We start from the raw sequence: 72089 nt of genomic DNA, 5'->3' as shown, positions 1-72089 counted from the left end.
CGACGAGGTGGACCCGACGGTCAGCATATCCTCGTTGCCGTCTTGGTGTTCCGCCCAACGTTGGTTCCACCGGCGTCCATCGCTGCTGCCGCCACGGATCACTCGAGCGCTACCTGTCTGAAAGTTCGAGAACGAGTGCGAAAAACGGCGAGGGAGGAATGGCGTACACGAACTAAGGCGAAGCCTACCTTGTACTTGTACAGGGCCAGCAAGGAGGTCATTTGCCGGTAACGGCGATATGACAACTCCCTGGGCAGTATTCTGCTGGCGAAATCCCGCTGCGGACTCGGGTGTGGTGAGTGCGCATCACGAGTGTTCTCGACGCAACTAGTGCCATCTGTGGAGCGTCTGCAGAAACGACCAGCCACGTGATTTCGGACTGTCCAGCGATTTTGCTGACTTCCGAGATCCGAACGTTGTCGCCTGCCTTGGGATATGAGGAGCCTGCGAGAGTGGCCTTTGGGCTTGTGACCGTAGAGCCTGGGCAGTGAATGGGCTGTTTTTTTTCTTTTTTTTTTTCCTGTTCTTTTCGTTTTAGTTTTGGTTCCGCCACGCCAGAAGGTAGCGGCGACCCGCTACAAAGGGCAAAGGTACTATCACCATCATCACAGCAAGCAGACGCTCATCGCACTTGTTGACAACAACGTATTTACCTGAGTTTACAGTCCCTATCCTTACAAGCACTTCAAGAACACACGCGGAATTAAAACAGCTTTTTTTATAGTAACTTGAAATCTAAAGTGCGTGCGCAACCAATCAGTGAAGCAGCGCCCAAGCGAGAAGGAAACGTCATATCCGTTAACGAACTTCGCCGTCGTGTATCTTTCACATCGGTGCCAAAACTGCCAAAACACCGATTATTGAAGCGGATTAAAATATTAGACGCTATGATTTCGCCGTTGTGATTGGGCTTTGGGGCATCGGGAAGGTGTAAAGAACCTAGAGGCCGGCTAGAATTAGTGGTCTGGCGAACGCCATGGCGCCCCTTAATTCATACCCATACCCACTTACCTACCTACATGCCTACCCGTGTACCTACTTGCCTGCCTGTCTGCCTATCTAATTTTCACAGAAGCAAGTAGAACTAAGTAGGTACTTTTACTTGCACTAACGCACAAGCACCGGCGAAACAAGGCATGACCGGCTAACCGAATCGAGCGAGCTCCCCGAGCGAAGAAGACGAGCGAAGAAGACGAGCGCGAGCCAGTCTACCAAGCTCGACCACATGGCGGCGCCAGTAAGTAACATTGCGGCATTGCATCCACACCCACAGGTGGAAAAGGCATCGTTCCGATGCCTCGTGGCGAGGTCAAGCAGAACCGTAGGCGACGTGAATATCGCGTTCACTATACAGCAGTTAAAAGCAGTCAGGAAGAAAAAAACAAAAACGAATGTGGCTTGACCTAGCGGGAGTGGGATGGCTTCATCCTGGTGACGTGTACGACTTGTTATTGTGCTTGTCGTCGGGAGGAGCAACAGTTCCTTGCAGGATCACTCAGTAGGTGATGTCGCTGAGTTTGCGCAGTACTTCGTACGGGCCGAGGTAGCGGCGCAGAAGCTTCTCGGAGCGACCCCGCTGGCGAACAGGAGTCCACACCCAAACTTGATCGCCAGGGCTGTGAAATACCTGCCTATGACGAAGGTTATAACGTTGAGCATCTTTAGCTTGCTGTGTCCAGAGTCAGTCTAGCCAGCTTACGGGTGGTCTCAGCATGCTGTGCACGAATTGGTTAGTGCCGGCAAACTGATATCTGGCAGTAGCATTGCATCCAGCATGGTGACGGCTTCGCTACCGTACACCAAACGAAACGGTGTGAAGCAGGTCGTTTCCTAGACTGCGGTGTTATACGCAAAAGTTGCATATGGTAGTATCTGGTCCCAGTTGTTATAGTCTTCGTCGACGTACATAGAAACCATATCAGCGATGGGCTTATTTATAGTCGCTCAGTAGGGCCATTCGTCTGAGGATGGTAAGCTGTTGTTCTGTGATGAAAAGTGCCACTGAGCCGAATCACTTCCTAGGATAGAGCTGAAGTAAATGTCGTGCCTCTGTCAGTTAAAACAACCGCAGGGGCACCGTGATGGAGGACGAGGTTAAAGATGAAAAAGTTCGCAATATCAGTAGAGTTGCCGCTTGGAAGAGCTTTGGTTTCACAATAGCGGGTGAGGTAATCAGTGGCACCGGTTGCCCGATGCTGACGTAGGAAATGGCCCGAGCAAGTCCATACCGACTTGGTGAAAAGGTACTCAAGAGGATCGATAGGCTGCAGTGGGTCGGCCGGCTTGACAGGCGGCGCCTTCCGACGTTGGAAATCACGGCAGCTCATAACATAGCGCCGGACAATAATAGCAGCAAGCTTGGGCAAGTTAGTACTTTTGTCGTACCCGTGGCAAGGTCCGAGAAAAATTGAGATGCCAGACAGAAAGCTCGTCGTGGCATACCTGCAAAACGTCGGAGCGGCGTTTGGACTACCAGCAGCTACTGATGTCTGTGGAAGCGTAGTTTTTCTTTCAGAGGACACCGTCTCGCAAGAAGAACGACGACAGGTCACGCGTAAAAAGGCGAGGCGGTGATGAGGCGGTTCCATCGAGGTAATCGATGAAGAGCTGAAGTTTGGTGTCGTCTCACTACTTTTGAGCGAGATCAGGTGTCGTGAGAGCGCCGAGAAAAACTGAGTCATCTATTTCAACTGAAGAACACTGCATGGATAGGGGCTCGGGATAGACAGTCAGCATCACTGATTCTTGCCGGACTTGTACACAATAGTGACGCCGAACACCTGTAAACGGAGACTCCCGCGGGCTAACCGGCTCGAAGGACCTTAAGGTTCGCTAGCCACAGAGTGAGTGGTGGTCGCTGACCACTCTAAACGGCCGACCATACAAATATGGCCGAAATTTTGTTACCGCCCACACAATTGCAAGGCGCTCCTTTTCAGTAGCAGAATAATTCGCTTCGGAACGAGACAGGGTGCGGCTGGCGTAAGCAATCACCCGTTCAATATCATCTTGCCACTGAACGAGAACTACACCGAGGCCAACGTTAATGGCGTCGGTATGCAATTCTGTGTCGGCCTCCTCGTCGAAGTGGCCAAGTATTGGCGTTATTTGGAGGCGCTTGCGAAGCTCCTCGGAGGATCTTTGCTGCTCGTCGGCCCAGATAAAAGGTTGTTCGTCCTTTGTTAGACGAGTTAGTGGTTTGGCTATGCGGGAGAAGTGCACAAAGCGTCTGCAATATGCACGGAGGCCCAAAAACGACGCACGGAACATTGATCAGTTGAGGTCGGAAAAGAAGCTACGGTGTCCGTCTTCTCGGGATCGGGGATAATTCCCCCAGCGCTCACGACGTGGCCCATAAACTTGAGCTGTTGGAAGGAAATTGGCATTTTTCTGGTTTTTTATGAGAGACCGGCTGCGCGGATGGCATTTAGCATGCCTGTCAAGCGTCGGTCGCAGAGGAAATGACAACGTCGTCAAGGTAGACGAGGCACGTCTGCCATTTGAGGCCGGCTAGGACAGTGTCCATCATTCTTTGAAACGTTGCGGGAGCGGAGCACAAGCCGAAAGGAAGCACCTTAAAATCGCACTGTCCGTCAGGAGTAATGAACGCGGTCTTTTCGAGAACACGCGTTCATCGACTTCGATCTGTCAATACCCACTGCGTAGATCGAGCGATGAAAAGTATCGGACGTGGCGGAGTCGGTCTAACCAGTCGTCGATTCGAGGCAATCGGTAGACATCCTTTTTCGTAATTTTGTTAAGCCTTCTATGGTCGACGCAGAATCTGAGTGTTCCGTCCTTTTTAGTGACCAGCACAACAGGTGAGGCCCATGGACTTGTGAATGGCTGGATTACATCATCGCGGAGCACTACATCAAGCTGCGCCCGAATAGCCTCTCGTTCCTTCGCCGACACTAGGTAGGGATGTTGGCGGTGGGATCAAACATAATACAATGCTTTGCTACTGATGTCTGTTTCACTTTGGGAGTGACGGCAAAGCAGTCATGGTAAGAGTCAAGAATTGTTCGAAGGCGGCATTTCTGGGCAAGAGACGAAGCAGGATTCCCGCCAGCGTGAAGAGTATTTCCAGTACTCTCGGGAGAGTTCTTGTTGACCAGCGATAGGGCATAGTGGGCGGAGGGCGCGCTAACTTGGTCAAAATAAGCGATGGCTGCCCCTTGCGGTAAATGGCGGTTTTCGGCGCTTAAGTTCGTTAAAAGTAGTTCAGTTCGATTGTTCCTCAAGGCAAAGACACCCCGAGAGACGCAGACTTTTAGGCTCAACAATAAATTCCCGTTCGTTTCCGCGAAGCCTTGAAGGGTGGGAGGGTTGTCGCACTGCTGGTGCGTGTAGTTAGTGTGACGTGGCCATCGCACACTCGGAAAACTGGCTTATCTGGTGCAGGGTGTCGAACAGGAATTTTTTCGGGTTCGGTTCGGGTTCGGGTTCAGTTTCGGCTCTGGAGACACAATCCGTTCCGGTTCGAACCGGTTCGACCCTGACCGAACCGGCTCAAACGGGTTCAGAAAAAAAAAAAAAACGGAAAAACCTTCGGGTGTATTTTTTGCTCTACTTTTTAATACTGGGTTGCTTTTCCTGTTTCAGAATATATTTTTTATTTTTTTTTTATTTTTAGATATTGCGATCCAGTGCAGATCATAACAGGGTGGAAAAAAAATACAAGCATATAAACACAACTCAAATTCATAAAATTCATAACATTTGCAGGCACTTTTCAAACATTACTAGACTATTCTGGGTAACAGTCTCGCTGGTAAATTTGTTCTACTCAGTACTTGTTCTCGGAAAAAAGAATATTTAAAACAGTTATTTCGCGCGTTCAAGGGAGTTATTGTCAGTGCGTGAGTTAATGTCAGAGGGCACTTTGGACCACTAAAGTGCGATGAGGCGAAAGCGATTATAGGGCAGCATAGCCCTCCACTACGGAACCTCTATCTCTCTCTCTTGTTTCACTCCCACCTACTTCCCTTCCTTTACGGCGTGGTACATGTGTCCGTGGAGAGTTGGGACAGATACTGCGCCTTTACTATCGTGAAAATCAATTTGAAATGCCGCTGATGTTTGCCTTACTGACGCCTCCTAGACATCTGGGTCTGTTTGCTGTGTGGTGCGGCGTTCGAAGAAGCGGCAAATGAAAGGCGCCGCACGGACGCCCGGATCAGACGCCAGGCGGTGTCAGCTTCGTCTATACACGAATCGCCGGGTGACGTCACGACCAATCGTGACGGTACATGGCGCCCCTCTTGTCGAATATAACCAGCATTCCATTGAACGCATCAAAGTTCGCCAGCGTTCTATAATTAGTTGACATGAAATTAAAGGCGCAGTATCTGTAGCTTGCGGAATCCCGCTATCTTTACGGTAGACAAAGGGAATTATGATGAACGTTTCACTCTCCGGAGCGTGGCGTAGTTTATGAAGGATTCGGTTAGGGATCCAAGGAGTGCAGGTTCGATTCCCGATGGGGACACGGTTGAGTTGTGCATTTTTAACAGTTAATCTCCCTCGAAAGTGTAACACCCTCTGCCGACAACGATGAGGCATTAAAGGCTTTCGCCATAATAAACGCTAAAAGTTCATATAGTAGTTGTCTCTTCTTTTTTGTCGTCTGATGTGATGGGCTCTAATCGGTTGTAGAGACGTCAACAAAATGTTTATAATGAGTGACCGAGCATTAGAGCAGGATGGGAGAAAAATAGGGATTATTTTTATTGGCATATAACCAACTGTCACGTGCCTAAGGTAAAAGAAAATAATGTTTCTTGCTGCGCTTTTCAGGTAAAAAATATTTCACATGAATATTAGTTTAGAACGAAGCCTCTACTACTACAAGTACAAAAATGTTTCGTCCGGCTGCCAGAACAGAACTTTGAAATCAGATAAAGGTCGAACCAAGCACACACCCCAAGATTAACTATGTATATACCACATGTGGCTATATATATACCGCCTAGCACGCGGGCCCCTTTGCATTTCACGTTTCCATATAGGTGGAAGGCAAAGGCACCTGTGTGTTGTGGCCCGAAAGACGCTGACAAAAGTCCTCTCCACCACGTATTGGGGTTCGGAGTCATTATCGTATTTGCCGGAGAACCAGATTAATTCTCTCACTCCTGTGGCCGCGACGCGATGCGTTCACCGCCTTGTTGCGCGCCGTGGTTGCCTGCATAGGCGGGCTATACACGCGATGCGCAAAACGCCGAGAGCGCCACCTGTCGCCAAAGCCACAAAGCGTAGGCGGGCTCGGTCGGGCGCTGTTTGTGCCAGCGTCTATGCGCGCGCGTCGTGTTTTCATCTTTGGTCGCGGTTTAACTGATGTAACGCCGCTGTCAACCTTTAGCAATGTCCGGGAAGGATTGCTGCGTAGTTGGTTTTTCGAACACGCAGAAAACCTAGTCAGGAACACGTTTGTATAAGTTTCCAGTGATGCTTCACGAGAATGACGGCGGACGTGAATCGCGGCTGTTCGACGCAGAAAGCAAGCAATCGCACCGAATGACATTTGTTCAGGTTAATGTCATTTTTTCGACGCGCTTCTACCCGATCAAAGCTAATGCCATTTCCAAATTATGGTAACTGTGATTGATATGCAAATATTGGAGTGCCTTCAATATGTTGCGAAGATGACGGCGCTGTAAACGAAATCAGTCTTTAATTTGACATTCATGTCTTGCATACCTTGTAACCAACCTCTTAATTAGGACTATCAATTACGAAGTTAGCGGCAGTGTCGGCGGCTTTTGTTTACAAAAGGGTACGGAAGGTACGCACGTCTGCGCTCGACTGCGAAACGCGTACGAGTTTCAACAACGTACGCTTTCCGCACTAAAGCAAGTGTCAAGAGCAACACGTAAAATAGGCAGCATCTAGTGCCCTGTCCGACGTCGCTTTTATAGAACCTTCGAGTATCGCCCTACGGCTCAGCATACTATACAGCCCCGTTGACTCCCGTACGTTTTCGCCACATCGTTTGCTTGGCGTATTAAGACCCGTCGAAAAATGCCCGAGCTTAGCCTCATCAAGAAAGCATACGGCAAATTCATAACGCTTGCAACATCGAATGCCGCGTGCTTACAGCAACGACGCTGCCTGCGAAGGCGGCCGATGACGGCGTTCTGGCTGTGTGCTGGCCCTAGTCGTTGCTAGGCCTTAACGCCTGAACGGTTTCGCATAAAAGCCGTAGCTGAAAGTGCTTTAGAAATAGTAAATTTCCTATTCATAAAACTGCCTTACTATCAGTTCAATTGTCTCACAAATTGTGTTACAGTAAGCTGAAGGTGTAACTACGACGACGCCTCAGCAGCGGAGCTAGAGAACGAAATCGGATGAGCTGCGTCACACCGGCAGCAGGCGCTAAATGCAGAAATTAGTTTGTAGTGCTGTTATCACTTGCTTGTATTGCTGTTATCTAAAATCTCGTTACATAACGGCGATCCGCAGTAAAGATAATTTTTTTTTAGATTCCTTCCTCAAATTAAGCGCGTATTTATTTAAGATGAACAGAGCATGCTTTTCTGAAGGTGGCGACAGAAATCCGCCGTGTCGGCGACTCGGCGCCTACGGACCGCGGCAGCCTGCGCTGAGTGCATGCAGTGGTTACGGGTTGGCTAACAGCGATGGGTGCCAGTTTTTTTTTTTTTTTTGTTACGATGCTATTTGGCATAGTTCACATAGATGACTAGCTGCAAAATTATAGGAGCAGAGTAGTATTTAATGCCGGTGGCACTTTTGTAATTTATTTTCGGTGTATCTTCTCACCGAGTCTCTGGTGTCGACATATCACACTTCCTCGTTGATTGCATTCGGATGAGTACCTCAAACTCATTCGATACCTAATGTCGTTTTCATCAAATTTTATTATATTTTCCCATGTAGCAGCAAGCAAATATAATTTTGAACGAGCGTCATTCGATGGAAAAGGCATTAAATTTGTCGTGGGGCAGGCCTGAGTGATAACTATGTTTTTAGTGTTTTCTGCTTGTCATTGCACCTTCCGTGAACGCTTCTTGTTTAAACTTGGTCGCTTCCGCTAGCCGGGAAGATACAATACGCATTAAATTTGTGAAACACTTAGCCAGACGCTCTTTAGCGTGCATTGACATCGCACAGCACACGGTTGCATTTTGTGTTTCGCCTCCACCAAAACGCGGGCGGCGCGGTCGACTTCGGTCCCGATAACTCGATGCTGCTCAGTAGCCTGAGCCACTGCAGCGGGTTATTGAAGAGGTATTTGCCAAAATGCGTTTTGAAATTGGTCATGCAATTACTTTGATGACCAGAGCCAGTATTAATTCCTGTTGTCTGGCAAGATTGCGAAAACATAACATGTTGCTGCACTTGCTATTCAGACTGAACTCATTCTACAGGAACCCAATATGCGCTATTTTTCTGATGCTGAGAATGCTGGTTTGCAAGCTCGCTGGGTTTTCCTGCGGTCGCACCGGTACGAAACCGCTCGCAGTTTCGACGACGCTGCCTAGTTTACAGTAGCAATATATTGCATGTTAATGAAACAAGCGTGTACCATTAAGCAAAGAAAGAACATTGGTTTATAGTTCAAGAAATGAACGAATTAGCGTGGCGTGGTTATGAAAGCGGGGCACTCAAAATGACCCCCACTTCGTACGCAATCTTGTTGACTCTCGTATGCAGCAGACATTTGATGCATATGGAGGCGATGTAGTTCCAGACGGCCGTGATGTCGAAACCATGTCCACTATTATAAAGTGCGATTTCCTTGCGCACACTGTCACCGCGGAAGTGCCCGCGAGACGCGCACAAGCGGCAGATCGCACGCGCGCACCACGGCCACGCTTGCCGCATGAGGCCCGCCTCGGGTTCCGACGGCCGCCGCTACGCGGCTTTCAGTGGCACCCCTATAGGCGCTGCGCATGGCGTATAACGTCTTCTCGAACAATTGAGACTCTTAGACTGGCATGTTTATTCGCATAATTTACAATAAGCATTACATGACATCATGGCTGCTCGCAAATATGTGCTTAATGAATGCTGCCAGCTTTTTTATTTGCCGACATAAAAGACCGAATGAAGAGCTCATTGTCGAGGGCTGTTGACGTCATCCGGGACGTCACCATCATATATGTGGTCGTGTGGGTTCGATGACAAGAGAGGATGTACTTTAGTTCAAAAATGCTCTCTCGACGCTGACTTGTGTATATGGCACAGCAAGCGCTACTGTAGCCAGTGACTGCAGTTCTGGGCGCCGCAACTTCTCCTCCCAAAATTTCAAAACACTCGAGTCTTTGCTTATTCTGCGCACCTCTTCAAATGCGTAGAGCAGGCTCTATACTTCTTGAATTTTGAGAGAACTGCAGCTGTCTCCGATACCTTCCAGGCAATCTTCTTCTCTTTCCATAAGAAACGCTTCAAGCTGAGCTTGTAATCTCTTAGGGACAGATTCTGCTGCCGTTTGTAGATGTACTTAACCGCCGCTGGCGATCCTCGGCACGTTTCCTCGCCGGTCAACGTAATAAGATATCAATGACCTCACGCTGAAGTTCAGCAGTAGCAAAATTACTGCCATTCCCTCTTTTTATTCCTTAGGGTCTAGTCGAAGGTTCCTTCGGTCCACTTGACCTTGTCCTTTTCCCCGCTTTTCAAGGTTTTTGTCCCGACCTCCCTCATCACCGCGCAACCTGCAGACCATGCAGTTTAGTCATTAGCTACGTTTTCTCTCAGTAGTGCACTTCCAGTTTTCATGCCACTTTCTAGCCAGTCTTGGGTATTCGCATCAGTGATGGTGAATAATGCGATGAAACGCATTCTTTTTTTCCGACACCGTAGTTTTACAGGCCGAAACGACAGCACACCAAACAGACCTTGTGAATTAATTCTGCTACCGGTAATTTCCCTTGCTCCAGCCAGTCTTCCCATTTGAGCATCGGAGCTTCATTCCCTGCATAGTCTAAAATGCCAAGGGAAATAAAACAAACGGTCATCGCTAGGGACAAAAGGAAGATAAGACGAAATAGGAAATCGACTTATGAATTCGTCTTTGTGCTAAGTTCAGATACAACTCAAGAACAGACCTGTAAATTGCTGCCCAAGGCGGCCTTCCCACCATCAGCGTCGGCCTATCATTCTGAAGTGTCGGTCAACCTAAAATCCCTCTAGGTGAACCAAATTGCGTCTGCTGTCGCATCGCACACGGCTGCTGTGCACGTGCCATTTGACTCATTGCGACTTCGTCAAACAATAGGAAAATAAAATGATTTGCGTGATATTTTTTACAGACTTATCATATCGTTTTGAGTTGTACATGGTTATATATTTATTTATCTAAATATGTTACTCAGTTTACGAATTATCAGCAATTATTTCACTGCCTAGAAAGGCTCTCGAATGGGGCAACATGCTCCATGAGCGGCGCCATTGATCAGTGCAGCGGCCACCCGTGTTCGGGATGAAACAATACCCCGACACCAGAGAATAATGCTATGCATGTGGCATGTGGTTTTACTTTGTTCTTGTCATGTTTTTGTAAGGGTGTATTTTTCAATATACTTGTGGTGTTTGCGATATGGAGTCGAGCGTTGGAAATAAGCGAGGAAAGCGCTTTACAAGCAGAGATAAAAGGAAAAGTAATGAAGGTAAATTGCCAGCAATAGTGGGTCGGAACAGTACCGCGAACTGGTTCAGAACGGTTCCTCCGATTTGTTCGGGTTCAGTTCCAAGATGGCGGGAAAAAATTCGGGTTCGGTTCGGTTACGGTTCCGGGCGAAAATTTGGGTTCGGTTCCGGCTTTCGGTTCGGTTCCGGTTCGACAGCCTGATCTGGTGTGTTATCGTAGGAAACTGCACGCTGGGTGGAAAAAGCCACATGAGGTTATGGAGGTCAATGACTGCGCTGCTTTCCCTAATAAAATCAAGACCGAGGATCAGGTCCTTGGAGCACTCTATCAGCACAGCGAAGCAACACGTGAAAATTACGTGGCGAATCTCCACTCTAGCGGCGCGCACTCCGAGCGGCGTCACCACATGGCCTCCAGCTGTCCTTATCGGCGCTCCGTGTCAAGGAGTCAGGACTTTGCGTAGGACGAGAGCAAGGCCACGACCTATAACGCAAAAATCAGCACCGGTATCTATAGGGTGTGTTCACGTGACGTCACAGCTGACGTCAGTATGCAGCTGACGTCATCTTTGCGTCCTGTTCTGACTAATACTAGTACGGGGGGGGGGGGGGAGGGGGGTGGCGGTTAGCTTAGCTGTTCGTGCGCGTCAGCTTGCTCTGTCACTCTGCCTCATGCCAGCACCGTTGTTATGAAAACTCAATCGGTATCATGAGTGACACTTCGATTTATCGGCAAAGTGTGCGCGATGCGGATAGAGACCTGCACGAAACAAAACTTTGGTACCGACCCGTGTGCAGTCAGTATGCGCAACTGCACGGTAAGCGTCGGCCTGTGCCCACGCATAAATATGTGTGACATTCATGAATTCCTTGTCCTTCGGACAAGCTTCGTCACAAGAAACCAATCGCAAGCCTACTTACTACTCGAAGAACGCAACTACGTTACAAGCGGCTGGGTTAAGAGCCGCGGTTGAAGCAGACGAACTCGCTCTTTGTGCAATTACGTGCGTGCCGTCCAACGTTTATACTAACTAAACCGCTGAGTTTTTGTAGCTGATATTTTGTATAGAAATGGCGTTTGGTAGTCAGTATCTTTTATTCAAAACTTGTCTGGTGTACTTGCCTCAACCGATCAGAAGAAGTGGCATGTTTGCATCGTCTGTGGTGGTAAGGAAGCAAAAGTAACCCCTGCCACAGGCCATAGCGATGACAGGTGGCGCCACCTCGTTGCCTTGCGGGCTCGAAATAACTTTTTGCAACAATACTATTGAAATACAGCGCAGTATTGGCCAAGCCAAACTTGATTTGTTATTAGAGATAAATAAGTTTATAAAGTTCTTCAAACCTTCTGCAAAACAACACTGCTCGCCTACATCCCTTTGCCGAATCTGCATGCGGTCTGCTTTGATTAGCAGCTGAAACAGACGATCTTCTTCTGATCGAATGAGGCAAGTACGGCAAACACAAAGTTTAGCGAGCCCTCTTTGAAGGATTTTATTGCAGCAAAACACGACGAGGAGGTGTTGGCGGCGCGCTGCATACATGCGCATGACTGAAAGCGATACATTGCCGCGCTGCTCTTTTACCGGGAATGTGTCTTCCGAGTGCGTGAAGAACATTCGCGCACGGATAGTGACAAGAACTGGCAGCTAGGGCACATCCGGAAGATTCTAGTCCAGCCGATTTTGACATACATTTCTCATATTCCATGATACTTGTGCGGTTGAGCCGTGCCGGCCATACGTGACGTCGCATCTCGGTGAGGTGTCTTGTTCGAGTGGAGTTGTTCATGTGTACTTCCGGAACCTTAAAATACCGAGGTTGTTCGCGCAGCTCTTCAGCTTCCGTTGTTTAGACGTCTATTACAGTCTACGATAGCTCAATAAACAGCGTATAGCTGCGCATGCCACTGCTTGTATAACCGCACTACAGTACTTGATACGTACGTACGTTCGAACTGTTCGTCCGTGGACACAAAAATGGCCGAGCGCGCCAGTGAATACACCCTGTAAGGTCAATCGTGCAGCGGTTGTCAATGACGATCGGTATCTCAGCGGAAAGAAACTCATCTTCGACAAAGTGTGGCGTATTAAGGATCGTCGGACTGACGGGGCGTTCGGAGCGTCGAATTGCGGCGTCGAAGGTAAGCTTCTGTGATCATCAGGAGGTCCCGGACTCGGCCGTGCGGTACGTTGATTGGGGGCGTCGGAGGAAAGCCTCGGCAATCGTCGAAAGGTGGTCGGAGCGGAGGGTCGGAGGTCGGATTGTTTGATCGAATTGGAGAGTGAAGGATGTTGGTCGTAGTGCTCATCGACAGCGGCCCTACCACCAAGGGTCGCCGTCCTCATCATTCCCGGCGCGGACTTGGGGACTGCCTGAAGGAAGAACGGCGGCTGGCAGAAAACTGTCGCGGCAATGGTGACCCGAGCTGGCGTCCCGGTAGGGACACAGGTGGGACGTTATCGCTGAGGTACTGGTCGACGTCCCAAGGTCGTTTACCATGGCGCGGCAGAGGGGCACCCAGTGAAAATCCGCGCAAGCCAATCCGTCGGTACGGGTAGTGGCGCAATACACGACCGGCTTCACCACAGTGAAAGCATAGAGGTAGACTGTTCGGCGCGCGCCACGCATGTGCGTTGCGAACGGGCGGTCGAGCGTCAGGCACACCAGCAGAAACTGGATATTAGGAACGGGCTGCAGAGTGCCGGTGGTGCTGGCGCAAGGGTACGCAGCACTTCGCTGTAGGTCATGACATACTGCGCAGGCGGCTGAGGGGATGACATTGATGGCACTGCTTGGTGGAGCTCTTCGCGCACAACATCCGAGATGCCCCCAACACGTGGGTGTTTCTCAAGGGAGGGCAGCATTTGCAGCTCTTCGCGCACAATGCTTCGGATAAGTTCATGAAGGGCTTCGCTCTTGTTTCTAATCATCGGCAAGTGCAAGTCCACAGCAGTGATGTTCGCAGAGCGACCAAAATGCACAAATTGCTGCTGTAGGGCACGCTCCATACTTGTCGCTTCCTTCGTAAAATCAGCCACAGTACATGTAGGGTCGCATACAAGACCGACGAACAGTTGACTCCTCGCATAAGATGGCGCACCCTCTCTGCCTCCAACATGGACGGACCCGCGCGGTTGAAAAGGCGAGTCATTTCTTCTACGAACATGGCGACGCTCTCATTAGGCTGCTGTTCTCGAGACTGCAGAGCCAGCTCAGCCATTTCTTTCTTTGCATCGTTGCTAAATGTTTCGAGCAGCTGCCGCCGGAAATCTTGCTAGGTGGTAATGGTAGTCTCATGGTTTTCGAACCATATCTTGGCGGCATCTTCTAGTGCGAAATAAACATTCCGCAGCTTGCACTCCGCGTCCAACGCATTAACCGCAGCGACTCGGTCGTAGCTAGTCAACCAGTCCTCAACGTCCTTAAATTTGTCGCCATGGAACGGAGTGGGAATACGCGGAGCCTGCAATAGAAGCGGCTGGGCATTCACGGGAATCTGAACAGCCTGGCTTGCCGGCGTAGTCTTCATGGTTCACGGTGGGGAAACAAGGGGTCACACTCGAGAGCTAAGCCACTCAAGCGGCGGCTCGCTCTGTGCACAGGTGCGTCTACGGTGTGTAGCTGGGTGTTGGAGGCACCTAGAAGCTCTTCGTACATGGGATGCACCCAGCACCTCCACCAAAATATCACAGAAGCCGGTAGAACTAAATAGGCAGGTTTAATTGCACCAACGCATAAGCACCGGCGAAAGAAGGAGCGACAGGCTAACCGACTTGCGAGCGAGCTCCCCGAGCGAAAAAGACGAGCGCGTGCCAGTCTTCCGAGCTCGGCCACATGGCGGCGCCGGTAAGTAACATTGCAGCAATAACTACCTACCTATCCTTCCTCATAACTCCCCACCTACCTCATTTACATATGCCTCCTACCTGCCTATCTGCCTGCCTACGTACATCTATACCTATCTAGATATACCTACCTATACCTATCTACACATACCTATACCTCCTACCTACCTATCTGCCTACCCATACCAGGCTATACATCCTACTACTTATCTGCCTACCTATACCTCCTACTTACCTATCTGCCTACCTATACCTGCCTGCCTCCTGCCTTTCCTGCCTGTCTTTCCTGCCTTGCCTTGCCTGCCTTGCCTGCCTGCCAAATTACATCGACATCTGGTCGCCTAGCTATTCTATCTATGGTTACCGCCATTAACTTCGCAACCAGGACCGAAGTTGGATTTTTGAAGTTAGCGTTATAAACACTGATGGCTGAAGGGAGTCGCGATAGACGGTCTACTTCGGCATGCCCTTCGTTGCTCTTGTACTCCTCAGATCTTTAGAACGTTTTTAGCCTGACTTCCGACTCTTGTGGAATTCTCCATCCATTGACTCCAGGCAAAATACCTAACACATATCCTCTAAATTTACTAGCTGAAGATGCTCATCACAGCATTTGGAGAAAAATGCAGAATTCCAATTATTGAATCCGCATTGTAAATTTCAGATATTTTAGCAATTCTCGTGGTAGATTCTACTTCTTCTGTTCCATCTTTAATTTTGGCTCACCCTATCCCTGTTCAGGTTTCATTTCTTTTTTCTGCAAGCTCCCCTCGGCCAAACACCGGATTCTTCTATTTTGCAGTTGCCTTCCTCGTCACCTCGTCACCTCGTCAAGTAGTACACGCGAGATCTCACTTTTGAAGGACTCGCACTATCACCTACTTACCTACCAACCCTGAGCAAGAAGCCAAGATGAAAAATGATATCATTGTGCCTCCAGCTCGGATAACTGCATGTTTTGAAATGCAGCTCCTGAAGGTTTGCAGCGCGTCGTGGCAGCGCCGCCCTGTCATCATAGGCTTTGTGTGCGGAATAGAAACTTGCAGGTGTTTTAAAAAAGGCAAGTTGCTATTTATGCTTTCGGGCAGCTAAGATTCCCCTTTTATGTTTCTCCGCCCAGATTTTGTTCTGGGTATTCGACGCACAGCAGTTCTACTAGAAGTGCCATAAAAATTCCCAATATGACTTTCTAGTTGTTACTGCTATTGTTCAGCCACTTGAATGCATACGCCGGGGTCACGTATTCTGCATGCAGGCAACGCAGTCGCCAAGAGCAAAAGGGCCAGCGTCTCCAAACATGTTTCATTGAAAACTATGCCGTTTTTAACAAATAAAAGAGGTTGGGATGCAGGTTAAGGTGGGGGGCAAGAGGTGTTGCTGGAGCTTAGGGAGAAGGAGGAGAAGGCGACAATTGGAAGGGGCACTGTCCCGAGGCTGATATTATTGGTTCCAGCGGCGCGGATTCGTCTGGAGCCCCTTGAGCTTCCATCACAAGCCGCAAAAGCAGGTACAATATGTTCGGATGCATGTATAGGCTGCCCTATACCACGGGTTCTGCACCCTTTCTCTGGTCGCACATGCTGGTTTGCACAAAGGCGTAACCTACCACATTATATGAAAGACCTACTGACATTGATTTAAAACCCCGCTTTTACCAAGCCACGCGAACGTGTCTGATGCGAGGTGCAGGGGTACCAGTTAGTTCGGTTCACATTTCAAACGAACTGCCCAAATTTGCAGCCCCCATTATTTCGAAAGACTTGACATAGACAAAGAGCTGCGTTTTAACCAAGCTCACCAACGTGAGTGCAAGGACTAGGAGCAGCGTGTCTGACTCGCAATCCAAGGGGCTCGGTTGGTTTGACTCCTATCGGCGAAGTGCTGCCCAGGTTGGCAGCTCCTGCCAATTGGTTCATCACATGTGGTCTCGTAGGCGGCATACGAAAACCGCCAATGCAGATACGAGGAGACTTCACAACAAAGATCGGGTCTTGCTCCGAATGCCGGTACTGATGCTACTCCACTATAATAATGCGGTCCCTATATCAGAGCGCAGGAGGTCTCAGACCCCCCGAGACCCCTTGGACTTTAAGCCGTGAGTAGATGTCACTTTCAGTGGTTGCTTTCAGTTTCTTAGAAGCTGGGTTTGGGCTAGGGATAGGCTATAGGTTCCTCAGCCACATATACGCGTTCACGCGAAGGTTTTCTTCGAGCTTCGCGAAATTTCTCACGCAAGCTTCGCTGTAGAGAACAAGACTTGAACAGGCTCGCTTCCTTTTCACGCCTTGTAGAAAGCAGAGGATAAGATTGATCTAAAGTTTCCTGCTCTTTATTCCTATCGGGGTGGGGGCCCAGCAGTGGGAACAAGCGCCAAGCCGGAACAGCCCTTTTATCTTTTTTTTTTTTTCGCACGTATCGTCGTGACAGCTTTCTGCAGGCAAAACCACCTTCTCTTGCTAAACTTGATGTGGATCAGCCTCGCGGTAAAGTTGGAGCGTGGCCGGACTCAAGTAGCGGCCGCGGCGGAGCGCTCTTTATGGCCAGCCCACCAGGGGTGTTTCCTGTCTGCCGCCACTGCCAAATCGTGGCGTTGTGACCCTGCCTCGCTCGCGTGCGAAGCGCGTTGGCGCGTTTTCTCTGCAATGACGCTTTCGGTGCGCACCAAATTAAATAAAATAAAAGATTGGCCAAGCATGCGGATGCAGGCTTTTCCATACTTTACATTCACTCAGTCGTGATATTCGCGTCAACGAAACGTCGTAACCTTGAGGAACGCTCAAAGCGCCCGATGGTCACTTTTGCCGCAGTACTGAGTTATAGGAGGTAATGGGTGCGCCGGCTTTGAGTCTACCTGTTAGCTGCGATTGTGCATCAGAATATTCCTGAAGAGCCAACAACCGGGCAAAACCGCTCGCGTAAAATACAATTAAATTATTTGGAACAGAGGTCTCCACTCGGGAATTAGTGAAACGAATCGCCGGGAGTCTTTTCCGACTGGCACTAACAGAATGGGCACCGCAGTAATTACCATGACAAGTAGTCATTTTCACGGCAAAATGAGGGTATACGGACATTAGGCAGGTCATCTATTCCAGGTGCAGAGGCATCACTTGCTCAGGTGTGTGCACATCGCTCAGGGTTGCGTATATCACAACGAAGAAAAAGCTGAAATGCGTAGTAGAAAACGTAATCCAAGAGTGGAGGAAATGGCGAAGTTACACTGCGGCTGAGAGGTGGGTAAATGCATGTCGGGAGGCTTTCTGTCATCCCGTGTATGAAGACGGTAATGGACGTCGTTTGTTACCCCGAAGCGATGCACACGCCTCAGAACAGGAAGACCGGTTACGGCGAACACGCCGGTCGAAGCGCACAAAAAGTGTAATAAGAGGAGATTTTTTCATCTGGCGCTAACAGAACTTACAATGATTCAACGGCCAAGTCAATTGCCGACAGACACGTGAAGGCCGCCGAACATGCTGCACACGTGCGGAAGCAGAGAATTGAAAAAAAAAAAAAAAAAAAAATAATAAAGAAATGCCGCGGTGCTCTTTCATCCTTTCAGATAGTGCATGCAGGCAAATTAGGTACTACTTCTTGCTAGACCGCTAATTGTAACAGGCTGGCAGATTTTGATGCATCGCACCCCAAATGGATGCGACGGGAACAGCCTGCAACGCGCTCGCTCCGTTTCTGATAGCGAACAGACCTGAGAGACCATGAAGTGCTCAGCGCGAATGCACAGGGAGATGAACTTTTTAGAAGTCAGGAGCAGTGAGATGGACACCGCAGGACAGTCGAGCTCATAGAGAAATGGCGCTCATGCCAGAATTCGTAAATTACCGTATATAATTGGCTGATGCTGCGAAAAGAAGCAAAGATTTTTTTTTTTTTTTCGTTTGCGTAAGGGGTGGTGTTGATGGTGCGATGAGTTTCAAGAATCTTTCCCTCATTGTGACGGTGTCATTTTTGTGTGGACACGTGCGATTAACGTTGTCCAGAAAAGCGTCTACGGTAACGAAACAAAATTAGAATATGCCTACAAATTTTACACAGTTTCAAAAAACCAGAAATATAAACGAAGGCTTGCAGAGCAGACCAACTGGCGCAAATCGACATTGCATACGCACCGTGCATCGCTCCAACTCAGTGGGACAATGCAAGACGAATAGGTGACCGCTTGCTCATGTATACTCTAATTAAGCCCTTCTGTAAACATCACGACGCGAGTGCACAAAGTCTTTCACTAAAGCCGCGGCTTTTATTACCCGTTCATCTTATTTATCTTCTGCTGAAGATACAACAATATATATTTAGCTTTAATAGAAAATAGGGTAAAATAAAATATATGGTTTGGGTGTTTCAGAAACGCTGAAAATTCACTCCGTGCGCACGAGGCAGCTCAGCGGCGTAGACGTCAGAGATTCACACGGGCGCCTCTGCAAATAAAAAAAAAAGGGGAACACGATAGTCACTGTGATAGCATTGCGATCTGTATATGCCGTGCATGACCCAAAGAGTCCTGCGAAGCAAGTAGATATGTTTACAGTAAGGCATTTTTTGTTTTTTATGGAGAGGCTATTAAGGACTTACAAAATGAACGATGAGCTTAGTGTTGCTTGCTTGGCATGTACTGAGGTAATCGCTTACAGAACCCAGGAACACGTTAAACTTAACGAGAACGTCAGGAAGTTTCGTGATGAGGATCATTGTGCAGCAGACCACATCTTCACCGCCAGGGACATAAATGTCTAGGATATAATCATTCCTTGCCCTCATTCCCCAGATGACAAGAAAAAACATTGTGATATACATTCTCGTCGAGAGGCTGCGTAAGCAAACGCCTTTCAGAAAAGGTGTAATATAATGTCATTCAAACTAAGACTCTTAATCCCCCTTGGCTGCTTTCACGGCTTCAGAAGCCTCCGCCATTAGAGGTTTTTTTGTAACACGCTCGACTTCTTTCGCTGCCTTTTGTGTTTTGTGTGCAGCCACGACCGGTCACGTCTTCCTCTCCCTCCCCCCACCCCCTTTTGCGCTCAGTGTCTGCCGATGCTTCCGCGGTTCGACACTCTATAGAGCTCTCTTGCGCTTCAGCTTCCTTGCAAATAACTACAGCAGGGTCCTTAGCACCTACGAAATTCTTCTCTCGCGACGAAGGCGATCTAGTGCGCACGCACACACGCACACACACACACACACACGCACGCACGCACACACACACACACACACACACACACACACACACACACACACACACACACACACACACACACACACACACACACACACATGCGCGCGCGCGCATGCACACACACACACACACACACACACACACACACACACACACACACACACACACACACACACACACACACACACACACACACACACACACACACACACACACACACACACACACACACACACACACACACACACACACACACACACACACACACACACACACACACACACACACACACACACACACACACACACACACACATCGTGTTATAAAAACGAAAAGCTAGATAAATATTCGAGGGCGGTAAGCAACGAGCTACGCCAGGAGACATTCCTCTAACGCGCGCTGATATTACGAGGAAAAAAGGAATCGAGATGCAAGAAAATGACCTCGTCCTCACTAATGCAAGTCCGAACTGCGCAGCTAGCGCGTACGTGTATCAGCACGGCCCGCGTCTCTACGCCCGCCCGCTTATTCTCCCGCGTGCGCACACGCGAAAGAAGGAAGTGCGCGTGACGATCCCGTGACAGGACCGTAATTTGGAAACCCAGGATCTGCACGCTCGCTCTACTCTCTCGCCGGCGTCTGCGCACCGTTGCGAGCGCGCGTGTGCAGGATAAGGGCGGGCAACTGCCTGGCAAAGTAATCTCTTGCGCAGGCTTCGCTCTCCCTCTACCTCTTCCCCGAGCCTTGTTTTTTTGCGCTGTCAATCAAAAAGCAACTGCTCGCTCGCTACGCGCTTCCGAAACGCTGCCAGCGGCGAAAAACTCGGTCTCCGCACGCGGCGTCTACACCGAGACGGATCAGATAAATGCACGCAGTGCACGAAAACAAAGAAAACAGAAGGAACAGCGAAAAAAAAAAAAGAAACAGAGATCCAGCCTTTCGACCTTGACGACGGAAGTACATGCGAGCACGTATACGAGCGTATGCACTACCCGCACAGCGCGCTGGCGGCCGCATAGTGGACGCATTGTCCATGGCACCTCACGCACGTGCGTGCTCGTCAAGCCGCGAAGAGGCGCAGCGCATGACTTTCTCCGCCCGTCACAGCTGCCGCAGAGCCCCGTCCGCGAGGCAGCGGCGGAGCGGCTGCCCAAACCACGCGACGAGCATTGGCTTTGTTCCAGACGTTTCCCCGCACTGTAGGGGGAATTGAATTTACACATCAGTACGACGTCAAAAAAAAAAAAAAAAAAAAAAAAAAAAAAAGCAGACTTTATCGGTGCTAAGAAAGCGGAGCCGCAAACACGGAACCACAGCATCTCAGTACGCTGCTCTTTGCTGAATCTGGCTTGAGTGGCCAGCACGAACGTGAGGATGGCATCGAATGCCTGGGAGCTGCTGTAAAGCTCCGCGTCAAGAAGTTTTGGGTGCTCTAAAAAATTTATACTGCAATGCGAGGCAGTGTTATAGCTCTCCTCTGGAACAAACACGGCACTTCGAGTAATTTCAGTGCCGACAATCAATATGAAATCTGTATAGAAATAAAAGGCCAACACAATCTGAGAGAACTTGTACTTAGCTGGAAGCTGCTGAAAGCAAAAAAAAAAAAAAAAAAAAAAAACAGCGAAATTTAAAATAGCATTGTCTTCACCTGTATTACATTTTCCATTCTCAAAATCCAGGACGTTTATTTGCTCGGGAAAAGAAGAATCCCTGCTTCTGAGGCACCATGAGTAGGGCGGAGGCTTAAGTCCTTAAATGCTCTCCTTATCTTCTCAATCCAGTCATGCGTTTGAAATTGTTTCTCAAAGCGTTTCCAATGACTCTGTACCAAGCCGGACCGGCACATGAGCAAAAACTTGAGAGCCTGCCATTGAACAAGATAGTCGTCGCGCACGAGCTCACCTATTTTCGAACGAGATAGCGTTAAAGGCCCCGTTAAAGGCGGCCGTCTGGTGTCGTCAGCTTTCGCGATGTGAACGAAAAATCACAAGCATGTCGCTGGCAGGCGGTAGCTGGCAGCTGACATGGTCAAACACTGGGTGAACGTAGGAGTGCCTGGCATTATCTTTGGCAGGAGTTGCCTACTTGGGCCTCTCCTTTCATGTTGGCCCGGGTGATTTCAGAATCAGCCGCCAGGGCTATTGCATTCACGTTACGCCTCGGCCACACAGGCACGTTCATACTTCCTGGTTAGAGCGGGGCTTGATATGTGGGCTGGTAGTCTGCGCTATCGTGTCATAACCTTAAAGGGGGAGCTTAAGTGTTCCCCATAACTTTCCCGTTAATTCAAATACGCGCTTAATGGCAGGTCAGCACTGACGTTCGCACTTCCAGTTCTTTGTTATAACAATAACGACCATCTACACCTCCATGACGACGACTTGATTTCGATGGCACTATGGTTAGTCATCGCCAAAGACTACCTTGACTAACGCGTTTTGCCAGCCGGAGATGCATTCAGAGGACATTTTCGTAAACGTATACCTGCTAAGAAAAATCCGAGCATCAGGATAGGAGAAATCGTGTGCTCGCTGGAATGCCGCTGGATACCCGGCAGCACCGAACTTAGAGCATACGATATGTGTGCTTTGGATATACGGTCGTCCAGGTACGAAGATGGCTTCTCCATCTCATTCACGTGAGCCAGGCGGAAGCAAGACAAGTGGCGGAAGAAGAAGGCGTTGTTCTCTCTAGGTAGTCCACGGAACTGCTTTTCTCGCACCCAACCCTTGGCTGGTCTATATCTGCACTACTATCTTTTAACGTCCAAGAGGAAACGCACATCATGTTAACACCAGTCATTCTCAACTGCTTCAGTGGACAGTTCATAGAACTTTGATTGTCCAAAATGCGGCTCTTTTTTTTTTTTTCGACATGGTAATTAAACCCTCCCAACTTTTCCAGATGTGCAAGCCCAACTTAAGACTGTTGTGACTACTGATCTCGAGCCGGGCATCCTGAAGAGTGAAGTTGAATGGGCCTTAATTAGCCAGCCTTGCTAAGAACAAAGCTAGCGGAATTGATGGCATTCCAGCTGAGCTTGCTTCAAAACCTCAACCATGACGCTGTTAACGTTCTGTATACATTATGTCAGCAAATTTGGAGAACCCTGCAGTGGCCACAGGATTGGAGGAGGTCAGTTTACATCCCCATTCCAAAGAAAGGCAGTGCCAAAGATTGTTCCAACTACCGCACGATCGCGCTTATTTCGCATGCTAGCAAGGTGATGTTGAAAATCATCCAAGGTAGGCTGCAGCAGTATGTGGATCGGGAGCTTCCGGACGTGCAAGCTGGATTTCGCAAGGGCAGAGGAACTAGATACCAGGTTGCCAACCTTCGCTGGATCATGGAAAAAGCAAGAGAGTTCCAGAAACCCATCTACTTCTGCTTTATTGATTATGCGAAAGCGTTTGACTGCGTAGAACACAGCAGATTGCGGCAAGCTCTCCAAGAGTTGGGAGTTCCAATTCAGCTCATCTGCCTCCTCAGGAACCTGCATGTATGAAGGGCAGGAGGCCACAGTCAGAGCTGGGCATGGTCTTACTGATTGGTTTCCGATTGAGAAAGGAGTGAGACAAGGCTGCATACTGTCGCCCTGCCTATTTAACCTATATACTGAGTGCATCATGAAGAAGGCCGGTCTGGACGAGTCTTCAAATGGAGTGAAGATTGCTGGAAAACGTATCAACAACCTTAGATATGCAGATGATACCACTTTAATGGCAGAAAGTGAAGTGGGACTCATGAGACTTCTGATGCACGTACAAGAAGAGAGTGAGAAGTTTGGGCTTAAACTGAACATTAAAAAGACAAAGATCATGGCGTCTTGCCCTATCAAGTCCTGGAGCATCAAAGGACAAGAAATGGAAGCTGTGACAAATCTTCTCTTCTTGGGCTCCAAGATTACCCGGGAAGGAGACTGCAGCCATGAAATTAGGAGACGCCTGCTTCTGGGAAAGAGAGCAATGACTAGCCTTGACCTCGTAGTAAAAAGCAGATACATTAGACTGCCAACCAGGATCCGTATATCTAGTGCTATGGTCTTTCCAGTTGTGATGTATGGATGCGACAGTTGGACTGTGAAGAAGGCTGACCGCCGAAGAATTGATGCGTTTGTATTGTGGTGCTGGCGGAGACTCTTGAGAGTTCTTTGGACTGCCAGAAGATCAAATCAGTCGATATTGTCGACCATAAACCCTGACTGCTTATTGGAGGGTCAAATTCTAAAGTTACAGCTCAGCTACATTGGTCATCTGATGAGAAGAGAGGAGTCGCTGGAGAAAGATTTGATGTCGGGACAGGCTGAGGGTCACCGGAGAAGGGGTAGGCAGCGAATGCGATGGTTAATGGCATCCTCGAGGCGCTGCAGATGAAGTTATGTGATGTTAGGAAGATAGTGAGAGATCGGAAAGCGTGGCGTGATATGGTCCATAGGTTCACGAAGAGTCGGACACGACTGAACGACTCAACTGAACTGAACTTTTAGACCCCTTCCCAATTCATTATCTGAGCCAAACGGTGTGGCTTTCCCGTACGGCAGAAATCTTAAGTGTTGCTCCGAAGTGCTTCTTTTTCTATTTGAGTCGCGTGTATAATCCATCCTGTATTGAGAGAAATATAAATATATATATATATATATATATATATATATATATATATATATATATATATATATATATATATATATATATATATATATATATATATATATATATATATAGAGAGACATGGTTTGCTTGTTACTAATGGGCCAGAGTTAAATTCAAACAGGTTGTCACACACCTTTCCCGATTATCTATTTTATTCCAAAAGTTTCGGACGGTGGACCGTCCTTCTTTAAGGTAGAATTGAGAATGGAGAATAAACCCGCACATTACGCCACTGTTAGGAGAGTGAGAAGGAATTCTCGCTCTCCGTCTTTGGAGAAGCAAACATTAAACAGATAGAAAGGGCGAAAAGCTCCCGTTGATTATTGGCTGGTAATGCAACAAAGAAGGAGAGAGAAGAAAAAATAAAAAGAAAAAAAGAGGGGGGGGGAGAGGGGCGAAAAGAGAAAGTGGAGAGACGACGAATGTTACATACGCACCGTGCTTCCACGAAGACGACACTAAAAGCAAGGCAAGTCTCACTCGAAGGAAGCCAGAAATTGAGCAAAGGTTCAGAATAACATTAGAAAAAAAAAGAAAAGTGAAAAACGGACAACACGAGCATGCATACCAGGACGGCCCGCGACACCGTTGGGATAAGAGTTATGTGTTCTAGACGAAGTTGTTCCACCCCTCGACGCGCCAGCGATCAGAGCCAGGGCCCGCCGCGGCGATGAAAGAGCCGTCGGCCAGACGCGCTCTCCCGAAAAAGTGAAATGTTATCTCAAACCATAAAATGAACGGCACCGTGATTGCTGCCAAGGTATTTCCTGGCAGCTTAGTCTATGTTTCGCTGTGCTGAGGAGACTGAGATGCGGTCTTCTGCTTAGCAGACAGAGGCTTCCGAATACTTCATCTAAGCAAGCGGTGAGTAACACTGCATAACTAGTGTCTTCCTGCATAACGCCCTTCCTTATGGGGATTTGATTACTTTCTACATGAAGAAATGGTTGCTAAGCAGACGATATAGATATGTTCCAGACCTTCGCGTATGGTTCGTCTACAACTCCATTCCTCAAAGCTTGCTTGATAGCTTTTTCGTAATCTGTGAAAGCTATAAGGGTTCATTCCATTCCGAACGTTTTTTTTTATAATCTTATTGACAGCATGGACACGATCACTTCCCAGTACGAAGACCTGCCTGGTTCTTTCATTCATTGAAGTGTAAGGATTTCCTGACTGTGTTAACGATTACCTTAGTAAATATCTTGTATGTACCTAATAGTAAGCGGATTGGTCAGCAATATTTAATGCCCTTGAAGCCTCCTTTGTGATGTATTAAGATAATGTTAGCATTCTTCCAAGATTCCGGTGCTCTCCTGGTCGTCTTGAGACACTGCGCATACAAGGTGGCCAGTTTTTCTAGGAACATCCTTTCACTGTTCTTCAACAAATCTGCAGTTAGCCTAATCCTTCCAAGCCTTTTTCCTTCTTTTATTTGCTTCAAAGCTTTCTTCGCTTCGGTCATTGTTACCGATTAAATGTCTGATTCATGATTGCAGTTGTCAAGTTCCAAAAGCAGCCAGAACGCCAGCTGGAAGTAGCAAAACGCATAGCTACGCCATTCCATCTCAGTGTCACATTTATACCCAAATAGAATAGCATAAAGAGCACCAAAAGTTTGACCGTTGTTCTTAGTCGTCAAGACCGGGGTGCGTCGCAAACAAATAAATAAATCATTAAATGTGTTCAGTGCGCGTGCACGTACATTATCTGGAATAGACAGCGTACTTGCCAGAGTAATTTCACCGCAATCTAGCCAGCAATGCAGCGGGAATTTTAAGCAATGAATTTGGATTTCTCAGAATCGCGCATCGAATACGAGTCTCGTAGGTTTGTCCTTAAAAGAAATTCGGCTTCATTTTTTGCGCGCAGTTTTGTATTTTGCCTATTTTACACCAGAGTACACGCACTCAGGAAGCAATCTGAAATTAGCCTGGTCAATTAAAAAAGAAAAATATAACATTGCCTACCGCCAAAATCCCGACGGGCTTAAACCAATGTGAAATAAAAGGTGGGCAGAAAAGAAAATTTTGCATTACAGAAAAGAAAGAAAAACAAGAAAAACTGAAAAAAGGAAGAAGGTGTGTGCGTGTGTGTGTGGGGGGGGGGGGGAGGGAGTGTACCTCAAATATATGGAGGTGTTTAAAGATAATATTTCTTCTCGCTTTCATTGTGCCCATCTTTACCCTCTCTCTCTCTCTCTCTCTCTCTCTCTCTCTCTCTCTCTCTCTCTCTCTCTCTCTCTCTCTCTCTCTCTCTCTCTCATATCTAAGCTGTCTTCCTCTGATTATTTTCCGTACTGCTTGATAATTTTTCCTTTGTATATTCTGGAAAGATGGAATGTAATAGATTTAGCAGAATTACTATATTTGTGTGCGAACTGACTATTACTTAATGGAAGGAGAGGCGATGGTTAAGTTATACATTTAGCATTTTTTTTTATTCTCCTATGGTGTCTTGTTGCTTACTTCTAATTGTATGACAAAGGGTTCTCAATCGTTAGTCATTATTCAATGTTTTTTTCTTTTTTTTTTCTTTATTTCTTTTCTTTCTGCAGAAAGAGACAGCCGAGTCAAAAGGTTGAAAAACCTGACGAGGCCTCAGCACCCAAGCAAAGTTTGACAGACCAGTAAAAAAATATATTATCAACCTAGGCATATACAACCTAAATTTTCTTACAATAATATAGTTCTTTATGTTCCCTATCGAAATCTATTACCATGGAAGGTCCCACCTGCGGTCTTGTATCATGGGACCTCTCGCTCTATGTTCTTGTACGTTGTTTTTTGATTCGAAAATAAACTTTCAACTTCAACTTCAACACAAATAATAAACGCATATGCCACAAAAAGGTTGTTACATACGTGAAACCACAGCACCAAAAAAAGTACACAACAAAAACGCATTATAACATTATGAGCACAACTGCATAAAGATAATGAAACAAGATTTTTTTTTTTTTTTAACTTGGGTCAGGAAACAGACTAAAGGAAACAACAAAATTTTCCGTGCGTGTTGTGCCAGGTGGGGAAAAGGCATACACCGTTAGTGTCCATGTACGCTGCTGCTGAGTTTCAAAAAGAAAATAACAAAACGCCTTATCATTCCGAAATTCATTCACTTCAAAACGAAAAATAACGTTGTATCCGTTGACGAAAATTAAAAGCATTTTATGCGCCATAGAAAAAGCCCGCATTCTCGTGCACCAAGAGCGTTCAAACCTGGTTCGCTTCCTTCGACCACAAAGGTGCAGACTTAAATTTGACCTCGACAACACGAGCCTTATGGTTGGTTGGTTGGTTGGTTCACAGGAAGGGAAAGGCGCAGTATCTGTCACACTTGCTCTGTGGACACCTGAACCGCGCCGTAAGGGAAGGGAGGAAGGTGGGAGTAAAGGTGGAAAGAGAGAAAGGGGAACCGTAGTGGAGGGCTACGGAGTAATTTCGACCACCTGGGGATCTTTAACGTGCGCTGACATCGCACAGCACACGGACGCCTCTTTGTTTCGCCTCCATAGAAACGCAGCCGCCGAGGTCGGGTTCGAACCCGGGTATTCCGGACAGTAGTCGGGCGTCTTACCACTGCACCACCCCGGCGAGGCAGCCTTATGTGGCCATTAAGGCGTATATTTATGGCCTAGCCAGAGATAGCGTTTCAAACCCCAACTTGGTATCTAGTGCGCGTAGGAGCACAGAACCAGTCTTCGCGAGCGCTTCCGGAAGCAGTACAAGATTCACCGTTAAACATTTACAAGGATCTCTAACCTGAGTCGCTTTGGGACGTTAAACCCCACAAAACCACAATCATTATCAAGCGTCCTTCATTGTCTTAATCTAAATATTGCATTCAGGAATATCCACAACCTTACTTCAAAACGCAGCCAAAAACCTGGCTGAATTCATGAGGAGATGAGAGAAGAAATCTTCCTAATCTTAATATTGCAGTACACCGACACTATGAGATCAGCAAAAATAAGGGTGGAGGTGTACCCGTGGCTGTTAGGAGCAGAACGCCTCAACATGACCTCGCATTTGTAGCGATGGCACTTCTGAACTCACGTGGTCATGGATAGTGTTGTTGGCATTTGATACAGGACTCCAGATAGACTATCTTTTTGGACGTCGCTCGCTTCTGGTCATGTCAGAGCAATGATGACGTAGTGGCTACCACGTGGTTAAGGTGGTAGGGTGGGGCGGATGCGCCGGGGGACGCTCATTATTACTATTTTTTTTTTTTTTTTCACTACTCGTCCCTCCTTCCTCCTGTTCCCTTTGAGTCCACCTCCTTGTGTGCGGACGCCGAGCCTCATTCTGAATCAGTGCGAGGACCGCCTACGGCTTGGGGTTGTGCTCCGTGTTCCTTCATATCGGTACCTTAGAGAAAAAAAGGCTGTGCTGAAAATGTATTTAAAATGTACAGTGCTTATTTCGTATTAATGTTGTATTATTTTGCACCTGCGCTTAAAATGTACAATGAATACATTTAAAACACTAAGATTGCAACTCTGAATATTTTTACAAATATGTTAAAATACATTTATATGCCCGCTCAGTATATTTCGAACATATTAAAAGCGTACTTGATTCAGTTCGGCTTGTTATGCCGGGATGAAAAATGTTGCACCAATAGTCTGACATTACTTTCAGAGCACTGCTAATGTCCTTCTGACCTTTATTTTTTTAATGCTAGCGGAAATATGTATACGAAGAATATGTCAAAAGTATGAATTTCTAGCGTCCTTCGAATACTCAAAATGCGTCAAAAATAGGATGCACTTTCTGAAACGAAAAAAAAAAAAAATAATACGAAAAATGGACCATAAATGTATACTTATCAATGCTGTAAGAAAATAAAGATACACCAAGCATTTCCAAAACTGGGTAACAAAAGAAACGAAAAAGGCCAATATTCACCGGTGTCCCAATAATTAGTGATGTTTAATAGTCTCCGTTTGCATACTCCTTGCCATTCAGCTTTGAGAATCTTTGAGCGTTTACATTCTATGCATTTTAAAGCGAAAGTCTTTATCCTTGCTGGCCCCAGTATGCGATAGTTCAACCGTTTATGCCGTGCGTGTGCAAAACCTTCAACACACAACAGGAGCAATAAGCATGGTGAAGCAATAGACGTCATCCTTAGCGGATGTCAATGTGGTGCCAGTTTTGACAGTTGTCGTATCAGATTTGATCCCCAACCATTCAATTGAGCAGCTTTCCGAGTACTGTCAACGATTACTCGTTTCAACTAGTGTACAGCTGTTAGTCAAGCTAGACGCTATTTGCGAAAGAGGTTACAGCTGAAGGATTTAAGTGCACGTTTTAAAAATAAGGTTCAATGTCGACCAACACTTGAAGTTTACTTCAAAAGAAATAATTTCATCATTACAAAAGTACCGGTGCGCGCGGACAAAAGTAAACGGAGCACGCTATTTCCATCTAAAAATTTTCACACTGTGCATAATTGAAACTGGAAGTAATGGTATATGCTAACCGGTAGTAGATGCCAGTGCTCTTTCATGTGGACGAATATTGTTTTCTTAAAGGAAATGAATAAATAATAATAAAGGATGTTATTATTATTATTATTATTATTATTATTATTATTATTATTATTATTATTATTATTATTATTATTATTATTATTATTATTATTATTATTATTATTATTAGATGGCGCCCAGTAAGGACGCATGTGCGCTGTGCTCCCGCCCGTTTTTTGGCAAGCAGCAGTTTTTACGATGTGCCGACTGTGCGAAACGTGTTCACACGAAGTGCTTCACCTGGGCGGATGACGAGCTGCAACTTCTGAAGTCCGGCTCTCGGCCATTCTTGTGTAATTTGTGTGCGTCGTCGTCGCCTGACGGTGTTAGGCTTAGCGACGGTGGTGCTAGAGTCCCTGGTGACCCGCTCCTGCCCAGCCACCCGACCGGTTTTCCCCCTTCAGCCGCGACCGGCGAACATGGCGGTGAGTTTGCCTCGCTACGGGCTCTCCTCCTCGACGCGCTTGAGGGAATCTCTTTTCTGAGCGACGAGGTTGCCCAGCTACGGGAAGAGAACGAGCGCCTTCGTGTAGAGAACTCGCGGGCTTTCGTACAACAAGCCGAGGTTATCGCCTCTCTACGTTCCGATGTTCACGGCCTACGCCAGGAGCTTGTGCGGTGCGCTGCTTCGCAGTGTGAGCGTCCTCTCGTCGAGCGTCCTCTCGTTGTCTCCGTGGGCAATCCTACCCGTGAGGAGCAGCCATCTGTGGACTACTCCGCCGCTCTTCATCGAGGGATGACTCCTGGAGATATTACCTGTTCATCTTCTGCCTCTGCTCCTCGCCGTGCGGTTGACTTACCCAGTGCGATGAAGAAGCACCGAAGTCGAGCCATTACTGGCGCATCGAGCACATCTGTCCTGAACGTTGCCATTTACCAAAAGAAGCGTCCGAAGACTATTTTCGTCTCTAAACTCAGTCCCGATACTACATCGGTAGACCTTACCAACCATCTAAAATCAGTGAATATTACTCCCACTTCCTGCCGGCAGCTGAAAACAAGGTACGACTCCTACTCGTCCTTCCATATTGAAATTGATGAAGAATCCTACAGTAAGCTTGTTGAGCCTTCGATGTGGCCGATGGGCTGCATATACAAGGACTTTCGTGGGAAGCTTTACGACGATATGCTTCATCCCTCTGAACTGACGCAAAATTGCAGTGGCCCCTAATTTGGATATCTATTATCAAAACGCCCGAGGTCTTCGGACTAAGGGATCAGAATTTTTTTCTAGCGTCTTGTCCTCTTGTTATACCGCTGTTGTGGTTACCGAAACCTGGCTGTCAAGTGATATTCCTTCCAATGATTTCTTTCCAAATAATTACTCTGTTTTTCGTAGCGACCGCCCTGAAACAGGTCCCAAATCAAGAGGAGGTGGAGTGCTCATTGCTATTGACAGTTTTGTGAAGTGTGTTCGACGTTCCGATCTGGAAACTGTTGAAGAATGTGTGTGGCTCGAGCTCACTTTAAATCGATATGAAAAACTTTTACTTGCAGCTTTCTACATTCCTCCGAATCTACCTCCTTCAGCCTATGATGATGTTCTGCTCTCAATCGAACATGTTATAACCCGTCATAGCAAACACAAACTTCTTATTTTAGGTGATTTTAATACTCCTGGTATCAACTGGAACTCACTTATTTCTTCTCACAACAATCATTACATATTAAGTAAGTGTAACGCTCTACTTGATTTTATAGCCTTTAACTCTTTGCAGCAACACAATTTCATTGCAAACTGTTGCGGTAATATTCTTGACATCTGTCTATCGAATTTTGAAAGTGTTCGAGTCTCGAGTTCAGACATACCGCTGACTCGCTGTGACAAATTTCACCCTCCGCTTCTAGTTACTACTGCTCTCTCTGCCTCACCTTCTACTAATTCAGATCGGGTGTGGAATTCGCCCCGTTTCGCGTATGCACGTGGTGATTATGTCGGTCTTTTCAATTTCTTCTCTTCCGTCGACTGGTCCCTTTTAAATGACATTAATGATTCAGATGGACAAGTCAGTCGCTTTACAGAAATAGTTCTTGATGGTATGCGTCGGTACATCCCTTTGCATACTCCTACGCGTAGGAAGTTCCCTTCCTGGTTTTCAAGGGAACTAATAACGGCGTTAAAGCTCAAGGAACGGGCCCATCGTAAGGCGAAACGCCCTGGGTTTCACAATTGGGCAGATGAGTTTCGCCGTGTGCGTTCTCTTTGCAAACGCTTATACAAGCGGGACTACGACTCCTATCTTGAGTCTTTAGAGAGGAATGCCTCAAATCGTCCTAGTCAGTTCTGGCGTTACGTTCGCAAGCGTTCCATTAAATCAGATTTAAGTATCAGCTTAGTTGACTCTCAGGGTTCGGAAATTCGGGATGTTGCCGACAGTTTTGCACAACATTTTTCCTCCGTTTACAAACATCCACATTGTGATTCCGTTTGCCTCCCATCTGGTGCACTATTTAATTCCATTCTCTTTGACGAGGAGTTGATAAGTGAGAGTCTTAAGCGTCTGAGACCTTCTTTGTCTCCTGGACCTGATGGCATTCCAGCTGCCATAATAAAAGCCTTCAGTTATATCTTCGTACCAGTACTGACTGCCATATTTAATAACTGTTTAAAAAATGCTGCCTTTCCTCGCGTGTGGAAAATGGCACGCGTGTTTCCTGTCTTCAAGTCTGGAAACAAATCTGATGTTTCCAATTATCGTCCGATTTCTCTTCTATGTGCAACCTCTAAGCTTTTCGAATTAGCTTTGCACAGCGTACTTTCCTTCCATCTCAAACATATCATAGTACCGAATCAACATGGCTTCATGTCGGGTCGCTCTACTTCTACCAACCTAGTCACGTTTATGACGTATGCCTCTGCAGCAGTCCTTCAGAGGGGTCAGGTTGACACTGTGTACTGTGATATGAGCAAAGCTTTCGACGTTGTTACTCACTCACTACTTCTTGAAAAACTTCTACTCTCTGGCGTTGAAGTCTCTCTCGTAGCCCTCCTACGCAACTATCTCCTTGATCGCTTCTGCTTTGTCAGTGTCAATGGACAGACTTCTTTCGTTTACCCTGCAACGAGTGGAGTTCCTCAAGGTTCAGTACTAGGCCCGCTTCTCTTCTCCGTTTTTATTAATGATGTTTCCTCGGCGATAAAGAACTCCTCGTTTCTTCTTTATGCTGATGATATAAAAATATTCAAGGTAATACATTCTTTTCAAGATTGCGTGTTGTTGCAATCGGACATATCTGCTTTTTCTGATTGGTGTGCGATGAATCGACTTACCCTCAATTCTTCCAAAACTAGGGTTGTGTCCTTTACTCGTAAAACACATAGCTTTCTCTACCATTATTCTGTGAATTCTGTGCTGTTGGATAGGGTTGATGAAATTAATGACCTTGGTGTACTTTTTGACCGCACCCTCAGCTTCTCCTCTCACACTAACCGCATTGCTCAGCGGGCTATGCGCACACTCGGATTCGTTTGCAGACTTTCGAGAGAGTTCCATACTCCACTTCCGTTCCTAAAACTGTACCTGTCCATATGCCTCCCGGTCTTGGAGTATGCGTCGGTTGTTTGGAATGGCACTTGCAAATCGAACTTGGACAAGGTTGACAGAGTACAAAAAAAATTTTTACGGATATTTCATTATCGCTTTCCTTGCGCAACTTCCCCCTCTCGCTCCACCAGGAGCACCCAACTGAATCTTCCTTCCCTTCACTGCCGTCGTATCAGACTTGATATCATATTTCTGTACAAACTCCTTCATGGCCACATTATGTGCCCTCAGCTCTTAGAGTACATCCTACTGCGCGTTCCGCGAAAGAGCATGAGGGAATTCAGACCATTTCAGGTTTCTCCTCTTCATTCCCACTCCCCTCTGGACAGGATGCAGTGGTTATTTAACTCTTTTTGTCCTCACCTTGACATCTTCCAAAACTCGCTCTGTTCATTTACATTGGATGTTCGTAGCGTTGTATTCTAAATAGTACTTTATCACTTAAAACTCCCACTTTCTAGCCTTAAATTGTATTTACTTCACTTTTTGCTTTTTCTCCTGTTCAATGCTGTCTGTATCGTGAACTACTTTTTATCCGTTTCTTACTTATATTTCAACTTTAAACTTTATATTCGAATCTTACTGCCCCTTGTTCAATTTTACTTCTTTATTGTATTATTCTGTATTTCTAGCCTGTGTTTTAAGTACCATGCACTTGTTGCGCCTGGAAGGGTTGTTTATTTTATGTATATTTCTATATTACTATAATCAATGTCAGTTATTTGTTTTTTTTTTCTTCTATCTACCGTTCTTTTTTTTTTCTTTATTTCCTGGTGTGCTAAAAAATTCTCTCACTGTGTATATAAGTGATGCTACTCATTGTTTGCTTACTTTCCGTGATACTTTTCGTCTGTCATTTCATGTATTATTTATTTCTTTTTTTGTGTTCTCTCTGTGTGTGTAAACATGTTTGTGCTTTTTCATTTTTGTTTCTTTTTTTTTTTATTTGTGCTGCAGCACAAAGACCACATGGTTGTTCCTGCGCACATTAAATAAAGATTGATTGATTGATTATTATTATTATTATTATTATTATTATTATTATTATTATTATTATTATTATTATTATTATTATTATTATTATTATTATTATTATTATTATTATTATTATTATTATTATTATTATTATTATTATTATTGCGTGTTGTTGCGTGTTGCGTGTTGTTGCAATCGGACATATCTGCTTTTTCTGATTGGTGTGCGATGAATCGACTTACCCTCAATTCTTCCAAAACTAGGGTTGTGTCCTTTACTCGTAAAACACATAGCTTTCTCTACCATTATTCTGTCAATTCTGTGCTGTTGGATAGGGTTGATGAAATTAATGACCTTGGTGTACTTTTTGACCGCACCCTCAGCTTCTCCTCTCACACTAAACGCATTGCTCAGCGGGCTATGCGCACACTCGGATTCGTTTGCAGACTTTCGAGAGAGTTCCATACTCCACTTCCGTTCCTAAAACTGTACCTGTCCATATGCCTCCGGGCTTGGAGTATGCGTCGGTTGTTTGGAATGGCACTTGCAAATCGAACTTGGACAAGGTTGACAGAGTACAAAAAAAATTTTTACGGATATTTCATTATCGCTTCCCTTTCGCAACTTCCCCCTCTCGCTCCACCAGGAGCGCCCAACTGAATCTTCCTTCCCTTCACTGCCGTCGTATCAGACTTGATATCATATTTCTGTACAAACTCCTTCATGGCCACATTATGTGCCCTCAGCTCTTAGAGTACATCCTACTGCGCGTTCCGCGAAAGAGCATGAGGGAATTCAGACCATTTCAGGTTTCTCCTCTTCATTCCCACTCCCCTCTGGACAGGATGCAGTGGTTATTTAACTCTTTTTGTCCTCACCTTGACATCTTCCAAAACTCGCTCTGTTCATTTACATTGGATGTTCGTAGCGTTGTATTCTAAATAGTACTTTATCACATATAACTCCCACTTTCTAGCCTTAAATTGTATTTACTTCACTTTTTGCTTTTTCTCCTGTTCAATGCTGTCTGTATCTTGAACTACTTTTTATCCGTTTCTTGCTTATATTTCAACTTTAAACTTTATATTCGAATCTTACTGTCCCTTGTTCAATTTTACTTCTTTATTGTATTATTCTGTATTTCTAGCCTGTGTTTTAAGTACCATGCACTTGTTGCGCCTGGAATGGTAGTTTATTTTATGTATATTTCTATATTACTATAATCAATGTCAGTCATCTGTTTTTTTTTTTCTCTTCTACCTACCGTTCTTTTTTTTTTTTTCTTTATTTCCTGGTGTGCTAAAAAATTCTCTCACTGTGTATATAAGTTATGATACTCATTGTTTGCTTAATTTCCGTGATACTTTTCGTCTCAGTTTCATTTCATGTATTATTTATTTCTTTTTTTTGTGTTCTCTCTGTGTGTGTAAACATGTTTGTGCTTTTTCATTTTTTTTTTGTGCTGTAGCACAAAGACCACATGGTTGTTCCTGCGCACATTAAATAAAGATTGATTGATTGATTGATTATTATTATTATTATTATTATTATTATTATTATTATTATTATTATTATTATTATTATTATTATTATTATTATTATTATTATTATTATTATTATTATTATTATTATTATTATTATTATTGAAACGCCCTGGGTTTCACAATTGGGCAGATGAGTTTCGCCGTGTGCGTTCTCTTTGCAAACGCTTATACAAGCGGGACTACGACTCCTATCTTGAGTCTTTAGAGAGGAATGCCTCAAATCGTCCTAGTCAGTTCTGGCGTTACGTTCGCAAGCGTTCCATTAAATCAGATTTAAGTATCAGCTTAGTTGACTCTCAGGGTTCGGAAATTCGGGATGTTGCCGACAGTTTTGCACAACATTTTTCCTCCGTTTACAAACATCCACATTGTGATTCCGTTTGCCTCCCATCTGGTGCACTATCTAATTCCATTCTCTTTGACGAGGAGTTGATAACTGAGAGTCTTAAGCGTCTGAGACCATCTTTGTCTCCTGGACCTGATGGCATTCCAGCTGCCATAATAAAAGCCTGCAGTTATATCTTCGTACCAGTACTGACTGCCATATTTAATAACTGTTTAAAAAATGCTGCCTTTCCTCGCGTGTGGAAAATGGCACGCGTGTTTCCTGTCTTCAAGTCTGGAAACAAATTTGATGTTTCCAATTATCGTCCGATTTCTCTTCTATGTGCAACCTCTAAGCTTTTCGAATTAGCTTTGCACAGCGTACTTTCCTTCCATCTCAAACATATCATAGTACCGAATCAACATGGCTTCATGTCGGGTCGCTCTACTTCTACCAACCTAGTCACGTTTATGACGTATGCCTCTGCAGCAGTCCTTCAGAGGGGTCAGGTTGACACTGTGTACTGTGATAGGAGCAAAGCTTTCGACGTTGTTACTCACTCACTACTTCTTGAAAAACTGCTCTCTGGCGTTGAAGTCTCTCTCGTAGCCCTCCTACGCAACTATCTCCTTGATCGCTTCTGCTTTGTCAGTGTCAATGGACAGACTTCTTTCGTTTACCCTGCAACGAGTGGAGTTCCTCAAGGTTCAGTACTAGGCCCGCTTCTCTTCTCCGTTTTTATTAATGATGTTTCCTCGGCGATAAAGAACTCCTCGTTTCTTCTTTATGCTGATGATATAAAAATATTCAAGCTAATACATTCTTTTCAAGATTGCGTGTTGTTGCAATCGGACATATCTGCTTTTTCTGATTGGTGTGCGATGAATCGACTTACCCTCAATTCTTCCAAAACTAGGGTTGTGTCCTTTACTCGTAAAACACATAGCTTTCTCTACCATTATTCTGTCAATTCTGTGCTGTTGGATAGGGTTGATGAAATTAATGACCTTGGTGTACTTTTTGACCGCACCCTCAGCTTCTCCTCTCACACTAAACGCATTGCTCAGCGGGCTATGCGCACACTCGGATTCGTTTGCAGACTTTCGAGAGAGTTCCATACTCCACTTCCGTTCCTAAAACTGTACCTGTCCATATGCCTGCCGGTCTTGGAGTATGCGTCGGTTGTTTGGAATGGCACTTGCAAATCGAACTTGGACAAGGTTGACAGAGTACAAAAAAAATTTTTACGGATATTTCATTATCGCTTTCCTTGCGCAACTTCCCCCTCTCGCTCCACCAGGAGCGCCCAACTGAATCTTCCTTCCCTTCACTGCCGTCGTATCAGACTTGATATCATATTTCTGTACAAACTCCTTCATGGCCACATTATGTGCCCTCAGCTCTTAGAGTACATCCTACTGCGCGTTCCGCGAAAGAGCATGAGGGAATTCAGACCATTTCAGGTTTCTCCTCTTCATTCCCACTCCCCTCTGGACAGGATGCAGTGGTTATTTAACTCTTTTTGTCCTCACCTTGACATCTTCCAAAACTCGCTCTGTTCATTTACATTGGATGTTCGTAGCGTTGTATTCTAAATAGTACTTTATCACATATAACTCCCACTTCCTAGCCTTAAATTGTATTTACTTCACTTTTTGCTTTTTCTCCTGTTCAATGCTGTCTGTATCGTGAACTACTTTTTATCCGTTTCTTACTTATATTTCAACTTTAAACTTTATATTCGAATCTTACTGTCCCTTGTTTAATTTTACTTCTTTATTGTATTATTCTGTATTTCTAGCCTGTGTTTTAAGTACCATGCACTTGTTGCTCCTGGAATGGTTGTTTATTTTATGTATATTTCTATATTACTATAATCAATGTCAGTTATCTGTTGTTTTTTTTTCTCTCTTCTATCTACCGTTCTTTTTTTTTTCTTTATTTCCTGGTGTGCTAAAAAATTCTCTCACTGTGTATATAAGTGATGCTACTCATTGTTTGCTTACTTTCCGTGATACTTTTCGTCTCAGTTTCATTTCATGTATTATTTATTTCTTTTTTTGTGTTCTCTCTGTGTGTGTAAACATGTTCGTGCTTTTTCATTTTTTTTTTATTTGTGCTGCAGCACAAAGCCCACATGGTTGTTCCTGCGCACATTAAATAAAGATTGATTATTATTATTATTATTATTATTATTATTATTTTATATTATTATATTATTATTATTATTATTATTATTATTATTATTATTATTATTATTATTATTATTATTATTATTATTATTATTATTATTATTATTATTATTATTATTATTATTATTATTATTATTATCATTATTACTATTACTATTATTATTATTATTATTATTATTATTATTATTATTATTATTATTATTATTATTATTATTATTATTATTATTATTATTATTATTATTATTATTATTATTTACGGTGCAGAAACGTGCTTTTAATTTGAACGGAAGAGCATGCTCCGTTTACTTATGTCAACACCTGTACATTCTGAATACATTGGCAGCGTGTTAAAAACACAATTGTATTTTTCACGTATTCGAAATATCCTCGAAGCGTATTTTCAGGTATAGCATTTTCGATAAATTTTGAAAATGCATTTCGAATATGGAGCAAGGCTGCAGAAGTGCTTCAAATGAATTAATTTTGTACTTACAAAAGTACGTATTGAATTCATTGCCAAAATGCTAAAAACACAATATGTATTTTTCGCATATTCGAAATATGCGCAAAGCGTATCTTGAGCTCTAGATTTTCGACATTTATTTAAAAAAAAAGAACATTTCAAATATCGAGCAGAACTTTAAATGTACTCCAGTAGAAATATTTTTATATTTACAAAAATACATTTTAATACATTGCTGACATGCTAAAAATACATTTGTATTTTTCACCTATCCGAAATATTCTCGAAGTATACTTTCAAATATGATATGTTTGACAAATTTTAAAAATGTACTTCAAATATTCACTAAGAAACTACACAAATCTATCTTAACACATTTTGAGCGCGTTCCTGAATACCAATTATACTTTAAATACCTTGCGAATGTCAAGCTATATATTCCAAACGTATTACTTTTTAATATTTACGAGTGCTTCTTGGACCTATCGAGAAGCCCACCCTAGCCTCCTTCGCTAAAACGAGAATGTCAAGCTCTCGCCGCTTCGGTTAATTCATTTAAAATTTTCAACTTTATGTTCGCGAGAATTAATGCCGCCGAGTATCATATGCCTACCTAAAATACGGTTTGTCCAGCATATCCTAATGCTTTTGCGCGCCACTTTACTCTCTCTCTGCTTCCTGTGTTCCGTGTTTCTTCTCCACCATCTTCTCTAGTATTTCGTGCGCGCTTAATAAACTTCTTGCCACAAGTACACCTATCTTCTGCTCGTACAGACGTTGCGCTGTTTGACCTTGTGCACATGTGGAGTAGTCACACGGCCTAGTACGTTCTACAACGCGTACGTGTCTTGCAGCTCTCGCATAGAATAGCGGGAGCAGGCAGCAGTCATACTGCACCTGCCCATGCTTGCTTTTTGCATTATTTCCGCTTTTCTTTGTGAAAACGAAGCGGTGCCCATTAGAAGCTTTCGTGGAAAAGGGGAGGAGGGTTGGAGCCGAGCGGAACACCGTCCCGAGATGCTTGCAGCGCATTTTCCACCGCTGCTCGAGCAGCGAATCTAGCCCTGCCAACGAGCATAAATGGAAAGGAAATACAAAATACGGGGTAGAGACGGCACGATCTTAAGTAGCCATGGCGTAGATCCACGTCACTATTGCTGTAACATGGTGGGAAGCAAGAGGAGCGCAAAAAGCGACTCTCCCTCGAAATTCATACCGAAGGAAACATTCTTTCACTTCTTGCCTTACCTCTTTCTCTTCCACCCTGCCCCTCCCTGGCTTTTCTTCTTCGGAAGAAAAAGCGTATTTAAACACCCCCCCCCCCCCCCCCCTCCAGTGATGATCACGCTGCCCTGATGAAGACGCCCCCTTGTCGAAACGTTGGCTCGGCTTGCGAATTGAGGCGCCCCCTCAACCCTTGTGCAGTGAGAAAGAACACTTCCTCCCTCCAGAGAGTGATACATCCTGTTACACGCTCTGCCGTGTTCTAAGCAATATCAAAGACATGGAAGGCCTGGATAGTGAAAAGTTAGAGACAAGTTTTCATGGAGAAAATCTCAATATTCTGCAATTCGCTGATGACATAGCCCTGCTGAGTAACTCAGGGCGAATTGCGATGGATGATTAATGACTTAGGCAAGGAATATAGAACGGTAGCCCTAAAATTAATATGCAGAAAGGTAGAGTAATTTGTAACAACCTTCGAAGGAAGCTGCATGGTGCTGAAAATAGTAAGGGAGAACGTCTACCTATAGGCCGGATAGTGATCGCAGATCCGGACCACGAAAGGGAAATAACTAAAGGAGTCAGAATGGGGTGATGCGCAGTTGGCAAGTACTCTCAGGTGATCAGTAGCAGCTTACCCCAGCAACATTCATGAGGAAAGTACACAACTGCTGTATTTTGCCGGTACTCGCCTAGAGGGCAGGAACGCGGAGGTTAATGAAAAGCGCTCTACTTAAGTTGAGGACAACGCAAGCGGAATAGGTAAAACGTTAAGATATAGGAAGCGTGTCTAAAGTGGGTCAGAGCACAAAGGCGAGTTAATCACATTCTAGTAGAAATCAAAAAGAAGAAATGGTTATGGGCAGGGTATATAATGCGAAAGCAAGATAACCGACGATCCTTAAGGGTGAAAGACTGGATTCCAAGGGAAGGCAAGCGTAGCAGGGAGTGGCAGAAAGTCAGGTGGGTCGATGATATTAGGATGTTAGGAAGCATAAGTATTCCAGAAACTTATGCTTCCACCTGTATTAAGTGCCATTATCGATAATATCAAGTCACGCAATTCTCCCTCATAAATTACAGTAATCACCTATCACCATAACACTAAAACATAAGGACTGAAATTTCTATTGCTCGTATCGACGAAGACATAAGAGAGGACAAACGCACGGCGCTAACTTACAACTGAAGTTTATAGACAGCATGGAAGCATACATATACATAATACTATAGCACACAGCATAGAAAGAAGGGATTTTAACGATGCGTATCCTAATGGCCATTCAAAAACATTATCTTTATAAAAGCTCAACAGGTGCTGTTTTGAGGCACACCACGCGACCTCATGCTCCTGCTTCTGACTCTTTTGTTATTGGCAATAGTACCTGGCCAGTGAATGCATGCAAGAGCTTGGCCTTCGGGCTGCGCTAGGCTAACTCGGCCCTTCGGAAGTACCGCACGCATGCGCACAAAACAAGTTCAGAGAAGACGGACAGCCCAAGAGCTCTTCACAGCCTTGCATACCATTAAAGCAACATCTCTGCAACGAAAAGTAGTTGAATTTCGAGTTGAAGGTAGTCAAGACTTATTTACACTGCCTTTAAACTGACTTCAATTTGTAGCTTACCGTGAATGAAAATGTGAATGTGAAGACGGCTGTGTGAGACCATCATCATGGTGGCCAGTGCTGCCTTTGTAACAACATGGCTGTGCTTGCCACTCCATGTTACTAAAGAAAAGAAGTAAAGAAACGCACCGTTGCGCGATAGTGATTCAACCTGTGAAAGCTGCATTCGTGTAAATGTACCATGAAAGTATGATGCTAACATTTCCCATGAGCGCACGAACTTTTAATTTATTCTGCATTGCTTTACACGGAGTTACAAGCGTGTTTTGAACCGACAGCAGGGACCGCAGCAAATGTAAAACAAAGGGGATGCGCCGGCACAACGCTTTTCAACCAGTGACAGGCCGTACGGAGTTTGTACGTTCGTCGTCGGAAAAACTGCCACCTAGTGTACATGCACTGGAAGAGAGCCTAACATCACAGCTAAATCGCAGAAGACCTCCGCCATCTAGCGAGAGGACCGCAAAGCAGATGGGAGTCCTTTTATAGCGAAGTCTGAAGCAAGCCTCGTGTATGGTGCCCTCATAACACGAGTGAGGGATCAGAAGAAAAAAAATAAGAAAAAAAAAATATGAAAATAGAATACATGTGCAGTTCGCGGGAAGGCACTTGAAAGAGTGATGAGGCGGATGGCCAGAGCCAGTTAGAAAATATTTCACCCGATTCACACTTACCTATTCACGACATAAATTCTCTCGAAGCGCACTTGAAACAGCCGTGAAAACAGAAGAAAATGATTGTATAGCACTTGTAGTACTTAACAGACAGTCTATTTTGAGCGTTTTTTCTCATTCGTAGGCAAATTGCGTCCATCCGCGCACGCTGAAAGCGACTGCGTGTGTGAATGCACAAGCAGGCGCTTCATGTGCATACAGAGCAACCTGGCGACGAATGTTCCAAACGGGTGTTTTTGCCGCGAACGAACTTGCCTGCGAGCATCTCGCGCTCATCATTTGGAGCGTCGAAGTCACGCCCATGACAAAGTAGCGGAAAGAACTGCAATTCTTCGGCTCTTTTGCGCCTCTATAAAATTCTAATGAAACACTTGGCGTCTCTCAGCCAACTTAATCACTGAATTCAAAATTTTACCAAAAGAATTAGGCTGGCATGATTGAAGTCCAAGTACTCCTAAGGGGCAGAATTTTATTAGCCCAAACATAGCAGATCATCAGTGCCCTAGGCCATCACTGGCAGAATTGTGGACATCAACCAAAGAATGTGTTCGATCTGATGATAAGCCAACCATTGGTTATCCTAGGGAAGGGCAATCATTTAAAAGGTCTCGGCACTTCATAACGACTGCATTCAGACACAATGGAGGCCAATCATGTTGGCAAATTTATATTTTAGCCCTTTCGTGGCACATTTTTTTTTTTTTTAGTAACTGCGCAGCTGCTTCCAACAAGTATACCTTGGTTGTAGATTAGTCAACTAACGAAACAGTTTGAGGACACTGCTTGCTATACATAGATCAAGATATGAAGTCCCTTCTACGATACAGCCCCACAAATGGATAGTACCGCCATGGATGAAATAAAGATTATTATTATTATTATTATTATTATTATTATTATTATTATTTTTTTTTTTTCCAAGATGGCGCCCAGTAAGGACGCATGTGCGCTGTGCTCCCGCCCGTTTTTTGGCAAGCAGCAGTTTTTACGATGTGCCGACTGTGCGAAACGTGTTCACACGAAGTGCGTCACCTGGGCGGATGACGAGCTGCAACTTCTGAAGTCCGGCTCTCGGCCATTCTTGTGTAATTTGTGTGCGTCGTCGTCGTCTGACGGTGTTAGTCTTAGCGACGGTGGTGCTAGAGTCCCTGGTGCCCCGCTCCTGCCCAGCCACCCGACCGGTTTTCCCCCTTCAGCCGCGACCGGCGAACATGGCGGTGAGTTTGCCTCGCTACGGGCTCTCCTCCTCGACGCGCTTGAGGGAATCTCTTTTCTGAGCGATGAGGTTGCCCAGCTACGGGAAGAGAACGAGCGCCTTCGTGTAGAGAACTCGCGGGCTTTCGTACAACAAGCCGAGGTTATCGCCTCTTTACGTGCCGATGTTCGCGGCCTACGCCAGGAGCTTGTGCGGTGCGCTGCTTCGCAGTGTGAGCGTCCTCTCGTCGAGCGTCCTCTCGTTGTCTCCGTGGGCAATCCTACCCGTGAGGAGCAGCCATCTGTGGACTACTCCGCCGCTCTTCATCGAGGGATGACTCCTGGAGATATTCCCTGTTCATCTTCTGCCTCTGCTCCTCGCCGTGCGGTTGACTTACCCAGTGAGATGAAGAAGCACCGAAGTCGAGCCATTACTGGCGCATCGAGCTCATCTGTCCTGAACGTTGCCATTTACCAAAAGAAGCGTCCGAAGACTATTTTCGTCTCTAAACTCAGTCCCGATACTACATCGGTAGACCTTACCAACCATCTAAAATCAGTGAATATTACTCCCATTTCCTGCCGGCAGCTGAAAACAAGGTACGACTCCTACTCGTCCTTGCATATTGAAGTTGATGAAGAATCCTACAGTAAGCTTGTTGAGCCTTCGATGTGGCCGATGGGTTGCATATACAAGGACTTTCGTGGGAAGCTTTACGACGATATGCTTCATCCCTCTGAACTGACGCAAAATTGCAGTGGCCCCTAATTTGGATATCTATTATCAAAACGCCCGAGGTCTTCGGACTAAGGGATCAGAATTTTTTTCTAGCGTCTTGTCCTCTTGTTATACCGCTGTTGTGGTTACCGAAACCTGGCTGTCAAGTGATATTCCTTCCAATGATTTCTTTCCAAATAATTACTCTGTTTTTCGTAGCGACCGCCCTGAAACAGGTCCCAAATCAAGAGGAGGTGGAGTGCTCATTGCTATTGACAGTTTTGTGAAGTGTGTTCGACGTTCCGATCTGGAAACTGTTGAAGAATGTGTGTGGCTCGAGCTCACTTTAAATCGACATGAAAAACTTTTACTTGCAGCTTTCTACATTCCTCCGAATCTACCTCCTTCAGCCTATGATGATGTTCTGCTCTCAATCGAACATGTTATAACCTGTCATAGCAAACACAAACTTCTTATTTTAGGTGATTTTAATACTCCTGGTATCAACTGGAACTCACTTATTTCTTCTCACAACAATCATTACATATTAAGTAAGTGTAACGCTCTACTTGATTTCATAGCCTTTAACTCTTTGCAGCAACACAATTTCATTGAAAACTGTTGCGGTAATATTCTTGACATCTGTCTATCGAATTTTGAAAGTGTTCGAGTCTCGAGTTCGGACATACCGCTGACTCGCTGTGACAAATTTCACCCTCCGCTTCTAGTTACTACTGCTGTCTCTGCCTCACCTTCTACTAACTCAGATCGGGTGGGGAATTCGCCCCGTTTCGCGTATGCACGTGGTGATTATGTCGGTCTTTTCAATTTCTTCTCTTCCGTCGACTGGTCCCTTTTAAATGACATTAATGATTCAGATGGACAAGTCAGTCGCTTTACAGAAATAGTTCTTGATGGTATGCGTCGGTACATACCTTTGCATACTCCTACGCGTAGGAAGTTCCCTTCCTGGTTTTCAAGGGAACTAATAACGGCGTTAAAGCTCAAGGAACGGGCCCATCGTAAAGCGAAACGCCCTGGGTTTCACAATTGGGCAGATGAGTTTCGCCGTGTGCGTTCTCTTTGCAAACGCTTATACAAGCGGGACTACGACTCCTATCTTGAGTCTTTAGAGAGGTATGCCTCAAATCGTCCTAGTCAGTTCTGGCGTTACGTTCGCAAGCGTTCCATTAAATCAGATTTAAGTATCAGCTTAGTTGACTCTCAGGGTTCGGAAATTCGGGATGTTGCCGACAGTTTTGCACAACATTTTTCCTCCGTTTACAAACATCCACATTGTGATTCCGTTTGCCTCCCATCTGGTGCACTATCTAATTCCATTCTCTTTGACGAGGAGTTGATAACTGAGAGTCTTAAGCGTCTGAGACCATCTTTGTCTCCTGGACCTGATGGCATTCCAGCTGCCATAATAAAAGCCTTCAGTTATATCTTCGTACCAGTACTGACTGCCATATTTAATAACTGTTTAAAAAATGCTGCCTTTCCTCGCGTGTGGAAAATGGCACGCGTGTTTCCTGTCTTCAAGTCTGGAAACAAAACTGATGTTTCCAATTATCGTCCGATTTCTCTTCTATGTGCAACCTCTAAGCTTTTCGAATTAGCTTTGCACAGCGTACTTTCCTTCCATCTCAAACATATCATAGTACCGAATCAACATGGCTTCATGTCGGGTCGCTCTACTTCCACCAACCTAGTCACGTTTATGACGTATGCCTCTGCAGCAGTCCTTCAGAGGGGTCAGGTTGACACTGTGTACTGTGATATGAGCAAAGCTTTCGACGTTGTTACTCACTCACTACTTCTTGAAAAACTTCTACTCTCTGGCGTTGAAGTCTCTCTCGTAGCCCTCCTACGCAACTATCTCCTTGATCGCTTCTGCTTTGTCAGTGTCAATGGACAGACTTCTTTCGTTTACCCTGCAACGAGTGGAGTTCCTCAAGGTTCAGTACTAGGCCCGCTTCTCTTCTCCGTTTTTATTAATGATGTTTCCTCGGCGATAAAGAACTCCTCGTTTCTTCTTTATGCTGATGATATAAAAATATTCAAGGTAATACATTCTTTTCAAGATTGCGTGTTGTTGCAATCGGACATATCTGCTTTTTCTGATTGGTGTGCGATGAATCGACTTACCCTCAATTCTTCCAAAACTAGGGTTGTGTCCTTTACTCGTAAAACACATAGCTTTCTCTACCATTATTCTGTCAATTCTGTGCTGTTGGATAGGGTTGATGAAATTAATGACCTTGGTGTACTTTTTGACCGCACCCTCAGCTTCTCCTCTCACACTAAACGCACTGCTCAGCGGGCTATGCGCACACTCGGATTCGTTTGCAGACTTTCGAGAGAGTTCCATACTCCACTTCCGTTCCTAAAACTGTACCTGTCCATATGCCTCCCGGTCTTGGAGTATGCGTCGGTTGTTTGGAATGGCACTTGCAAATCGAACTTGGACAAGGTTGACAGAGTACAAAAAAAATTTTTACGGATATTTCATTATCGCTTTCCTTTCTCAACTTCCCCCTCTCGCTCCACCAGGAGCGCCCAACTGAATCTTCCTTCCCTTCACTGCCGTCGTATCAGACTTGATATCATATTTCTGTACAAACTCCTTCATGGCCACATTATGTGCCCTCAGCTCTTAGAGTACATCCTACTGCGCGTTCCGCGAAAGAGCATGAGGGAATTCAGACCATTTCAGGTTTCTCCTCTTCATTCCCACTCCCCTCTGGACAGGATGCAGTGGTTATTTAACTCTTTTTGTCCTCACCTTGACATCTTCCAAAACTCGCTCTGTTCATTTACATTGGATGTTCGTAGCGTTGTATTCTAAATAGTACTTTATCACATATAACTCCCACTTTCTAGCCTTAAATTGTATTTACTTCACTTTTTGCTTTTTCTCCTGTTCAATGCTGTCTGTATCTTGAACTACTTTTTATCCGTTTCTTGCTTATATTTCAACTTTAAACTTTATATTCGAATCTTACTGTCCCTTGTTCAATTTTACTTCTTTATTGTATTATTCTGTATTTCTAGCCTGTGTTTTAAGTACCATGCACTTGTTGCGCCTGGAATGGTTGTTTATTTTATGTATATTTCTATATTACTATAATCAATGTCAGTCATCTGTTTTTTTTTTTTTCTCTTCTACCTACCGTTCTTTTTTTTTTTTTCTTTATTTCCTGGTGTGCTAAAAAATTCTCTCACTGTGTATATAAGTGATGATACTCATTGTTTGCTTAATTTCCGTGATACTTTTCGTCTCAGTTTCATTTCATGTATTATTTATTTCTTTTTTTTTTTGTGTGTTCTCTCTGTGTGTGTAAACATGTTTGTGCTTTTTCATTTTTTTTTTGTGCTGCAGCACAAAGACCACATGGTTGTTCCTGCGCACATTAAATAAAGATTGATTGATTGATTGATTGATTGATTATTATTATTATCATCATCATCATCATTATTAATATTATTGCTTACTTTCCGTAATTCTTGTCGTCTCAGTGTCATTTCATGTATTATTTATTTCTTCTTTTGTGTTCTCTCTGTGTGTGTAAACATGTTTGTGCATTTTCCTTTTTGTTTCTTTTTTTTTATTTGTGCTGCAGCACGAAGACCACTTGGTTGTTCCTGCGCACATTAAATAAAGATTAATTGATTATTATTATTATTATTATTATTATTATTATTATTATTATTATTATTATTATTATTATTATTATTATTATTATTATTATTATTATTATTATTATTATTATTATTATTATTATTATTCTCTCTTCGTCTGTTTCATTTCATGTATTATTTATTTTTTTTTTGGTGTTCTCTCTGTGTGTGTAAACATGTTTGTGCTTTTCCATTTTTGTTTCTTTTTTTTTATTTGTGCTGCAGCACAAAGACCACATGGTTGTTCCTGCGCACATTAAATAAAGATTGATTGATTGATTGATTCATTGATTGATTATTATTATTATTATTATTATTATCATTATTATTATTATTATTATTATTATTATTATTATTATTATTATTATTATTATTATTATTATTATTATTATTATTATTATTATTATATTATTATTATTATTATTGCCTCTGCTCCTCGCCGTGCGGTTGACTTACCCAGTGAGATGAAGAAGCACCGAAGTCGAGCCATTACTGGCGCATCGAGCTCATCTGTCCTGAACGTTGCCATTTACCAAAAGAAGCATCCGAAGACTATTTTCGTCTCTAAACTCAGTCCCGATACTACATCGGTAGACCTTACCAACCATCTAAAATCAGTGAATATTACTCCCATTTCCTGCCGGCAGCTGAAAACAAGGTACGACTCCTACTCGTCCTTCCATATTGAAGTTGATGAAGAATCCTACAGTAAGCTTGTTGAGCCTTCGATGTGGCCGATGGGTTGCATATACAAGGACTTTCGTGGGAAGCTTTACGACGATATGCTTCATCCCTCTGAACTGACGCAAAATTGCAGTGGCCCCTAATTTGGATATCTATTATCAAAACGCCCGAGGTCTTCGGACTAAGGGATCAGAATTTTTTTCTAGCGTCTTGTCCTCTTGTTATACCGCTGTTGTGGTTACCGAAACCTGGCTGTCAAGTGATATTCCTTCCAATGATTTCTTTCCAAATAATTACTCTGTTTTTCGTAGCGACCGCCCTGAAACAGGTCCCAAATCAAGAGGAGGTGGAGTGCTCATTGCTATTGACAGTTTTGTGAAGTGTGTTCGACGTTCCGATCTGGAAACTGTTGAAGAATGTGTGTGGCTCGAGCTCACTTTAAATCGACATGAAAAACTTTTACTTGCAGCTTTCTACATTCCTCCGAATCTACCTCCTTCAGCCTATGATGATGTTCTGCTCTCAATCGAACATGTTATAACCCGTCATAGCAAACACAAACTTCTTATTTTAGGTGATTTTAATACTCCTGGTATCAACTGGAACTCACTTATTTCTTCTCACAACAATCATTACATACTACGTAAGTGTAACTCTCTACTTGATTTCATAGCCTTTAACTCTTTGCAGCAACACAATTTCATTGAAAACTGTTGCGGTAATATTCTTGACATCTGTCTATCGAATTTTGAAAGTGTTCGAGTCTCGAGTTCGGACATACCGCTGACTCGCTGTGACAAATTTCACCCTCCGCTTCTAGTTACTACTGCTGTCTCTGCCTCACCTTCTACTAACTCAGATCGGGTGGGGAATTCGCCCCGTTTCGCGTATGCACGTGGTGATTATGTCGGTCTTTTCAATTTCTTCTCTTCCGTCGACTGGTCCCTTTTAAATGACATTAATGATTCAGATGGACAAGTCAGTCGCTTTACAGAAATAGTTCTTGATGGTATGCGTCGGTACATACCTTTGCATACTCCTACGCGTAGGAAGTTCCCTTCCTGGTTTTCAAGGGAACTAATAACGGCGTTAAAGCTCAAGGAACGGGCCCATCGTAAAGCGAAACGCCCTGGGTTTCACAATTGGGCAGATGAGTTTCGCCGTGTGCGTTCTCTTTGCAAACGCTTATACAAGCGGGACTACGACTCCTATCTTGAGTCTTTAGAGAGGTATGCCTCAAATCGTCCTAGTCAGTTCTGGCGTTACGTTCGCAAGCGTTCCATTAAATCAGATTTAAGTATCAGCTTAGTTGACTCTCAGGGTTCGGAAATTCGGGATGTTGCCGACAGTTTTGCACAACATTTTTCCTCCGTTTACAAACATCCACATTGTGATTCCGTTTGCCTCCCATCTGGTGCACTATCTAATTCCATTCTCTTTGACGAGGAGTTGATAACTGAGAGTCTTAAGCGTCTGAGACCATCTTTGTCTCCTGGACCTGATGGCATTCCAGCTGCCATAATAAAAGCCTTCAGTTATATCTTCGTACCAGTACTGACTGCCATATTTAATAACTGTTTAAAAAATGCTGCCTTTCCTCGCGTGTGGAAAATGGCACGCGTGTTTCCTGTCTTCAAGTCTGGAAACAAAACTGATGTTTCCAATTATCGTCCGATTTCTCTTCTATGTGCAACCTCTAAGCTTTTCGAATTAGCTTTGCACAGCGTACTTTCCTTCCATCTCAAACATATCATAGTACCGAATCAACATGGCTTCATGTCGGGTCGCTCTACTTCCACCAACCTAGTCACGTTTATGACGTATGCCTCTGCAGCAGTCCTTCAGAGGGGTCAGGTTGACACTGTGTACTGTGATATGAGCAAAGCTTTCGACGTTGTTACTCACTCACTACTTCTTGAAAAACTTCTACTCTCTGGCGTTGAAGTCTCTCTCGTAGCCCTCCTACGCAACTATCTCCTTGATCGCTTCTGCTTTGTCAGTGTCAATGGACAGACTTCTTTCGTTTACCCTGCAACGAGTGGAGTTCCTCAAGGTTCAGTACTAGGCCCGCTTCTCTTCTCCGTTTTTATTAATGATGTTTCCTCGGCGATAAAGAACTCCTCGTTTCTTCTTTATGCTGATGATATAAAAATATTCAAGGTAATACATTCTTTTCAAGATTGCGTGTTGTTGCAATCGGACATATCTGCTTTTTCTGATTGGTGTGCGATGAATCGACTTACCCTCAATTCTTCCAAAACTAGGGTTGTGTCCTTTACTCGTAAAACACATAGCTTTCTCTACCATTATTCTGTCAATTCTGTGCTGTTGGATAGGGTTGATGAAATTAATGACCTTGGTGTACTTTTTGACCGCACCCTCAGCTTCTCCTCTCACACTAAACGCACTGCTCAGCGGGCTATGCGCACACTCGGATTCGTTTGCAGACTTTCGAGAGAGTTCCATACTCCACTTCCGTTCCTAAAACTGTACCTGTCCATATGCCTCCCGGTCTTGGAGTATGCGTCGGTTGTTTGGAATGGCACTTGCAAATCGAACTTGGACAAGGTTGACAGAGTACAAAAAAAATTTTTACGGATATTTCATTATCGCTTTCCTTTCTCAACTTCCCCCTCTCGCTCCACCAGGAGCGCCCAACTGAATCTTCCTTCCCTTCACTGCCGTCGTATCAGACTTGATATCATATTTCTGTACAAACTCCTTCATGGCCACATTATGTGCCCTCAGCTCTTAGAGTACATCCTACTGCGCGTTCCGCGAAAGAGCATGAGGGAATTCAGACCATTTCAGGTTTCTCCTCTTCATTCCCACTCCCCTCTGGACAGGATGCAGTGGTTATTTAACTCTTTTTGTCCTCACCTTGACATCTTCCAAAACTCGCTCTGTTCATTTACATTGGATGTTCGTAGCGTTGTATTCTAAATAGTACTTTATCACATATAACTCCCACTTTCTAGCCTTAAATTGTATTTACTTCACTTTTTGCTTTTTCTCCTGTTCAATGCTGTCTGTATCTTGAACTACTTTTTATCCGTTTCTTGCTTATATTTCAACTTTAAACTTTATATTCGAATCTTACTGTCCCTTGTTCAATTTTACTTCTTTATTGTATTATTCTGTATTTCTAGCCTGTGTTTTAAGTACCATGCACTTGTTGCGCCTGGAATGGTTGTTTATTTTATGTATATTTCTATATTACTATAATCAATGTCAGTCATCTGTTTTTTTTTTCTCTTCTACCTACCGTTCTTTTTTTTTTTTCTTTATTTCCTGGTGTGCTAAAAAATTCTCTCACTGTGTATATAAGTGATGATACTCATTGTTTGCTTAATTTCCGTGATACTTTTCGTCTCAGTTTCATTTCATGTATTATTTATTTCTTTTTTTTTTGTGTTCTCTCTGTGTGTGTAAACATGTTTGTGCTTTTTCATTTTTTTTTGTGCTGCAGCACAAAGACCACATGGTTGTTCCTGCGCACATTAAATAAAGATTGATTGATTGATTGATTGATTGATTATTATTATTATCATCATCATCATCATCATTATTAATATTATTGCTTACTTTCCGTAATTCTTGTCGTCTCAGTGTCATTTCATGTATTATTTATTTCTTCTTTTGTGTTCTCTCTGTGTGTGTAAACATGTTTGTGCATTTTCCTTTTTGTTTCTTTTTTTTTATTTGTGCTGCAGCACGAAGACCACTTGGTTGTTCCTGCGCACATTAAATAAAGATTAATTGATTATTATTATTATTATTATTATTATTATTATTATTATTATTATTATTATTATTATTATTATTATTATTATTATTATTATTATTATTATTATTATTATTATTATTATTATTCTCTCTTCGTCTGTTTCATTTCATGTATTATTTATTTTTTTTTGGTGTTCTCTCTGTGTGTGTAAACATGTTTGTGCTTTTCCATTTTTGTTTCTTTTTTTTTATTTGTGCTGCAGCACAAAGACCACATGGTTGTTCCTGCGCACATTAAATAAAGATTGATTGATTGATTGATTCATTGATTATTATTATTATTATTATTATTATTATTATTATTATTATTATTATTATTATTATTATTATTATTATTATTATTATTATTATTATTATTATTATTATTATTATTATTATTATTATTATTATTATTATTATTATTATTATTATTATTATCATTATTATTATTATTATTATTATTATTGCCTCTGCTCCTCGCCGTGCGGTTGACTTACCCAGTGAGATGAAGAAGCACCGAAGTCGAGCCATTACTGGCGCATCGAGCTCATCTGTCCTGAACGTTGCCATTTACCAAAAGAAGCATCCGAAGACTATTTTCGTCTCTAAACTCAGTCCCGATACTACATCGGTAGACCTTACCAACCATCTAAAATCAGTGAATATTACTCCCATTTCCTGCCGGCAGCTGAAAACAAGGTACGACTCCTACTCGTCCTTCCATATTGAAGTTGATGAAGAATCCTACAGTAAGCTTGTTGAGCCTTCGATGTGGCCGATGGGTTGCATATACAAGGACTTTCGTGGGAAGCTTTACGACGATATGCTTCATCCCTCTGAACTGACGCAAAATTGCAGTGGCCCCTAATTTGGATATCTATTATCAAAACGCCCGAGGTCTTCGGACTAAGGGATCAGAATTTTTTTCTAGCGTCTTGTCCTCTTGTTATACCGCTGTTGTGGTTACCGAAACCTGGCTGTCAAGTGATATTCCTTCCAATGATTTCTTTCCAAATAATTACTCTGTTTTTCGTAGCGACCGCCCTGAAACAGGTCCCAAATCAAGAGGAGGTGGAGTGCTCATTGCTATTGACAGTTTTGTGAAGTGTGTTCGACGTTCCGATCTGGAAACTGTTGAAGAATGTGTGTGGCTCGAGCTCACTTTAAATCGACATGAAAAACTTTTACTTGCAGCTTTCTACATTCCTCCGAATCTACCTCCTTCAGCCTATGATGATGTTCTGCTCTCAATCGAACATGTTATAACCCGTCATAGCAAACACAAACTTCTTATTTTAGGTGATTTTAATACTCCTGGTATCAACTGGAACTCACTTATTTCTTCTCACAACAATCATTACATACTAAGTAAGTGTAACTCTCTACTTGATTTCATAGCCTTTAACTCTTTGCAGCAACACAATTTCATTGAAAACTGTTGCGGTAATATTCTTGACATCTGTCTATCGAATTTTGAAAGTGTTCGAGTCTCGAGTTCGGACATACCGCTGACTCGCTGTGACAAATTTCACCCTCCGCTTCTAGTTACTACTGCTGTCTCTGCCTCACCTTCTACTAACTCAGATCGGGTGGGGAATTCGCCCCGTTTCGCGTATGCACGTGGTGATTATGTCGGTCTTTTCAATTTCTTCTCTTCCGTCGACTGGTCCCTTTTAAATGACATTAATGATTCAGATGGACAAGTCAGTCGCTTTACAGAAATAGTTCTTGATGGTATGCGTCGGTACATACCTTTGCATACTCCTACGCGTAGGAAGTTCCCTTCCTGGTTTTCAAGGGAACTAATAACGGCGTTAAAGCTCAAGGAACGGGCCCATCGTAAAGCGAAACGCCCTGGGTTTCACAATTGGGCAGATGAGTTTCGCCGTGTGCGTTCTCTTTGCAAACGCTTATACAAGCGGGACTACGACTCCTATCTTGAGTCTTTAGAGAGGTATGCCTCAAATCGTCCTAGTCAGTTCTGGCGTTACGTTCGCAAGCGTTCCATTAAATCAGATTTAAGTATCAGCTTAGTTGACTCTCACGGTTCGGAAATTCGGGATGATGCCGACAGTTTTGCACAACATTTTTCCTCCGTTTACAAACATCCACATTGTGATTCCGTTTGCCTCCCATCTGGTGCACTATCTAATTCCATTCTCTTTGACGAGGAGTTGATAACTGAGAGTCTTAAGCGTCTGAGACCATCTTTGTCTCCTGGACCTGATGGCATTCCAGCTGCCATAATAAAAGCCTTCAGTTATATCTTCGTACCAGTACTGACTGCCATATTTAATAACTGTTTAAAAAATGCTGCCTTTCCTCGCGTGTGGAAAATGGCACGCGTGTTTCCTGTCTTCAAGTCTGGAAACAAAACTGATGTTTCCAATTATCGTCCGATTTCTCTTCTATGTGCAACCTCTAAGCTTTTCGAATTAGCTTTGCACAGCGTACTTTCCTTCCATCTCAAACATATCATAGTACCGAATCAACATGGCTTCATGTCGGGTCGCTCTACTTCCACCAACCTAGTCACGTTTATGACGTATGCCTCTGCAGCAGTCCTTCAGAGGGGTCAGGTTGACACTGTGTACTGTGATATGAGCAAAGCTTTCGACGTTGTTACTCACTCACTACTTCTTGAAAAACTTCTACTCTCTGGCGTTGAAGTCTCACTCGTCGCCCTGCTACACAACTATCTCCTTGATCGCTTCTGCTTTGTCAGTGTCAATGGACAGACTTCTTTCGTTTACCCTGCAACGAGTGGAGTTCCTCAAGGTTCAGTACTAGGCCAGCTTCTCTTCTCCATTTTTATTAATGATGTTTCCTCGGCGATAAAGAACTCCTCGTTTCTTCTTTATGCTGATGATATAAAAATATTCAAGGTAATACATTCTTTTCAAGATTGCGTGTTGTTGCAATCGGACATATCTGCTTTTTCTGATTGGTGTGCGATGAATCGACTTACCCTCAATTCTTCCAAAACTAGGGTTGTGTCCTTTACTCGTAAAACACATAGCTTTCTCTACCATTATTCTGTCAATTCTGTGCTGTTGGATAGGGTTGATGAAATTAATGACCTTGGTGTACTTTTTGACCGCACCCTCAGCTTCTCCTCTCACACTAAACGCATTGCTCAGCGGGCTATGCGCACACTCGGATTCGTTTGCAGACTTTCGAGAGAGTTCCATACTCCACTTCCGTTCCTAAAACTGTACCTGTCCATATGCCTCCCGGTCTTGGAGTATGCGTCGGTTGTTTGGAATGGCACTTGCAAATCGAACTTGGACAAGGTTGACAGAGTACAAAAAAAATTTTTACGGATATTTCATTATCGCTTTCCTTTTGCAACTTCCCCCTCTCGCTCCACCAGGAGCGCCCAACTGAATCTTCCTTCCCTTCACTGCCGTCGTATCAGACTTGATATCATATTTCTGTACAAACTCCTTCATGGCCACATTATGTGCCCTCAGCTCTTAGAGTACATCCTACTGCGCGTTCCGCGAAAGAGCATGAGGGAATTCAGACCATTTCAGGTTTCTCCTCTTCATTCCCACTCCCCTCTGGACAGGATGCAGTGGTTATTTAACTCTTTTTGTCCTCACCTTGACATCTTCCAAAACTCGCTCTGTTCATTTACATTGGATGTTCGTAGCGTTGTATTCTAAATAGTACTTTATCACATATAACTCCCACTTTCTAGCCTTAAATTGTATTTACTTCACTTTTTGCTTTTTCTCCTGTTCAATGCTGTCTGTATCTTGAACTACTTTTTATCCGTTTCTTGCTTATATTTCAACTTTAAACTTTATATTCGAATCTTACTGTCCCTTGTTCAATTTTACTTCTTTATTGTATTATTCTGTATTTCTAGCCTGTGTTTTAAGTACCATGCACTTGTTGCGCCTGGAATGGTTGTTTATTTTATGTATATTTCTATATTACTATAATCAATGTCAGTCATCTGTTGTTTTTTTTTTCCTCTTCTACCTACCGTTCTTTTTTTTTTTTTATTTCCTGGTGTGCTAAAAAATTCTCTCACTGTGTATATAAGTGATGATACTCATTGTTTGCTTAATTTCCGTGATACTTTTCGTCTCAGTTTCATTTCATGTATTATTTATTTCTTTTTTTTTGTGTTCTCTCTGTGTGTGTAAACATGTTTGTGCTTTTTCATTTTTTTTTTTTTGTGCTGCAGCACAAAGACCACATGGTTGTTCCTGCGCACATTAAATAAAGATTGATTGATTGATTGATTGATTGATTATTATTATTATTATTATATCGAAAGACCTTGTTGACGTGCATGATACGGGCACGGGCTACGACAGTACGTTAGGGCTAATCATCACGCTGTGGCCCCTTCCAACGACTTCAGGGCCACAAGGTCTCCTGCTAGCTTTTCTAAAAATTCTTCATGGTGAAAACTGGCCTGTGGGCGTAGAAAAATAAATTAAATCGACCCATATTGTCTTTTACTACAACTGTGCGCCGCAGCTTGAGTGATAAATGTTGCGTATATCTGCGGTGAGTGCGCACGGTTACGGCCGTCAGAATAATAATTACGATTCTTTTTTAAGCCCGGACGATATTTTGATATATCAGCGTGTGGAGGTTAAAAAAATCTATATATTTATTTGCCCTTCAGTTCAGTATATACGTCGATATATGTATGAACGACCGACTTGCGCTGTAGGAGAGCTGATAAATGCAGAAAATGGAATCCTCATTCCGATACCAAACACCAATGCTCTCGGTCCATATCGTGATTCCATGACACCGCCTTTAAAACTTGGTAAGAATTTTGGGCGACTCTTAAAAGAAATTCGCCATTGCGAAATCTCGGTCACACTAGAGCTGCATAAAGAGCAATGCTGGCCTAAATCACTGAACGATCGTACCTTGTCTGGAAAAGCGAACTGCGACCCCACAAATAACTAAGACAATTCACGGGCGGGCCTCAAACATCCTACTGCTCACCTTTAACATAGTGTACATACCTTTTATTTTTATCTACCATGTCCTTTATTCCTGTAGCTTACCTCCTTGATTTCCTACCCCTCTTCCTTACCATTCCTTTACTTCCACTGCCCCAGTTCAGATGCTTATGATGATTAAATAGCAGATACCGGGGCTGGCAAACATCCTTTTAATTCTGTTTTTTTTTTGTTTATTTTAATAAAACTGCTTACTACTACTACTACTACTACTACTACTACTACTACTACCTCACAAAGGGTAAATAACTAGTCAATGTTCACGAGGGGCTTCTCCGAAAGACTAAACCGATTCATCCTTTTGTTCCTTTCTGTCTGCACAACAACAAAAAACGAAAAAATGATTGCTAACTTTAGAACCGCGTACGCTTCGCTCTATTCCGGTGCCACGCAAGCTTATCACTGAAAACCGCCTTTCCTGGTGGTTGGCAAGAGGATAGCAGCAAGACAAAATTTTTGTGAGGGGAAAGAAGCGTCACTTGCACGAATGGACCATGTCGGCACACAACTTTTGGCATTCCGGCTCCTTATCGCTCGGAAAATCTTGTTTGTTAGCACTAAACAAGCAGGGAAGAAAATAAGAGGGGAGGGGGGTGGCGGGGAAGGGGCATCTTGTTCGGCTGCTGAAGACACGACTTACTGGCCCACACAATGCCGCGCAGCTAAGGGTTGTCATTATTTAAGAGAGCGCGGCCAACTGTCTGGCAAAGAGGAGCGTGTGCATGTTCGTAAGGGGCGCGTACAACAAGAATTGCCCTAGCAGTTTTCTGAGCAACTTTCAGCACCCCCCCTCCCTGTCCTCTCTATCCCCGCTGCTTCTAGGCTCTAACCGTTTCTCCATCTTCCTTGCGTCTCCGACTTCGAGACAAGACACACGAACGCAGTAGGCGTATGGAGCACGTCTCCACAAGCCTCATCACCGGCACCAACATTCTAGCTGTCAATCAAAGCGAACTGCATCCCTCCGCTAGGGGAGGGAGGCTGAGCTGAAAGTTGTCAGGCGTGTAACGACGGGGATTTGGTGAGAGTGTCCTGGTGCACGCGTTGCACGGCTACGTAATCGCCGGCAGGCGGGGCAAAAAACGAGCTCTGTAACAGCCGCGGCGTCAACACGACAGAGACACTCGTCTCTAGCCGGCAGACCGAACATAGGCCAAACATGCTGCCTTGTGTATGCGTTTTGTACGCTGGCGTGCGCTTGGAAAATGCTGCAAATTGCAGGGCACGCGAAGCTCTCCCTCTGTGTTGTGCCTGCCCAACGCCCCTTCTGGCGCTGCTTGGTAGCGTGCGCGAGTAGTTATTATCAAAAGCGGTATATAGGCTGCCTTGCATACGTCCTCGGGGGCAGATCCCCATTGTTCGCGCAAGAAACAAAACGGAAAAATCGGGGGTCTACGGGAAAATCCACACAGAAGCCTGGTGTCATTTCATGGCAGACACGGAATATGTTCATGGGCACTTTGCTGTAGCACAAGCAAGCAGATACGCGGCAAATGTATCGGCGTGGCATTTAGCTTCTACGCCAACAAGCTCGATGCGGATGCACTATGTGTACATACCTTGTCTCAGTAGCACTCGAAACGAACACACACCTATCGTTCTTGATCTCTCCCACCGGTTTGCATTACCTCTAACACACTGGATATGGCAACGGACATAACAGGTCCACTTGTCACCTCACTTCCTTCTATGGTAGCAGAAAAGGACATGAACAAAGCTGATGTGGTATAGAGGCTGCACCACCACACGGGCATGAACCTGCCGGAAGATGAAGCGCTTAAGACTTTTGGATACGAGGGAGAGACACCAAGCAAGGAGACGAAAACCGAATGTTTCCCATGTAGGGCGACTTTGTTGGCACGCTTTTTTGTTTGCCACACTTCAGCGCAACAGTGTGGCGAGTAATACCTCATATAAACCTCACTAGGAAGAGCTTGGCAGCACAAACCCTAGCAGCGACTCTTCACTATAATCGAGTTCTGGAAGGAAAGTGAATGATTAGTTTGCATCTGTACTCCAATATGAATGACGTGCTGTAGGCTCGACAAAAGCAGTTGTTGGGTGAGTTGGTGTTTTCCATGATCCATAACTACAGCGCAAAAGACGGGACAAAGATGGAGTGCTGTGTGGTGCCCCTCCTTCATCTTTGTCCCGTCTTTTGCGCTGTAGTTGTGGGTGTTGTGTGCGTTTCGTAATTATTTCTTCGCGGCCACATTTGTGCAAAACGGGATTTGTGGCTCTCTTTGACCTACCATGTATTGCCTCCCTGTCAATTACGATTGTAGATGTTCACTGCGGTAATTTCATAAGTGCTATTACTGGGGTTCCGTTATCTTTTCTTCTTATTGTAATGTTTTACTAGTCCATGGTCATGTGAGCCGATTTTCTCCGGAGTACGTGTTGCTGAATCCTTCTTTTTTTTTTCTATTTCCTGTTAGCGGCTTATATATATCTGAGATGGAAAAGTCAGTTCGTGTTATTTTCGTGTTAAAACTGCGCGTGCAATTTGCTTTTATTATTTGGGATTCTCACTGCACAGTAGCAAGAAGAATGGTGAGTACTGAAAAAATTTCATGACGTTTAGTTAACGACTGTTACACAGGCAGCGACATTTAATTCACTGTTGCCATCTGCCCAGCCTATTCTGCTATCGGCGCGCAGAGAAAAGGTGGGCATTGCTTTCCTTTCTAAGGTGGTGTGTTATTGATTGCTCTGAAATATAGAAATATACTATCAGCAGTTTCTATCAGAGTGCCTTCTCGTACAAGAGGAGGCTACAGGTTTCTTTTTAGCGCTCTCAACCGATGTGCTATTTCTCTGGAGCGCATTAATTAATGTTTGTTTTATAGATCGACGCCTGACTTGAAGCGACTACCTGCTGCATTATTGGTTTCCTGTTTTCATGTTTCGTTTGTCTGTATATAATGTGTATTGCACATTTTTGCACGTGCAACGTTTTTTGTTTAAAGTATGCTTGTAGTGCGCCGTTATGTTTCTATGTGCATGGCGTCCTGTTTTTCTAAAGTGTGCTGTCTTTATAAGTTGTCATGTTGTTCTGGGGTGTGAGAAAAAGCGAAATAAATATATTATTTACTGCGATTTGTAATCGAATATATTCTTTTTTTTTTTTTTCGGTTTCACCGGCCGAGTAGGGGCTATGGCGAACACGAAGAGTCAGGTGACGTCACTTGAGGCACAGAAAAACCTATAATCAATTCATCGTTTATGTGCAGACCTGCTCATAACATTCACAATCTCGCCCTCGAGAGCTGGAAGGATGCACCTGCTATATTGCACTTTTTATACTTTCCGATACCTGCACTCATCTCGTACGGCGTGATCACCGCTCCACTGTTCAAGCCGAAACTATAGTTACATAGAAGATAGTAAATATTTAGATTAAAGACCAATTAATAAGCCTCGTCGAATCCATTTCTTCCTATACTTACCCAACTGGATCAGAGGAGATTGGGGTATGGCTGAAAATGAGGCTTATGTATTAGAATTCTAGGCGGCACTTTGGACCACTCAAGTGCGATGAGGTGAAAGCATATCTTTTGCGCGGTGGTCCGAAGTCCTCTACCGGCACCTCTTTCTCTTTTTTTTTTCAATCCGACAGTCCATTTTTTGCTTACAGTTCGGTTAAGGTGTCCGTGGAGAATTGTGACAGATACTGCGCCTTTTTTTTCCTTTAAACCAATTTGAAACACCGCTGATGCCTGCTGTACTGCGTCTGCTTCTATATGCTATGTGGGGCGGCGTTCGAAGAAACGCCAAATAAAAGGCGCCGCACGGACGCGCGGCGGGGTCAGCTTCGAATAAGAGTCAATTGCCTGGTGACTTCATCACCAGTTGGGACGTAATGACCGGAATGACGTCACTATGACGTTAGTTCTGGTTATTCTACATGGCCGGCTGTGACGCCAAATCCGATCACGACGTCACCATGTGATGCCGTCTTAGTCACACTCATTTCAAGGCACGATTTACGGCATCACTGAAGACATCATCTTTATTTCAAGGTTCGACATATTACACCACTGATGTACGTCATCATTAATTTCAAGCCACGAAATACTACACCTGCGTCATCATTTATTTCAAGGTATACATTAACTTCAAGGCACAACATACTACACTACTGATGATGCCATCATTAATTTCAAGGCAAGATAAGAATGCCTTCCTGAACTTACAATGCCAAACAGTTGAGGACAACAGCCAATTGAGGAACACAAGAGCTCTGTATAAGACAATCAAAAATATAAAATGAAGCTTCTGTGCTAAGCTGGGCGTGATAAAGGACAAATGAGGCAGGGACCTCACTGAAGCCTCAGAGCTAACAAAGAGGTGGCAGGAATGCACAGAAGAACTGTACAAGGACCCGGATGTGCAAACTCAACATAAGACGGTTGTGATTACTGATCTCGAGCCGGGCATCCTGAAGAGGGAAGTTGAATGGGCCTTAGCCAGCCTTGCTAAGAACAAAGCTAGCGGAATTGGTGGCATTCCAGCTGAGTTGCTTCAAAACCTCAACCATGACGACGCTGTTAACATTCTGTATACATTATGTCAGCAAATTTGAAGAACCCTGCAGTGGCCACAGGATTGGAGGAGGTCAGTTTACATCCCCATTCCAAAGAAAGGCAGTGCCAAAGATTGTTCCAACTACCGCACGATCGCGCTTATTTCGCATGCTAGCAAGGTGATGTTGAAAATTCTCTAAGGTAGGCTGCAGCAGTATGTGGATCGGGAACTTCCGGACACGCAAGCTGGATTTCGCAAGGGCAGAGGAACTAGAGACCAGATTGCCAACCTTCGCTGGATCATGGAAAAAGCAAGAGAGTTGCAGAAACCCATCTACTTCTGCTTTATTGATTATGCGATAGCGTTTGACTGCGGAGATCACAGCAGATTGTGGCAAGATCTCCAAGAGATGGGAGTTCCAATTCACCTCATCTGTCTGCTGGAAAACGTATCAACAACCTTAGATATGCGGATGTTACCACTTTAATGGCAGAAAGTGAAGTGGAACTCAAGAGACTTCTGATGCGCGTACAAGAGGAGAGTGAGAAGTTTGGGCTTAAACTGAACATTAAAAAGACAAAGATCATGGCGTCTTGCTCTATCAGGTCCTGGAGCATCAAGGGACAAGAAGTGGAAGCTGTGACAGATTTTCTCTTCTTGAGCTCCAAGATTACCCCGGAAGGAGACTGCAGCCATGAAATTAGGAGACGCCTGCTTCTGGGAAAGTTAGCCATGGCTAGCTTTGACCACCTAGTAAAGAGCAGAGACATTAGACTGCCAACCAAGATCCGTATAACTCGTGCTATGGTCTTTCCAGTTGTGATGTATGGATGCGAGAGTTGGACTGTGAAGAAGGCTGACCGCCGAAGAATTGACGCGTTTAATTGTGGTGCTGGCGGAGGCTCTTGAGAGTTCCTTGGACGGCCAGAAGATCAAATCAGTCGATATTGTCGACCATAAACCCTGATTGCTCATTGGAGGGTCAAAATCTAAAGTTAAAGCTCAGCTACTTTGGTCATCTGATGAGAAGAGAGAAATATTTGATGTTGGGAAAGGTTGAGGGTCACCGGAGAAGGGGTAGGCAGCGAACGCGATGATTAGATGGCGTCCTCGAGGCGGTGCAGATGAAGTTATGTGATGTTAGGAAGATAGTGAGAGACAGGAAAGTGTGTCGTGATATGGTCCATAGGGTCACGAAGAGTCGGACACGACTGAACGACTGAACTGAACTGGACATATTACACCACTGATGACGTCATCATTTATTTCAAGGTACGACATACTACACCACTGATGACGTTATCAAACCAAAGCGCGACGGACGGACGGACACAATCGCGAGTATGAGCCAATAAAGGCTTTCGCCTTAAAAAGAAAGGATAATGCCGTGGTTGGCAGAGTCTCCTCGCGCGGGCGACGCTTGTTCTTTCTGCAGCTGCATGTTGCTGCCGCGGGGCGATGCCATGATTTGCGGTGCTCGCCTGTGGACGTTCTTCGCTCGACTGTCGAAGGACTGCCCAGAGCGAGGCAACGCCGTCCGATTGTTCTGCCTGGCTGCATGTTGTGGCAGGTGGCATATGCATCCTCAAATCTCACCCCACGGAAGCAGCACAAAGAGATAAAAAGCTTCGTCCTCGCGAGAAGACGCTGCCAGGCGTTGTTTCAACTTTTCATTGCATTACTTCTTTTCAACCACACCGTATTTTTTAATTCAATTGCTTGAGCTTGTCAATTGAGGTATTCCTGAATTATCACCTGTTACCTTCTATCCTCTTTTAGAATTTCGCTTTAACTGCTAATTAAAATGTGCTGCTACATTTTTGGCCGTAACCTTTACTTGTATTTCAGTGAGAAACAAAGAAAAGAAAAATATCGTTTTATGAGGTCACAGCTGTCAGAGTCGCTTACCAATGTGTGGTAAGTCTGCTATTTATGCTTCGTGTTGGCACTCCACTCCACTTCGCTTCTCTCTCTCTCTTTTTGTTTCAATCTTGGTCAACATTTTTAGGAGAACCGACTTTCGTAGATTTTCAGAAGTGTTTCAGGTTTACGCTTTTCTGGAGAATGTCCGCTCCAAAATCAAGGTATAAATTGTTGGATTTTGATGTATTTAAACTGAATAGGCCATGTGAAAACTTTTGCACACAGATGGAAGTTGGTGAACAGAATGACGTGCAGTACACAGCGAGAGATTGTTTTGCAGTTCAACATGTGGGGTGATCATCTGCAACTATCCTAAGTAGACGTATCCTTTTACTATATATACTTCAAGCGCCCCGTCACCTATTGCAAACTGCTGTTCCTTTCCGAGGCTGTTGGACATAACTTTAGCCTTCTGAATATTGATTTTTATGCCTACCATTCTGCTTTCAATGTATAGCGTTAAAGTGAATCACCCTTAATGTTACCGGCATCTGCAGTACCAAGCGGTACTGCTTCACTAATAATTATTCGGCTGTTTGGCAACTCTGGACACGGGAGCGGGTAAAACGCTTCGCGCGATGACTCCGCGCTCGTCGCTTGCCGCCTCCGCACTTGCATCACTTTTCGCGTACATGGAGCTCGGCATTAATGCACTGACTTCGTAGAGCGACAGGGGCGTCCATGCGCGCCGTCTCCGCATTTTAAGGCAGTAGCATTAACCGTCCAGTGTAAAACAGGCGGCGCCGACCGGCTACCTGGGGAGATAATTCCAATTGGTCGAAAAAGGTTTGACGTCACACGTGGAATACAAGAATGCAGATGATAATTAATTGCGGTGAAAAAAAAAAAAAATTTAAGTACATGCAAAATTTAAGTACAGGCGCAAGTACATGGCGCCATCTGTGAAAGGCATGAGGTACTATGTCTAGGAATAGCGCGAAACTCGCAAATGAATGCCGCTGAGCTAACACTCTAAAACTTGATCAATACACTAACCACAAGGCCAACCTCATACAGATGATATGAGGAGATTCAATTACCACCTTTGAAAGACGAGATGAGTAGCTGGGAACGCTTTCGCAAGGTTGAAGGCCCGCTTCTGTTTTTACTTTAAAATAATGGAGTGTTGTAAAACGTACCCCTTAGCATTAGTGCATGCTGCGCTCTGAACAATATTTATGAAGCTATGAATGAGCCTCTCATGTAGCAGTGGGTTGCTCATGATTCAAGCGTCAGCAATTTGTACAACCAATTCGCCAGCACCACCAATGAAACAGGAAACATCGGTCATCAGCGAAGCAATTGTGGGGAACTTTAATTGCAAGATTCACCAATTAGAGCGCACAGATGCGGGTACCATTTTGTCATTATTTCATTCTCTCTAGAACGCATATTTCGGCCAATTGATAAATATTATATCAACCGAGCAGCGCGCACAAACGACGGAAGAGCCATTTTCCCGTCCGTCGTCTGTGTATGCGCACTGCTCCGTTTCGATTCATTTCATTAATGAGCCTTCATTCATGTTGAACCGTTTCAGCAGGTCTGTCATGGCAGCAATCATTTTTGTTGAACCGATAACTGACGTTTCTTTAGTCGAGTGTACATTCTCGCTTCTTTTCCAGCGTGCCTCTTAACAGCTTGCGCTCATGCCAAGAGAGCTTGCTGATAACTGGGGACAGCTGAGTTTCACTGCTTTATTGTTGAGGGTTGTTGCCAACTTCTGAAAAAAGAAAAGAGTGGATTTCACTGCTTTGTAAGGAAAAAGAAACGCTGCTACAATAAAATGCACCTTTTTATGAAATGTTTCTTATGTGTTTGATAAATAATTGTTTCAAATATGTGTAGGATGCCGATTTTTGTGAAGCAGCGCATGTTGTACACTTAAGAAATATTAGGCCGCTGTACCGCTTCTTCCTCGCAGTCTAACTACCAATGTGTTCTTTTTTGCTGGCTTGTCGCTGCAGAGTTTTAGTTTTGCAAATTGCAATTACATAGTCACTCTCTGATTCTATTAGCAGGTGACTATGCAATTGTAATTTGCAAAACTAAAACTCTGCAGTGACAAGCCCGTTAATATAATCAGGACAACCTTAGACTGCAATCAAGCAAAGGATCAAGCAGATTTTCGGAAACGGTACTCTACTATCGAACATATCCATACCATCAACCAGGTGATAGAAAAATGCTCGGAATATAACCAGCCCTTATACATAGCATTCATTGATTACGAAAAAGAATTTGACTTCGTTGAAACCTCGGCGGTGATGCAGGCATTGCGAAATCAGGGGGTAGACGAGCCGTAGGTGAAAGTGCTGGAATATATGTATAGTGGCTGCACAGCAACCATAGTTCTGCATAAAGAAAGTAACAAAATTCCCATAAAGAAAGGTGTTAGGCAAGGAGACATGATCTCCGCAGTGCTGTTCACAGCTTGCTTATAGAGAAAGTATTCAGAGACTTGCAATGGGAGCAGTCAGGGATAAGGGTAGATGGAGAATACCTCAGTAATCTGCGATTTGCTGATGACATTGCCTTGCTAAGTAACTCGGGGGATGAACTGTAAATAATGATTAATGACCTAGACAGGAAAAGTAGAAAGGTAAGCTTAAAAATCAATATGCAGAAGACTAAGGCAATGTTCAAAAGCCTCGGGAAAGAAAAACAGTTTACGTTAGCTAGCGAAGAACTGGAAGTAGTAGGCGAATATATCTACTTATGACAATAACCGCAGATCCGGACCATGAAAAGGAAATAAGAAGAATAAGATTGGGATGGAGCGCATTTGGCAAGCACTCGCAGAATATGACTAGCAGCTTACCGGTATCGCTCAAGAGGAACGTATACGACAGTTACATCTTACCTGCACTCACCTATGGGGCTGAAACGTGGAGGCTAACCAAGAGGGTTCTACTTAAGTTGATGACAACCCAGAGGTCTATGAAACGAAAAATGGTAGGGGTAATTATTAAGAGATAGGAAGCGTGCAGAGTGGGTCAGAAAAATAACTCGAGTTACTGACATTCTAGTGGAAATTAGGAAGAAGAAATGGGCATGGGCAGAACATGTATTGCGAACAGAGGATAACCAATGGTCGCTTAGGGCAACAAACTGGATTTCAAGGGAAGGAAAGCGTAGTAGGGGGCGGCAGAAAGTTAGGTGGGCGGATCAGGTTAAGAAGTTCGCAGGGGTCAAGTGGATGCAGCTAGCACAGAACCGGGTTAATTGGAGAAATATGGTTGAGGCCTTCGCCCTGCAGTGGGTAGTCAGGCTGATGATGATGATGAATCACTTGCTGTCTTTTCTTCAAGGTGTTTTAACATCGAAGTGACTGACTACTTGAATTTCCGCAGCTTGGACACCATTTAAGATGACTGCGCTTCAGCCTGCCCATCCTTCGACGGAGGGCCACTTGCACGTTAGCTACCCACTGCATTGACGACTTCCTTAGACTCCGACATATACGGTGTAGGAGGGCCGCCTTCCTGAACCCCATCAGCGCTTCCATTTTCGCGTGTCATCATCCTGTCAACAAGCTGCATTTTTTTAATCGAAAGGCGAACGCTAAAAACAAGGAACAAAATAAAGAACTTTACAGATTGCAAACCTTCCTTGAGGCATGCAACTTCGCAGAAGAGTCAGAAAAGAAACAGTGAAAAATGAGGCGCCGACACCAACTGCACTTCGAAGTTGTTTGCGTTGCAATATTTCTCACGCCACCTTCAAGTTACTCCATTCTGGAATCTCTTTGAACAGAATCCCGGAACCAAATAGGTATGTAGTAAAAATGCTGCTTTTTTTTTCTAACTGCGAAGGCAAAAGCTGATTAAGACCTTTTTTTCTTTTTGGAATGCTCCCGGCACTAATTTATAATCAATGTTTCATACATACAACTATGCAAAGCTAGATCTCTGGCTCGTTTCTAGTGCCGAGGGTTCGATTCCCTTCTCACTCTCCCGCCTCAAAGGAGCTGCCCGAGCTGGCTGTTCCTGCCAAATCTACCATGTCACGTGGTCTCGTGACGTCACACAACCCGCCGGCCAATCAGTGCCTGGCCGTGTCAGCTGCTAATTACCACCTTCCAGAGACATGCTGATGAGTTTTCGCTGAGCACCAACGCCGATGCCAAATTTTCTGAATAACATGGCTACACTCGCACGTTAAAAATTAAATGTATTTTATGGGCAAGCAAACGCAAGCACCCTACATAAAAAGCGTTGTATATGTTAAACCCGATTTATATCTCGAAAACATTTCCTGCGCGTTTTGTGCAGCTTTACATATGTTAAACCCCGTTACACTCTCGTGCCTAAGCCATAACATACTCGATGAGCGGCCAGGCTGCACTTTCAGAGACAGTCCAAAATTGATTTCTGAAACGCTTGATGGTCATTCATGCTCCCCATCATACGTTTTCATACTAATCCTTCGTAGACATCTAAAGTTTGTCTTTCAAACATCTACAAGAAGTCTAGCAAAACAACTTGTAGCTCTAAACATGCCAGCATTAATGAGCTAGAAGAAAACTTCAGTGTTTCGAGGTATCTAGAAATGGCTTGCAAGCAGCCTGCAAAATATTGTTACGGGGATGTACTTAATGTGACAGCACTGCGATGGGCTGAACTCGACGCTAAGACTTCGGTAGCCGTGCAGAATCTACTCTCTCAGCGTCGTTCTCTTTTTCAACGCTTCGTCGTGCCCGCGTTCCTAGATCGTCGTCTTTGTCAGTGAGCGCACTTTGGTCCCGCGTTTCCCGGTAACACTACCCCCCTCGGCAAAAGGCACCGTCCCGGTGCGTATTAGGCGTGCGGTGTGGAGGGGGAGTAATATGGCTTGAGGCGGGCGACATGTACAATTTCGGAAGTAGGTGTAGCAGTCGGTGACTTCGGGTGGAGCGGTGCAATCTCATAGGTCACGTCGGTCACTGGGCGTAGTACACGGTAAGGACCCGTGTAGTGGGGCAAAAGTTTCTGACACAATCCCACACGACGGCACGGAAGCCAGAGCAGCACCAGAGATCCGGGAGGATAGTGCACATCGCGGTGGTGAGCGTCGTAGCGGCGTTTTTGAGCTTCTTGAGAGACGGTGAGATTGTGACGAGCAATCTGGCGAGCAGCGTCGGCTCGGGCGATGGTATCGCGGGCATAGGTTGTGACGGGGCCAGCGGCGGGAAGCAAAGTGTCGAAGGGCAGTAAGGGGTCTCGTCCAAAGAGAAGATAGAATGGAGAGTACCCAGCAGTGTCATGACGCGAAGAGTTATATGCAAAGGTGACAAATGGCAGATTAATATCCCAGTCGCGATGACTGTCGGATACGTACATTGCGAGCATGTCGGTGAGTGTGCGGTTAATACGCTCCGTAAGGCCGTTCGTCTGAGGGTGGTACGCAGTGGTGAACTTGTGCCGAACGGAGCAAGAACGAAGTATTTCCTCAACAACTCGGGAAAGGAAACAGCGGCCACGGTCGGTAAGTAGTTGACGGGGAGCACCATGATGTAGTATGACGTCGTACAAAAGGAAGTCAGCAACGTCTGTGGCGCAGCTGGTTGGAATGGCGCGAGTGATCACGTACCGCGTGGCATAATCGGTGGCCACAGCGATCCATTTGTTTCCTGACAAGGACTCGGGGAAGGGCCCTAGGAGGTCAAGGCCAACACGAGAAAATGGCTCAGTCGGGATAGCAATCGGCTGCAGGTGTCCAGGTGGCAGCACAGGGGGTTTCTTCCGGCGTTGACAGAGGTCGCAAGCGGCTACATAACGTTGGACAGAGCGGTAGAGTCCAGGCCAGAAGAAACGCCGGCGCACGCGGTCGTATGTGCGTGAGAGGCCAAGATGAGCAGCTGTAGGGGCGTCGTGCATTTGTTCTAGAACGGCAGAGCGTAGGTGTTGGGGAACGACGAGCAAGTGCTCAGCGCCATCAGGTCGCATGTTGCGGCGGTATAGCGTATTCCCATGAAGGAAGAATAGGGCGAGGGAAGAGTCACGGCTGTGTGTGCGGAGGCGGTCGATAAGAGAACTGAGGGTTGGGTCCAAGCGCTGTTCGTCGGCTATGTGAGAAAAGTCCGATATAGAGAACACACAGGGGTCCGACTCGTGGTCAGTAGAGGAAGGGGGATCGACGGGATAACGGGACAGACAGTCTGCATCCTGGTGGAGCCGACCTGATTTGTATACAACGGAAAAGGTATACTCCTGCAAGCGCAGTGCCCAGCGGCCGAGGCGGCCAGCAGGATCCTTGAGGGAAGAGAGCCAACATAGGGCGTGGTGATCGGTAATTACAGTGAATGGTCGGCCAAACAAGTAGGGTCTGAATTTTCCAACGGCCCAGACGAGAGCCAGGCACTCCCGTTCCGTAATAGAGTAGTTCTGTTCCGCTGATGACAGGAGACGACTGGCGTAGGCAATCACGCAGTGTTGGCCGCGTTGTCGCTGTGCAAGAATGGCACCAATCCCGTGGCCACTGGCGTCGGTGCGAAGTTCCGTCGGGGCAGACGGGTTGAAATGGGCCAACACAGGAGGATTGGTGAGAACAGCGATGAGGGTGGAGAATGCGTTAGCCTGCTCTGGTCCCCATGAGAAAGGAACGCCTTTCTTCAGGAGATTGGTGAGAGGACGAGCAACAGCGGCAAAGTTTGGGACGAACCGGCGAAAATAAGAGCACAGTCCTATAAAGCTGCGGACATCACGGGGTGAACGGGGAGATGGAAAAGCACTGAGTTCAGCCCATCGCAGTGCTGTCACATTAAGTACATCCCTGTAACAATATGTTGTACATCTTGCTAATCTTCAATGCCTGTCTGAGGGGTCAGTCGTGTACAAGATGGCTCGACTATCTTGGCTGGATGCATTTCACCTATCCAGCATGATTGGAATTCAGTGACAAAGTATTTGTACACATAGAATCGGTTTTTGAAATTCCTGCAGGAGTTCGTGTAAAAGTCGTGTTCCTTAAACAAATTCGGCCCACTAGGGTATCTTCTGCCCATAGACCGCTACAATATGCCTCAAGATGTCTAGAAACGTGTTGCACACCGTGCCAAAATATCTTGTAAACGTTTATAAACTTTCTCAGAGGCCATTTGAAACTCCTGTAAGACAGCTTGTTTATGTTGGCGAAACGCCTGATAGCGCTGTGTTGTCGTTCCCTTCCTGTGTCTGTGTTTTGAAGTGCGCTATTTTGCTTTCCAAGATGATTTACCAACTAGCCCGTTCTTCAACCCTAGCGGTTTAATAGACGGAGGTCATGGAATCTGCCACGAATTGTTTTCATGCCGTAAGCTGGGAGTCTATGTACATTGCAATATATATGCATGCTTGTATGTGTTAGTTACTCAGAGAATTATCTTTTTTATTTTGTCATTTCGTTCACGCGACTCTGCTGGTTTTTTCCTTATAAATGTAAATATTTCACAGTAGTTGCATAAGTATATAGCCATGTAGGTCAAGCAGGAAAACGTCGAGTCAGGAAGCCTTCCCAACTTCTGTATCAGGACGTCTTGAAGACAATTTGCTTAAAGGTGGACTGAAGTGATTGTTGGACATCATTCTCGCTTTTACTTTGTTTATTGGGCTGTCGTAAAAAATGAGAAGTGTTCAACGCTGCTGAACCGAATGTGAAGCGAAAGCATTAGCTGCAGGTGACCGAGCGTTCTTCATCTCCTCCAACTTCTTTGTCTTCATCGTCTTCATCATCTTCGTCTTCTCCTTTTTCTCGTAGCTACGCCTATTCACGACGTCTTCTTTGTTCTCTTTTTCTTCGTCTTCATCTTCTTCTTTTCGTAGCTACGCCTCTTCATGACGTAGCTGCGGCCACAGAGATCTCACTTTGGCTGTCGTAGTGTTGCTTTTGCAACAATAAAAAGTGTTAGTCACAGCCAATACAACCGCAAATTAGCCCATGATATTAAATATACCAAGTCATCTGCTTACACGAGGCTAAACCTGTTCTCTCTGCGGTGGCCTACGAAAACGCCTCAACAGCTGAACGTAGTTCGCCCAACGATGTCTTCGAAGAACGCTCCGCATGATGACCGGCCGCGTGCGGCAAACGCACTGGCGGAAGGAAACAGCCAATGCGAGCGCTAACGTCATGGCGATTTAAGAAGGCGTTTTCCATGCCGTGACGTGCTGCTCACGCGGCCACGCCGGTCTGCCAGCGGTGCGCGCCAATACCAATACGGCCTCCACC

General features: G+C 44.6%; 1 long non-coding RNA gene across 2 annotated transcripts; it reads right to left on the bottom strand.

The window, feature by feature from the left end:
- Positions 1–18706: 18706 nt before the first annotated feature.
- On the bottom strand, positions 18707–42593 carry LOC146183913 (uncharacterized). Of its 2 annotated transcripts, none has more exons than XR_014708515.1 (3): positions 42411–42593; positions 41737–41838; positions 18707–18895 (listed from the first exon to the last, which is right to left on the bottom strand). It is a non-coding gene; the product is annotated as an uncharacterized LOC146183913 (long non-coding RNA). The 2 variants fall into 2 exon arrangements; XR_014708516.1 differs by lacking the exon at positions 18707–18895 and adding an exon at positions 26646–28675.
- Positions 42594–72089: the final 29496 nt, after the last annotated feature.

This window comes from Amblyomma maculatum, chromosome 7 (assembly GCF_055883805.1).
Source record: "Amblyomma maculatum isolate TAMU_Amacu chromosome 7, ASM5588380v1, whole genome shotgun sequence".
Lineage (NCBI taxonomy): Eukaryota > Metazoa > Arthropoda > Arachnida > Ixodida > Ixodidae > Amblyomma > Amblyomma maculatum.
Note: the sequence above shows the minus strand (reverse complement) of the source record. Positions and strands in the feature narration are given on the sequence as shown.